A 53,937-nucleotide genomic window follows, 5' to 3' on the forward strand; every position below is an offset into this window, starting at 1 on the left:
AAAACAAAAGGAGCTTGTTCGAGGGTAGCCTACAACTTTGCCTCCTTAAAACAAAAGGAGTCTGTTCGAAGATTGCCTACGACTTTGCCTCCCTAAAACAAAAGGAGCCTGTTCGAGGGTAGTCTACGACTTTGCCTCCCTAAAACAAAAGGAGTCTGTTCGAAGGTAGCCTACGACTTTGCCTCCTTAAAACAAAAAAAGCCTGTTCGAGGGCCGACCAACCCTAATATTTTAGTACGTTAGAGAAGAAGGTGGACGCGGAATAATGATTGTGTAGCACTAATGAAAAGATTTTAAAATTCACCTCACAACCGGCCTCACTAGGTGGAGGGCAAATATGTGAAGTCCAAAATCACCGGTAGCCTTTATTCCGACCTGCCGCCTTCATTCCCAACATTTTTCTCCTCTCGTCGGAACTCCCGCCGTTGCATCTCTGTAATTTTGAAGCATTTGACTTCGTTTTCCATTTCACCGTTCCGGTATTCAACTTCTTCTCCTCAATGTCCTCCTCGAGCATCCTCTTCCGAGCTTCCAGGAGCCTGCACCGGAGCTCGCCGATCCTCATTGGCAACCAATCACAGAACTGCCGAACTTTTCCGATTCTCTACAGGCAATTTCACGGTCTCGTTGATGAGATCTCCGGCAAGGTTGAGGTTCTTAAGCCGTGTTTTCAAGGTTCTCTCCTCTCGTGTTTTAGTTAGGGTTTTTGTCACCATTGAATAGGCACTGTTCCATTCTGAAATCTTACTGTTTCGCTTGCGATTGCGCAATCTTTAGTTTCATGCTCTCATCACTCTTTGTGAGATCTTTGATTTCTATTCAATCTGGTTTGAAAAGTACAGAGAGTTTTCGTAACTAAATTGAAAAATCGAAAGGTGATTTCATCTGGATATGAACGAACAATGAACTTGTGAGTTTTTCTTGATTGCTGTTGATGTAGCATTGTTTCTTTAACATGATTTTGCATTTCTCATCATGTCTTAACCTGCATTGTTCTTAGATTTGGTACTTTCGGTGAATTTTTGCTCGCCAATGTTAGGATTCAAGGTTGTGTTTCCTGTCACTGATTAATAGGCTTCCTCTTCCAGTCTGCTCCAGTTCATGTGTCTCTACTAAATCATATAGTCTTCAATCCTTTCCCCTTCCAAAGATTTGGATTATCCTCTACTGCTTCCCATGAATCTTCTGAAAATGAAGAGAGGAGTGCAAAACAAGGTACTGTGAATTCTGAAGTGTCTAACCAAGCAGAGGAATTGAGTTCTACAACGGATTCCCATTCCACCAAGTCAAAATCAAGACGACAGAGAAGGCGGACAATAAGAACTGCATTTTCCAATTCGGATTCTGAGAGCGACGAACAACCTTCCATGGATGATCTAGTTAAATCACTGACACGAAAGGAAGAGCTTCTGAAGTCTAAGCACAAAGAGATTGAGAAAATGCAAGAGAAAGTCCTCTGTTCTTATGCAGAAATGGAGAATGTTATGGACAGGACAAAACGTGAAGCAGAGAATTCAAAGAAGTTTGCCATTCAGGTTTCTTGAATGTCATTCTCTTAATGCTATAAATTTTACGTCGGGTTTCCTCCCGGTACTCGGTTTGCTTAAACACGAGCTCATGTGTGTTATCATATGTTTGACAGAATTTTGCAAAGAGTTTGCTTGATGTTGCTGACAACTTGGGAAGAGCTTCATCTGTTGTTAAAGACAGTTTCTCAAAAATTGATGAATCTGAAGATCCAAGTGGAGCCGTAGCTCTTCTAAAAACCCTTTTAGAAGGGGTTGATATGACTGAGAAACAGCTTATGGAGGTAAATTTATATGCATAATTCACAAAACCCTTCAAGAGGAAAGCCACAAGTTTAGTCGATTGTTCTAAGGCTTAAGACACTTGTTCTTCAGGTATTTAAGAAGTCGGGGGTCGAGAAATTCGACCCTACAAGCGAGCCATTTGACCCGCATAAGCATTATGCTGTATTCCAAATACCGGATGGATCTAAGCCAGACGGCACTGTGGCTGTTGTGCTGAAGGTACTAGTTCCAATTTGTTATTCTGCTTATTCTCACAAGAACAAATGCATCTTAGTTCATATGCCAAGCAAAATTCATTTGATCAAACTGGAAAGGAACTGTCTTTTAGACTAAGCTATAAACAAATTTAGGAACAGCCATGTTAATGCATCATAACAAATATTTGCTTTCAACTTCTTTCAAGAACATGAGATCATCACTGATTATTTTAGGACACTGAATTGGTTGTGGAGAGATGTGATTTTCTCATGTTTTTTTTTTATGATAGTCTGGATATATGCTACATGATCGAGTTCTTCGGCCAGCCGAGGTTGGTGTGACTCAAGCAGTGGAAGATAATTAGACCGATTAATGTCTAAAGATACTGAAGCTGCTATGGCAGGCTCCCAAAAACAAGAACAAGAACAAGAACAAGAACATGGTGTTTGAGGTGCAAACAACCATTCTATCTTTCCAATTGAATTAGAACTTATTTTTCTTTTGTTAAAAAGAATAGCATTGAGTTATTCATATACATACCCACCATATGTGGTGCTTAAGACATTGTTACAAGCAAGCTTCATGTTTAAGGGGTCAAGGACAGAAGTCATTCCCAAGATTATCTACATGTTCAAGCCAAAAACCCGGATTAACGATGGTGCACGAGGGTTTCTAGCCAGTGCGACCATCTCGAGATGTAATCAAAACCCCTTGTGAGATCCCACATCGGTTGGGAGGGGAACAAAGCATTTTTTAAAGGTGTGGAAACTTCTCTCTAGTAAACGCATTTTAAAACCTGAAGGGAAGCCCAAAAGGGAAAAACCAAAAGGGACAATATCTACTTGCAATGAGCTTGGACTGTTACACTCGTTCTCTCGAGCGTTTATGGCCATTGTAGACCAAGTGTGCATGAGGATTTCGATTTACACATTTATTCAAAGCTTTTCATCCTAGGAAGAGAGACCAGGCAGCTTCGCTTACTCTATATGAACATTTTGAAAGGGCTTGTTTTTCCCAAAGCATTCTGATTGCACATTATTCAGGAAGAATAAATACACTTTCCATAACAAGCAAATTCTGAGAAAGTCGTCCTAGATTATATACTGATCCATCCCCCAGTAACACCCTAAGATCATATACAAACAGTCACTATAACATACTATGCTTCCAAGTTACTACTGCATGAGATACTAATTTCATAAGAGACTTGCTTCTTCTGCTATACCATTGTCCATAGGGTAAACCCAGTTTCAGCTCGGTCCCGTTTGCAGACTTTAAGAGCTCTTACCGGCAGAGTCTTGTTTCGGGTTCTGACCATTCAAGCACAAAGCCAAATCTAAATTGTTCCTGTTTCCATCCCGTGGGCTGTTCAGAATCTTGCTTGTTTCCTGCAAAGAGAATGATTCAAGTTCATCAAGTTCTTGAGAAGATCTACCATTTTGTACTGTTAGATCTACCATTCAAGTTCATCAAGTTCATCAAGTTCTTGAGAAGATCTACCAATTTGTACTGTTAGATCTACCATTCAAGTTCATCAAGTTCATCAAGTTCTTGTGAAGATCTACCATTTTGTACGGTTAGATTTACCATTCAAGTTCATCAAGTTCATCAAGTTCTTGAGAAGATCTACCATTTTGTACTGTTAGATCTACCATTCAAGTTCATCAAGTTCATCAAATAGCTACATTTTCTATGATTATGTTAATCTGGTAAACTATGCCACAGTTCATGAGTATGTGAATTGGAACTTGTCCCTAAGTGTGCCCCACTAGTAAAGATGATTTCCATTCTTCCTGGTTCCCTGAATCCAGAACTATACAGAGAAACCCAGTTTTATAACGAAAAAAACAGAACCACTCAAGTTTTCCTTTTCATTTTGTTTAGCTTTTTTTAGAACGGCGATGGAGATTCGAATCTCCAACCTCAAAGGAAGGAGTACATATTAAATGTCGTTGAGCTATGCTCATGTTGAACAAAACCTAGGACACGGACATGACACAAACATGTTTATTAAGTATACACATGAACTAGTTTATGCATCTATATGCTTATAAAAATGAGTTCGATGCATTTCAATACCATTTTTGTTTTGTATAATTATGTGTCTATTTATCGTACTTAAATGTTCAACGAGCACAAGTTCAATACATGTCCAACAAGTGTTGGAGCGTTTAAGTGTCTGGTATGGACACACTAGCCAAACTAAAGTGTCCGTTTTAGCACAACAATATGTGAGCAGATCCTCTAACCTTCGTATATGTCTAAATTAGTTGAGCTATGTTCTACGATCGTTCAGAAGATAAACGTGTAGAGAGCAAGTACAAGAACAAAGAAACTTCACTAAGTTAAATAAACCAAGTTGAAATCAATCAGTCACCTGAGTTTCTTCCTTGAAAACCTCATTGACATTTAGATCTCCCTGGGCGTCATTGCCCACAGTAGCCGTCTTCGACGCCGACTGGTCCATTTCTTTCACTCTAACTTCATCTTTGACACTCCTCAATCCTGCATTTTTCTGCTCCTCCAGCACAGCAATCTGCACATCACAACCAACACACACACACACAAATTGTTTGCTCGGAGTTTTAAATCCTAATCAAGAACAACAGGAAACAATAAGAAAAGAGTACGAGATGACCTATACTCACTCATAATCAAGACACAAATGAACAGAAACCACATCCTTTCATGAATCGTTGCCAAAAGTAAGCGCATACTAAAATCGGTAACTAGAAATCAAAAAGCACTGAATCATCCATAAAAAAATCAACGATATACGAGATTAACGAAGAATTTCAAACGGAATCGCAATCGCTCGCTCACCAAACACAGAGCATCAATCGGACATGAAAATGGATTCAAATAGAGCTTCAAACTTACAGGAGTGTAACGGAACTTCCGTCTAGGAGGCTCTTCAGGCGGCGCGGCAGTTCCGTCCGCTTCCGATGAAGTAGACGGATGAATCGGAGTCCAGCGACAGAGAAGAAGCTTCTGAGCGTTGGATTGGGACTGAGAAGAAGTCTGGTAATTGACACCGGAGGAAGATGAAGAGGCCAGCACCCACTTCTTCTTCCACCTCCGGACGGGGCCGTTGAAGACGGTGGCCGCCGGACCGTACCGCGACGAGGCTCGGCCCAATCTGGATCCGATTCCCTCCATTGAAGTTGAAGCCCCAGAAAAATTTTCTTCGGCACCGAGTCCGTGAAGCTTCCACTCGTAGACAACCGCCGTAACAACAAAACGACACCGTATTTTAACTTACTGTGAATACCATACTTGTAAATAACCTGAAAATGTAAGGGCATTTTGGTACTTTCCATTCATTTCTTAAATTTAACGAAAATATTTTGTATTTTCTTTCCATTTAAAAAGTTTATATTTTTGATTCCTCAAATTATAAAGTCGAGCGTTACATTCATATTCTTTGTAAAATCTAAGCAATCTTATTCCATATCCTTATTTTGTAGGACCCGCATGCTCGATATGAGTTTAATGTTTCTAAACTTGTCGTAAAAGTTGCTATAAACGTTATACGGTTTTCAAGTATCTCAAACCATCTCGACTTTCCCGCCTTTCAAATCTTTGAGTCAATCAAAGAAATAACGGTAAAAACGGTAGTAATTGAAAAATAGCTAAAACTACAAGATTGGGCGGTTCGTAGTACGATTTTCGGACGCAATTACTCGGTTCATAAACGCTCCTCCTCCTCTCTCAGTTGCCTATGAATTTCTCCTCCCTTAACTGCAACAAAACAAGCCCGAAACCCCTAAATAGTGGAAAAATCTAGATTCATTGACCCAAAATTGAACCGAATTCCAAAATAAAAATCAAGGAAAGATCGAGCTTACCACCAACCCTATTGTGATGCTTCTGTCGATAGATAAGGCACAATGATCAACAACGACGACATAACATATACATACAGTATAGTTGACAATCATTCTTATGATAACAACGTGCTAAAGAAGTCAAACAGTCACCAAAATAAGTTTTTCCCTAAAACAAAAAATCAAATCGTAGCCAAACATAAGCTCAATGCCACCACATACGATTGTACAAAGCTGTTCAAGAATAATTCCTAGTTGATGACACGAGCGACGATGATTTTTAGGGTTTTCCTTAGGTTGCATGCCCACCCGTTCTGAGACAAACCCGTGCTAATACCTTTTACACTCACGACTTGAACTTTCTTTCCCTCAAATATAGGTCGTTACACTGTGATGTCCCACATTGGTTAGGGAGGAGAACAAACCACCATTTTATAAGGGTGTGAAAACCTCCCCTAGCAAACATGTTTTAAAGCTGTGAGGGGAAGCCCAAAAGGAAAAGTCCAAAAAGAACAATATCGGCTAGCGATGGATTTGGGTCGTTACAAATGTGTCAGCCTTCTCGCTATTTCCTGAAGGGGGGTAGACACGAGGCGGTGTGCCAGTAAGGACGCTGGGCCTCGAATGGTACTTTCTTCTCGCTGTTTCCTGAAGGGGGGTAGACACGAGGCGGTGTGCCAGTAAGGACGCTGGGCCCCGAATGGTACTTTCCTAGTAGACGCGTTTTAAATCCTTGAGGGAAAGCCCAAAGAGGACAACGAAAGCCCGAAAGGGAAAGCTCAAAGAGACAACAAACCCACCGACAACAAACCCACCATTTATAAGGGTGTGGAAACTTCCCCCTAGTAGACGCGTTTTAAAGCCTTAAGGGGAAGCCCGAAAGGAAAAGCTCAAAGAGAACAATATCTGCTAGCGGCGGATCTGGGTCGTTACATACACATTGCGACTTAAAACAATATTATCTCAGTTTAAGTACCTCACGAACCCATTTTAAATCAATTATACTCAACACTGGTTAAGATATATACTCATTCCGTACATATTAGCATCGATCTAAGATGATCAAAGCCCGTCAACTATAAGCACATATTCTTTTTATAGCTACAAAGTCAGTAAATGACTCACAAACCATCCCATTACAAAGTTATAATAAACAAAAAGAAAAGACAGAATATGGGCAGCTCCTTTGACCTCTCTCTTTTGCCTGTTTGATTCATGTTCTTTCCTATGTAACATATCACATCCTTAAAAGACACAACAAACAAACACCAAAAGAGAGAAGAAAGCACTGTGTTTTGTTATATGTTCTTTGGTTGTTGTTCGTCTCTTGTTTATGCAAGCGAAAGCGATGCCACAATGTGAAAGAATTGAAGCTTCTCGAGAAGGTCTTTAGCATGATTCGTTGCTCTACGTTCCACTCGACTGAAGAGCTCCTCGCTTAGCCGATCACCGATATGGGCGTCGACGAGAACACCAGAGACGCTTCGACAACTGTTGGCTAATGCTCGACCGACCTCTGCTGCATCGTCAGGCTGGTTCACTACTAATGGGCTACCTCCCTTGAAAACCTCAAGCTTGTTTATCGAAAAGGAACCATCTGCTTCTACTACTTCCTTGAAGTCTTGCAAACTAGGAGCATACACGGGAATGTTGAAACTATCACGTTTCTCACTACTGATCAATCCCTGCAGTAACAATAACACGCTCGTCTTATTAGATAATTAGATAATTTATTAAATTTTAAATTCATAGTATTAAACGAATCATCAGTTAGATTATAACGGTCTTATTCAATAATTTCTCGATCGTGGTAACACAATCATTTTCCTTGTGACAAGTGGACGGTAGGATGGAATTGTGAAATGAAGGATCAGACGGTGAGGAATGATGGGGGGTTTAATCATGACCAATGGATGTGCATCACAAAAGTAGAAAGAAAAAGGGTTTAGTGAGACCGGCAACACCCAATTATTATTCCTAATTATGGGCTATTTTTTTTGCTTTTTTGGTCTGCTAAAGGACAGATATGAACAAGTGGGTGGGGATATTTTTCAGTTGCATTTTTACGTACGAAATTAAATCCCACAAAATTAATCAACGGCTGTGATTATTCTCTCTAAAAAAATGTTTTCTTTTAAATAATCAACGGCTGTGATTATTCTAAAAAAAAAAAGAATTAAATGGCCCATTTATTTAAAAATATATATAAAGTGCATGAGAATAAGCTAAAAATTACATATTTATATTTTTTTTAAATTTTTTTTAGGTTAAATTAAAATTTTAATTTGTTTATATAGTTCGGACATATTTTATTTCGTCGTGTTGTCTAGCTCATATGGTTTATGCTTAATTTCGATTTGATTTCAATTTGCTCCTTAAGTTTACTATTAATTTCAGTTTGAGCCGTATATTTCTAAGAATTATAATTTAACCCTATAATATTAAATGGGTTAAATTATAATTTGGATAAAATTCTAATATAATTTTTATAATTTGATATATTATTTAATTTCTTAAAATATAGGGAAGATTTTTAATTTTTAAATTATAAGGGGTAAATTCTAAATTTTCTTAAACTATAGGGACTAAATTGATAATTTAACCGTTTTTTTATAAATAATTTTAAATAAAATTTATGAAAAAATCCAAAAAATAAAAAAAAAAATGTTGGTATTAAAAAGAATTAAGATATATATTTGTACCTCTTGGACAAGATCATCCCAAGCATCCTGAAAGTGGGTCCCAAAGAGGAGGCCGGCGCCACCTTGGTCGGTGGGGTCCAGTGAGGTCCGTCCCAAGCAGACAAGGAACATGGACCCACCTCTCTTCAGCTCGTGGGCCCTGGCCCACAGAAATCCGGCTAGGTCCGTCTGAAATTGCTTCCGGTAAGCCGCCGCCGCCGCCTCGTTTGCGCCGTGGATCGACACCCTCCCTCTGTTGTACGCCGTCGACCTCACATCCACCACGCTCTCCGGCACCTACGTGTCCGTGGGTCCCACAAACTCAGATTATTAGATTAAATTATTATTATTTTAAATTTTTATTCAATTTTGAAAGTTTTTTAAATTAAGAAATTAAAAAAAAGAATATTTAAAAAGTTTAATAAAAAAACTATCTAATATTTTTAAAATATTAATAAAATAAAAAATATTATCAATAATAACGAAAATGCTTACGTCATTACTCCTCGGGAATATTAAAATTAAATCCAACCAAAAATAATAGAAAAAGAAAGTCAATAGTTACAATTTATTATTATTATTTTTATTATTATATTTTTGCAAATTTCAACCGCCATGCATATAATAATAATAATAATAATAATAATAATTTAGAATCTCCAACAAAATATTCCATTGGAGAGTTTTTTTTTTAATTAAAAATTAATATAATTTCGAGTACATTTAAAATTGATTAGGTAAATAATTATTTTCAAATTAAAATGAATTGTAATTATAAATTATTTTTTATATTTAATTTTAAAAAAACAAACAAATATTAACCTGAGAGAGCCAATGCAAGGAAAACGCGGAGTGAAAAACATCGATGGACCGAGCTGGGAACAGGCGGCGGTAGAAGGAGCCGGGAACGCCGGCGGCGAAGTAAGAGCGGTGGTTGTCGGCAGCGAGGCACTCCTCCATGCTGCCGCCGTAAGTGGCCAACGGGGGGAGGAGCTGGAAGAGGGTATTGAAGTCATTTCCAGGGAGATCGGAGAAAAAGGCAGAAAATTCCGGTGGGTCGACGGCCAAGGCCTCAAAGCGCTTTATAATGTGCTTTATGATGACGTCGATGATGTAAATGGTGTTGCTGCCGCAGCTGCAGCCGAGATCCACCACGACGAAGGGGAGTTCCGGCGAGTTGAGATGAACTCCGTCTAGTGTTTCTTTTAGGAGATGAAGGACTGATCGGGCATGTTGTGCTTGAGCTTGAGAATTGTTGGCGTAGCTTGCTTCGCCTTTACCGCCTTTCATGCTTAGCATTCGCTCGAGTTTGATGTTCGAAACGATGACGTTGTCGCCCTTGGGAGCCATGGGAAAGGCGTTGTGCTTTTTATGGCTAAGGTTTGGAGAAGGGAAGAGTGTTTGTGAGAGGGTTTTATGGTGAGGGTGCTAAGTTAGTGATGAAAGATGGTTGGCTTAAGAGAGTTGGATATTTATAAAGAAGAAAAGGGGTAAAAATAATAACTTCTATTCTTTCTTTCCCTTCACCAGTAAAAAGATTAGTAGATATCCATTTATGGAACCGAACATGAAATGAAGAGGGATCCGGGATGGAGATTAGATTATCCAGCCTTGACCCACCAAAATCTCCGATGGGCTTGAGCTGGTACAACTGATATCAAAGTCAAACACTGGGCGGTGTGATAGTGAGGATGCTGGGTCCTGAAGGAGGGTGGACACTGAGCAGTGCGCTAGCGAGGACGCTGGGCGCGGAAGACACCAGACGGTGTGTCAGCGAGGATGCGGGGCCCCAAAGGAGGGTGGATTGTGAGATCCCACATTGGTTGGAGAGGGGAACGAGCATTCTTTATAAGGGTGTGGAAACTTGTTCCTAGGAGACACATTTTAAAAACCTTGAGGGGATTCTGGAAGGGAAAGCCAGAAGAGGACAATATTTGCTAGTGGTGGACTTTTGTTGTTACAACTGATATCAAAGTTAGACATCGGGCGGTGTGATAGCCAGGACGCTAGGCCTTGAAGGAGGGTGGACACCGGGTAGTGTGCTAGCGAGGACGTTGGACCCTGAAAGAGGGTGGACACTGGGCAGTGTGCTCGTGACGACACTGGGCCCTGAAGGAGGGTGAACACCAGGCATTGTGCCAACGAAGACACTGGCCCCAAATAGGGTGGATTATGAGATCCCACATCGGTTGGAGAGTAGGAACGAACATTGTTTATAAGGGTATGGAAACCTCTCCCTAAGAGACAGCATTTTAAAAACCTTGATGTGAATCCCAGAACCGAAAGACTGAAGAGGACAATATCTGACAATGGAGGGCTTAGATTTTCCATCATTGACCAGCTCAAATCTCCGCTTTCCTTCACTCTATTATTGATTTATTATTATGTTTTCAATTTTTCTAGTAATAAACGATTTTTTTTACGATAGTTAGAATTGAAATAGGAGACAAGAACGGAGATGGAGAGGTTTCATTGTCTCCACTCCACTCTCGATGAACGTCTCTAATTATTAATTAATAAAAAAAGTTTATATAAATGGATGGGCAGAAATGCAAATATATAAAAATATTGGGGCTCACATGCATAAGATAAAAAAAATCCTAGATTTCCGCCGGATTTTGATGTATATTAATTATCTAAGCTTAATTAATATTATTAAACCTAGTTTTGGCAGCTAATGCAAACTGAAATAACAGAAATTAATCATCCAACTCAACTGTTTTTATAACAATATTTATATACATAGGGTTAGTTATTGTTTGTTAATGAAACTTAATCCAATAGGGAGTAGTGGCATGTATAATATTAAATTCAAATGTAGAACCCGAAAAGTTACCATAGGTTAATCTAGCAGTAAAAATTAAATTACTTGTCGGACCTTAGGCGAGGTTTGTCTTCACCAATCAAACATCACTTGTGCGAAATCCAAGTTTGTTTAACCACACACGCTGCCTGCACGTGTATGTTAAATCGTCTGCGACACATTCGACATGCATTTACACTAGGCAAAGTCATTCGGTTCGACCTTGCTTCTACTCGAGACTAAGGTCTCTCAATGCAACGTCGCATCTCATCTTGTCATCTCGATCCCCATCGACATGGTCCATATGTCTTGACGTCATCTTGTCAACTCATTCGGTCATGCTATCAAGAATGGGCTCGCGTGTTGCTCATCTCATCAGGACTTCCCGAACATCCATCCATTCGGGTTCTATCGAGGCATCGACCCTCCCGTGCCCATGTCGTGTCATTTACAGATACCGTGCTGGATAGCAGGTGTATGTAGCAACCTCCAACACGCGGATTGGGGCGCAATACCGACACACCTGTACTGCCTGGTACTGTCCTTGAAAAACCCATTTCAAAGGAAGTCGCCCGAAACACTCGTCTTGACACGCTCGCCAACACTGTGACACATGTATGTGCTACAGGATAGCTCACTTAGGCCACAGGGCCCAGAGGTGGTGGAGAGCTTATCTCCCTACCCAATAGTTATATGTTGTAAGCCGTTGTTATTGCCTTTTTGCTTGCATCACATATAACACCAATTTCAATCTTTCAAACTCTCTGCCCCCGTTTTCTAAAACTTTCTTCTTGAACCGGGACCAGAGACTCGAGCATACGTCACTTAGCCATAGGCGACACAAGAACAAATTGGCTTAACTCGTTGCTAGGAAGTCAGTGTCGCACCCTCCCAAGAGTTCAAAAATATATTTTCACAAAAATAGTTTTTTTTTTTTTTTTTAAAAAAAAACCTATAATTTTTTAAAGTGTTTTATATTTATTAAAATTAAATAAAAATATTTTTTTTTCGTAATAAAATTATTCCATAACTTTTATTAAATTCACTTTATACTATTAATTTTGTTTAAAATTGATAAACCCATTATTAATATCGTAATATAATGAGATAATTATTTAATTAAAGTATGATTATTACTAATTAACCGCTTTATTTCTTTTTCTAATATTTATTATTTATAATGATTTAATCTTTATAATTTCAAAAATATAACGTCACTGGTCACCAATAATCATTAAGACAATAAAAAAAAAATTAATAAATTTAATTAAAATTAACAAAAATAATGCTTTTTTTCATTTTTTAAATTTTAATTTTAAAAATTTAACCATAAATTTATGTATTTATGCAAAGAAACTTTAATTTTAAAATAATTAAAAAAAATATAATAAATTTATGTATTAAGTAATTAAGTTGATAATAATGGAAATTTAATTATAAATGGATTAATATATGTAATTAAAGGGATAAATACGGAAGAACAGTGATTAATTAGAAAGCAAGTTGATTAGTTTAACACAAATGATTGTGTTATTTGGAGTTATGAGTAATTATGTATTTTAAAGAGGATTAAAAAAATTAAAGCGTTCTAGCCTGACTATCTACAGCAATTCTATAATAATAGGTGTACAAATGATTGAGAGTTATTATTATTTTTTTAATTATATAAAAATATAGAGTTTTTTTTTTTTATTTCATAAATTAATTATATATCGAATGTATAATAAACCCTTAAATTTTTGCAAATTTATTATTATTTTTTTTTATTGAATGAACTGACGTTGATATATGCTAGTAGTAGGCTTGAGTTGTTATCAATGGTATCAAAGTTAGTTACTCTAAGGACACCGAGTCCTTAAGAGGATGGATTATGAGATCCTACAACCAAAATTAGTTACTTCGAGGATGGTGAGTCCCTAAGAGGGGTGGATTGTGAGATCCTACAACCAAAATTAGTTACTCTGAGGACACTGAGTCCCCAAGAGGGGTGGATTGTAAGATCCTACCACCAAAATTAGTTACTCCGAGGACGCTGAGTCCCCAAGAGGGGTGGATTGTAAGATCCTACCACCAAAATTAGTTACTCCGAGGACGCTGAGTCCCCAAGAGGGGTGGATTGTAAGATCCTACCACTAAAATTAGTTACTCCGAGGACGCTGAGTCCCTAAGAGGGGTGGATTGTGAGATCCTACAACCAAAATTAGTTACTCCGAGGACACTGAGTCCCCAAGAGGGGTGGATTGTAAGATCCTACCACCAAAATTAGTTATTCCGAGGACGTTGAGTCCCCAAGAGGGGTGGATTGTGAGATCCTACAACCAAAATTAGTTACTCCGAGGACGCTAAGTCTCCAATGGATTGTGAGATCATACAACCAAAATTAGTTACTCTGAGGACGCTGAGCCCCCAAGAGGGGTGGATTGTGAGATCCCACGTCGATTAGAGAGAGGAACGACACATTACTTATGAGGGTGTGGAAACGTTTTTCTAATAGACATGTTTTAAAACTGTGAGGCTGATGATAATGATATGTAACTAAGTAAAGTAGACAAGTATTTGTTGGTGGTGGAATTGGGCGAAAATTTAATTTTTTTTTTATTATTTTTTTTTTATGGAAGTAAATAATAATAATCTTTGAAAAGTTAGATTAATTCATTGTTAAATTTTGAATTTTGTCAAATTTGAACCATATACAAAAATAAAACAGTGATTTATTGATTAGTTGTGATGCTTGAGTAAACGAGTGGTACATGAATGAATCGAGACCACATTTGAATGAGAGTAATCTCGAGAATATAATGATTAGAATAACTTAAAAGAGGAAGCATGAAAGTGATGACAAAGTAAACGAAAAAGACTCGTGTTGGCTCAGTCGATAATCTTCATCTTTAAAAGCAGACACGGTGTTCGTGGGTTAAGTTGGTTAGGCTGAGATATTTTTATACACCAAGTCTAATTATTCGTAGGTAAATTATCTTTAAAATAATTAAAAATTATTTTTTAAGAATGGTAGAAAAATAAATAATAAATAATAAATAATTATAAAATTAAATAAAATAAATAAATAAATATATATATATATATATAATTACATCATAAGCAAAAATGTATATTTTAAACTTAACAATAAATTCAAGTTGGTTCAATTCTACGCAATCTAAACGGTACGAATTGAACTGAGTTGATTAGATTTTCCGAGTCGTCAGGTTTTTATTTTTAATTAGTTCAATAAAAATACTCGTTCCACCAATTGTTCTACGAATTGAACTAGGTTGATATGATTTTTCGAGTCATCAGGTTATTCTTTTAATTAGCTCGGTAAAAATACTCTTTCCACTAGTTGTTCTACGAATTGAACTGGGTTGATCTGATTTTTCGAGTTATCATGTTATTCTTTTAATTAGTTCGGTAAAAATACTCATTCCACCAGTTGTGCTACGAATTGAACTGGGTTGATCTGATTTTTCGAGTCATCAGGTTATTCTTTTAATTAGCTCGGTAAAAATACTCTTTCCACTAGTTGTGCTACGAATTGAACTGGGTTGATCTGATTTTTCGTGTCATCAGGTTATTCTTTTAATTAGCTCAATAAAAATACTCGTTCCATTAGTTGTGCTTGTACTAATCAGTCGAGAGAGTCAAACTGAGTATAACTTATCCATCGAGAAGTGAATTTACAGATCGTTGGTTCGATTTTCACACACGTTACCATTGTTGAACTAAAAAAAGTCGGGAATCGAAAAAAAAAACAAAAAAAAAACACACCAACCAAAGAGCAAAATAATTACATTCCAAATAGGGAAACAATAGAGTACTCCTCTTTCTCTTATTCTTAAATACATACAATCATAAAGCTTGGCATGCAATGTGGTTGACAACATTATTAAATGTAATGAATAAAAGTGTAATTTATTTTTTATCTATATATTTTTAATATATTTCTATTATTTTAATTAATTAATTAATTAATTAATTAATTAATTCTTTTACCCAATAATTAAATTATTAAATGATAATTATATGTCAATTATAATGTGTCAAAATACGTATTTGATTTGTAATAATTTTGTATGTTTAAATGGATAAAGATTACAATCATTTTGATTCAACCGTTCTAACCCGACCTTAAATTATGGAGTGTATAGTGTCACAATCGCACTCTTACGAGACGTTTGTATGTGATTGTGTGACACTCACTCTCACCATCGAGTGAATCAGCCGACTCGAAATTGTGTCGTCTCCAGCCTGATGACGTTTACACAAGCCTCTAGCTTTGGTTTAAGTAGAAGGTTCTAGAAAATGGGGACAGAGAGAGATTTTAGAAAAAGAGAAATGAAGAAAGCAATGTTACAGGCTATAAGCGAAAAAGGCAACATAACGGCTTAGATAACATATAACTATGGGTAGGACGAACTGATGAGTAAAACAGAGTAATAAAGTGATATAGTAAGGGGTTTTGGCATGTAAAGGTCACACAGTCATAGACAACACGGTTTGGACAAGCATGACCACGACACATAGCACGGATAGTTTAAGACTTGTTTACTGTTTATAAAAAACCTATGTTTGAAACAACAATCTCGAAAGATTAAACAACCAAGTCCATACGTAACATTATTTTTAATCTCGTTCTCTGTGGCTGACATAAATATTATTTAACCGCTAAAAAAAGTGAACCATGATGTAATAACCCCGTAAAATAACTGGTGGAAGGTTTGTTGGAGAAATGTTTTAAACCGAGTTGGTCGCGTTGGTGGCTCGAGCAATCCAAATAGAGTTCACAACACAATCGAACCGAGCTCACCCCTTATTTTCGGATCGAATTGTAAGGTTGTTCTCGTTTGAAAAAAATCATATTTATCCATAATACATGTTACGTCAATAACTAAAATTTCATAAAATTCAAATATTAAACATTTACGAGTCACAACGCATCATTAACATAGGTTATAAACATCAAATACGCGTAATCTTTATAATAATCTTAAAATATACGGTAAGGTCAGGTTGAAGCCATATTTTCAGTTTGGTCGGGTTGACCCGACAAAAAAATGTCAATTTACGAATCAACCCGAATGTTCGATTTTTTTATAAATTCAACCCAACTCAAACTGAAAATAATCATCGGTAACCATCAGTAACGTTGTTTTTAATCTTATTTACCGTACCACTACAAAAATTACCACATAGTGATTACTTTTTTAATCTCAATCTCAATTCCAGAAATCAAGGTTAATTTTTTTTAAACTTAGAACAAAATTAATTTCTAATCATTAATTAGGACTATGGGTTTTGTGGACTAACTTTTTGGTTGGCAAAAATCAAAGCCTACAAAAGGTAGGGATATTTATCCTATAGACTTCGATGGGACGTAAATTAAATCAATGTCGGCTTTAGTCTGTTATGTATGGTCGTCATACTCACGGTTTTAAAACGTCTCCTCAATTGATGTGAGATTTCACTATCTACCCTTTTCGGGATCCAGAGTCTTCGCTGGCTCTGATACCAATTACAACAGTCCAAACCCACCGCTAGCCGATATTATTGTCCTCGACCTCACAGTTTTAAAACGTGTCTACTAGAGAGAGGTTTCCACACAGTTATAAGAGATGTTTTGTTCTCTCTCCAACCGAGGTGGGATCTCTTAAAAAATGAAATATTTAAATTATATTAAATAAAATAGAATTAATAATTTAAAATGCTTCCGAATTCGGTACGAAAATATATAGATGACATTTGGTAGTCCCTAAAGTTGAATATATTTAGACTTCAGTCCCTACGTGCTTTTTGAAGTCATTATTATCTCTATCCTCGAACTAAAGCTTAACTAAGTATTCACGTCGTAAACAAAAAGCACGGGAGACCTAACTGGAGTCCTAATCCATTTTTATCATGTTCTAATCCATGTAATAATTAAGAACAACGTAGCTTAAGATATTTTCGCACGCCCTATATCAGGTCATAGGAACGTCAATTACTAACGCCCTTAATCTTTAAAACACTTCATTTTTAGCCCTAAACTTCTTAAAGACCTCCCGTTTTCTTTATCTACTAGGTCAACTCACACGAACATGTATCATAAAACCCACACAATCATCTTTACTGGGATAATACGCAACGTGGGTTGCTACCATTCTTCAATATTACTCTTCGAAACCGTAACCCTAGCCCTTTATCCTTGATTGCGAGAGGACGGTCCCAAGTTTTGACTTTTTAATCGTGAGACCAAAAAGTAAATACGAATAACTCCTAATTTTACTTTGTTTTTTCCTGTTCTGTCTACACCATCTAAACGAACTATTTTTTAAAAAAATACGTCAAAAATGAAAATTTTGAATCGAAAGCAACGTATCTATAATAGAGCTACATAATTTAACCTAAACCGACCTACGATAATATCTATATATATATATATATATATATATATATGAAGTAAAAAGAAAAAAAAAGTGAGACGTTGGAGATCGTGTAGTCAATTGTGTTGAAATTGCACGCTATCCAACCATGAGTGGGAAAGAAACAGCCACCCATTTTTGTCAACATTCCAACCAAAAAAAATATACCATTAATCTTGTCTTTTTTTTCTCTCTCTAGAAGTCATCGCCGCCGTGATGGTCGCCGGAGCACGACATACTAGGCGGTGGTTGCCTCCTTTTCCTTCTCTCTCTACTTTTTAACTTTAACCACCTAATTAACTAACCTTTAACCTAAAACCGAGCTCATGGGTTACTCTAAATTTCACTCGTGAATTGAAAATTTGATGAAAGAAATAACCTTGTAAGATCTCGTATTTTGATATCGTGTAAAATTACCATTCAACCCAGAGTAAATTTACTTTTCTTTGTTTTTTTTTTTGAGGTAAAATTATGATCGACACAAGTTGTGTCGAGGGAATGGTCCATAGACCGGGACCTCTAGTTGTTGTACATACGACACGATGTTCATAATTAACCTCTTTAACTTTTATTATGAGGGTCTAAGTATATTTTACAATTTATTACGAGGACGCCCCTAACGAGAAAATACACGTATAATCGACCTAATCACTGCCCTACGTTCCATAAAATCGAGTTGCTAACGAGAGAATTGTGAGAAGATTATTGAACGAGAATGTGATCATTCTGAATAATTGTTGGATATAGGTTTAAAATATGCGTGCTCGTTAGGTCTGCCTCGAGAAAAGGTCATGACCGACGCTAACCGATGCGGAATGGTCAAAAAGAAGATGCATTGGGTTGGATCAATTCTTGTTTTTTGTTTGTACCCTTTTGTTGTTTTGCATGGTTTTTCAAATCTCTGCCGTCGTTGCAGATTTTCAGAGCTAAAAATGTAATGAGTGGTTGTTTTCAGGTGGGTTTTCCGGTCGGAGACTGGCGGTTTTTTTGCTTGAAAACTCTTCTTCACTACTAAAGGTGATGCAAGATGGAGGGACAAAGTTGTAGCCTTCTCTTACACACTAACCAACCCTAAAGCGTTTGACATTCATCATTGATTCAACGTCGTGAGGACCCACGGTCGTCCATGTAGGGCACACGGTCGTCCATGTAGGGCATAGAGACCATGTGGGTCTGTGTCACAATTGCATTCTTGCGGAGCACTTGTTCTTGTTAGACGAACACGACTCTTCACAATGGTATGATATTGTCCACTTTGAGCATAACATCTCGTGATTTTGCTTTGGGCTTCCTCAAAAGGTCTCATCCCAATAGAGATAGTATTCCTTGATTATAAACCCATGATCATTTCTTAAATTAACCGATGTGAGACTTTCATCATCTAACAGTTCTAACTCAGTGAATAAGTCAGCCGTGAAAAAATTCAAACTTTGTGGACAATGTCAACGTATGCTCGAGTTTCGAATCACGTTTGAGAGAAATGTTTTAAAAAATATGAGCGAGGAAATAAGCTGAAAACAATTTAAAAGAAAGCAATGTTATAAGCTAAAAACGAGTAGACAACAATAACGACTTTGATAGCTTATAGTCCGGATGGGAAGAAGTGACAAATAGTCATATTCCCCCATAATACATTTTGGGGCATTTTAGCCCTGATGTGTGTAGACATGATTTTGGTGAACAGTCATACGCACCCGTACTGACACACAACATGAAATAGTAAAGGTCTGTCTAAGATGAAAGTATATAAAAGGGGTTTGGAACAGACATGCAGTCATGGACAACTCGTTCTGGATAAGTATGATTGGGACATCTGACATGTAGTCATAGACAACACGTCTTAGACAAACATAATCGTGACAGGTTGTGACTAAAAAATAATAATAATAATTAAAAATTAATTTTTAAGAAGAAATTAAAAATTTATAAGACATTTAAATATATATATATATATATATATATAATTTACATTTTTTTTATTAAAAAAAAAATTAAACTATACATCTATTTTGGAAAATTACAAACTAAAAAATTTATTAAAAAAATAATTTTTTTTTTCTCCTTTATTTATTAATTAATTAATGGAATTTTTATTTTTAATGGTTTTGACATTAACTTGTACAAGACAAAAACCTCTTTATTATGCATCCTTTGTTAGGAACACCATTCCTCAATTCCTTCATTCATACATATTATATAACATTGCTTCTAAATTTAATTTTTAATAAAATAAATACCCTTTGGTTTGCTTCTTTAACGACAACGATCCCGGTTTTTTCTTCTTCATCGGATCTGGGTAGAGACTAAAAGTCTGAAAGACGGATCGAGTAAAACAATTTAAAAGATAATGAAGTCTGGCCAAATTTTGTCCGCTAATAACCCTTTATGTCTATAACATTAAAATTTATCATTCATTGTGGATTTACTATTATACCTCTTTCGCCGTGTCGGTCTCGTTTTAGGACTATTTTAGTTTGATTCGTTAAATTTTTATACAGCTTAGTGTGAAACAATTATTATATATTAAAGTTCTGACTAACTGACGTGGGATCTCACAATTCACTCTCTTTGGAACTGTGTTCTTGTGATGTTTGGCTCTTATATTATTTGTAATAATCCAAGCTCACATCTCCAACCGATGTGGTATCTCACAATCCACCTCTTTTAGGGCGAGCATACTCATAGTGTCTGGCTCTAATACTATTTGTAACCGTCCAAGCTCACCTCTCCAACCGATGTGGGATCTTACAATCCACCCCATTTGGGGTCAGTGTCCTCGCGATGTCTGGCTCTGATACCATTTGTAACAGCCCAAGTCCACCGCTTAGTAGATATTGTCTCCTTTGGTCCGTTACATATCGTTGTTAGCCGTCGTTACATATCGTTGTTAGCCTCACGATTGTCTGTTAGGGAGAGGATTTCACATCCTTGTAAGGAATGCTTCGTTTCCCTGTCCAACCGATGTGGGATCTTACATTACGTATCGTCGTCAGCCTCACAGTTGTCTGTGGGGAGAAGTTTCCACACCCTTATAAGGAATGTTTCGTTCCACTCTCTAATCGACATGGGATCTCACAATCAAAGTCATTGTAAAAGTCAAAGTCCACCGTTAGCATATATCGTCTACTTTGGCTCATTACGTATCATCATCAGCCTCATAGTTTTAAAACACGTTTACTAGGGAGATATTTCACACCTAAAGAATGTTTCACTCTCCTCTCCAACCGATATGTGATCTCACATATAAGTTTTCATAAGTGAATCAATTTAGACTCTCCATTCATGCATCAATTCTAATCGTCCATTTTACTAATCCGACATTTGAAGAAGTCTACATACGTGTAAGAGATGATGCATGGATGATTTTGAAAGATAATCTCAATAAATGGTCGAAACCGATTCACATACGATAATTTACAGAAATTTAATTAGTACATTTATAAAAGTTAGTTCGGATCGATACAATATCGAAAATTTAGAGTTATAAATTGAATTTTTTTCGGGGTTTCAAATAAGGGGTTACTCGAATGAAATTTGAAGCAAAAGGATATTATAAGGCTAAGTTTCATATTAAATGTATAGGGAAATTTAGGAGACTTCATTAAATTTGTATAGGGAGTTGTAGGATTTTGTATTAAATTCAGAGCTTATTTTTTTATTTTTTATTTTTTATTTTTTTAATTTAAGATCAAAGCAAACCTTTTAATTTTTGTTTGACTTTATTTTTCCAATAAATTCGAAAACAATAATTTATTGGTGGCGGATAAATAAAATAATAATTTTAAAAAATTTATTAATCTTTATATATAATTTTTTTTTAATCTCTCCGATTTTTTTTAATTATTTATTAAATATATAAATTGAGTACTATAATAATTTACGATAATTATGAGATTCATAAATGATGGATGAATAAATTCGAAAATTCAATGCAATAATTGATTGGTGGCCGATAAATAAAATAATAATTTTAAAAAAATTATTAATCTTTATATATAATTTTTTTTAATCTCTCCGATTTTTTTTAATTATTTATATAAATTGAGTACTATAATAATTTACCGATAATTATGAGATTCATAAATGATGAATGAGAAATAACAAGTACACCTTAATTTACTCGATTATAAAATTTTCGATATGATGTGTAATTACAAGACGGATGAAATTTTAGAAACTTTAGAAACTTATGCGACATTGACAAGCACATAGCTTCTAACATCAACATTTCACAATTCAATTTCTAAAAGTCGATCCATGACACGAGTGCAACGAAAACGAGCACAAGCTTCTTCAACCTAATTACAATGGCCTAGGTCAAGTTAGGTGCTTCTTCAACCTAATTACAATGGCCTAGGTCAAGTTAGGTCGGGTACATTACCAACATTACTAAAATACATACATTCTGACATCAACATTTCACAATTCAATTTCTAGATGTCAGACCATGACATGAGTGCAACAAAAACGAGCACAGACTTCTTCAACCTAATTACAATGACCCAAGTCAGGTCGGGTCAGGTTCGGCCAAGCTCGGGATTCTATTATGTACATGAACTTATTTAGAATACACAAATAAATAGAGGCTTACCCTCTCATCTACTTTTGCTTCTACTACTATTCACTATTCACATGATAGTTACAAGTTCTAACATGATCAAAGATTTATTGTTCTAACTCGAGTAAACAAGACGGCGACTGAATCTCTCACTTAAGGCGACATTGCTGCACATGATGATCATAGAAGAATTGAAAACCATTTTGGCGTCCTCGAGGACTAATCCATGAAAACTCGGCAACGTGATTCCTTTCAAGAGATACAAGTCGACGAACGGCACCAAGACCGTTTTGAGCAAACCCGCTACGGTTTTCTGCAGAAATTTAAGACCAAAGAAAGTGATCTACCATGATAAGTATCCTAAGAATTGTTTTCTCAATAATTTGCACAAGAACTTCGAAACATATGACTTTACGTTGAATTTAGCGTTGAAATTTTTCGAACATGAACAGATCGTACTCGTACCTGAATTAGATAAAGGCGAATACGACCAATCTTGCTCCATTTCAAAGCTAATGTAAAGCCTTCCAAGCTAACATAACCAACCAAATTCTTCCCCAAGATTTTTGGAGAGAAAGAGGCAATAACCTCCTGATTCAACAATCAAAACCAAAAGTCAATATCGACCCAAAAGTGTCATGGCAAGAAATCGATCGACCACTCCCTCTTATGCACGAGCGACAACTGACGACATTTACGGGATTCATTCAAATGCAATTGCAAGCTTTTCAAGCAAAAACATGGCATGAGCTTACCAATGAGATGCAAGCAACAGGTATAATGTCACCGTTATATCGAACAATGATTATCATGTCAACGAGAACGGAGGCAGAGATATCTTTAGCTCGCAGTCTCAAGAACGGTGGAGACAAAGCGGAAATATTTACGACAATATCGTCATCTGGATAGAGCCGGTAGAGTTGAGGAATAACCCACTTCCATGCCGAAGTGTTCAAAAGGTGCTGATCAGGAATTTGGTCCACAGTCCAGTGCATATAGTTTTCCTGGCCACATGATAACTGTTAGTTCGAGCATTTCCTCGATTCGTTCGGAAGATAGACGTTATAGCCAATCGACCTTCACATCAAGAAGCTATAAACTAAAAGTTGAAGACTACGATGCGGTCCGAGAAGCAAGCCATGCAAAAACTCGGTATCACAGGGAGAAAAGAGAAAAGAACTTACTTCAAAGATAGCTTGTGAAGCAGAGTTGAGGACGGTTTCGTGTAGAGCGATCTCGATCATCTTAGCTGAATCATTGCAGTAGACAGAACCTTCAGGTTCTTCATGGAGATACTACAGGAAAAGAGTAGAACATAAGCCAAAGAAATGTGTACAGAAAAGTTGAGTCTTCACGCACAAGAACTTACTTGAAAGGGAACATATGAAACGGAGTTACGAACATTCGAATGTCGAGATTCTCCATCGACGGAATTTTCAGCTCCGACTTGGTTAAAAGGGCTGAGTAAACCATTGATTTTAAATTTGATGGAAGAAGAGGATAACACAGGGCTGCCCACAAAAGTGACATTTAGAACAGCAACATCAGCTATGGCAATTTCTTGTGGAAGCGACTGCAACGACGAGTCAAGCTTTGCTACCCCGTCTTCTATTTTCTTGGAAATATTATCCTCAATGGTCGACTCGATTTTCCGTTCAAAAGCATCGATCACCCTGAAGCGAGAAAATATATGCCCCAACTCGTTTACAGAATTTATCATGTTTCTTCGAGGCAAACCAGCAAGCCAAAAGAACAGACGCAAAAAGATGATCTGCTTGAAAAAATCTAAAGCTTTGGACGCTCGATCGTCCGACACGTTAAATTTAAAGAGAAACTTTGAATCATATACCAGAAATCAACAGCCTCGACTAAGATAACATAACTATAAAACAACGTGAAGCAAGATATCCAGTTTCAAACCACATCAAGGTCGAAGAAGTTAGAAGTATAGTTATCGGTTGTGTACCCTTGGTAAAGCCACGACGCCCCACCGTGTAAATGTATGGAGATATCTTCGACATTGCATCCACATTCTGAAAGAGTCAGCTCCAGAGCTCCATTTTGTTGATGTAAACCTATAGTTAGGCCTATATTCATACCATCAACCTAAAAGTCGAAATCGCTCGATAAGAATTCAATAATGATGAAAGGACATTGCAAGAGCTATAGGTTATAAGTTACTTCAAATTGAAATGCCAAGAACCTCATAAATTTGAGCAATAAATTAGCAGAGCTATCTCTTCCACATTGTCTGATGTTATTTTCTCCCCAATGAACCATGCTGATTGTTCCATACTATAAAATCCCACCCTTGTGATAGAGGCACCTTGCTCGTAAGAGTTTGGGGTGTTTGGAGATACCCAATTCAAGGTCTTGTGTCCAAGTTACTCGGTAAGTTAATGTGAGATCCCACATCGATTGGAGAGAGGGACGAGTGTCAGTGAGGACGCTGGGCTCCGAATGGGGTGGATTATGAGATCCCACATCGATTGGAGAAGGGAACGAGTGCCAGCGAGAACGCTGGGCCTCGAACGGGGTGGATTGTGAGATCCCACATCGGTTGGGGAGGAGAACGAAGCATTCTTTATAAGGGTGTGGAAACTTCTCCCTGGTAGACGTGTTTTAAAAACTTTAAGAGGAAGCCTCAAAAGGAAAGCCCAAAGAGGACAATATTTGTTAGCGGTGGCCTTGAGCCGTTACAAATGGTATTAGAGCCAGGTTTTGTGTGATGTGCCAGCAAGGACGCTAGACCCCAAAGGAGGGTGGATTGGGGGGCCCCACATCGATTGCAGAAGGGAACGAGTGCCTGCGAGGACGTTGGGCCCCGAAGGAGAGTGAATTGTGAGATCTCACATCGGTTGAAGAGGAGAACAAAGCATTCTTTATAAGGGTGTGAAAACCTCACCCTAATAGAAGCGTTTTAAAAACCTTGAGGGGAAGTTCGAAAGGGAAAGCCCAAAGAGGACAATATCTGCTAGCGGTAGGCTTGGGCCGTTTTCATATCACAATCCCTACAACATATAATAAGACAACTAGCGGTTCACATAACGTTCCTAGTTTACAAAATTCTAGGGTTTTCATATCACAATCCCTACAACACATGCCCCAAAAACTATGGGTAGACATCAAATTCATGGCCAAGCATTGGGATAGACCAAACTTAACAATATCTTTGATCATATTCTAGATTTCCTTTTTTGGATAACAGGGGCATTAGTGGCATCCCTTTTCGGGAGACGGTTGAGTCCCTCCGTCTTTTGTTCCGTTCTCAAGTCCCTAAACTTACGAAGTCTCGTTTCTATACTAGACCAATTTGTTAACATCCCCCAAGCAATTTTTTATTAACATAACGACACCAAGCCCTTGTTGCAGCCCAAGCTACTGAATCCACTACTTCAATTTTGGTACCAACAATTAAGAATTGTTTGTCCCGACTTGCTCGCTCGTTATGTTCATGGCCTACCCTACCAATCCTACAAATCCAAAAGGGTGCGCAAAGCCAGCTCCAAAAGACCACAAAGATCATAACACACAAAAGTTTCTATATGAGGCTTAAATATCTCAAAAACATCCAAATCACTTGGTAACACATGCATCAGGCTATGTTCATACTTTTCAGCATCAATGAAGCAAATAGCGTTACAGAGTAGCTGAATTACCTGAACAGAGGCGTCTCCTTCCTCAGAAATTTCAAACAGCCAAGTGTTGTAGGTATACTGCCATTTCATACTCATATTGGCAGTGGCTTTTGCAGCAACTATGTTGACACCCGTGTCGCCGATCCGAATATGCGAGGATTCGACCTCGATGCTGCCGATGATTATGTCGGAAAGAACGATATGAACTTTGCCAATAAGAGCGATATTGACAGTCTTCTCAATATCGGGCAAACGAAGTGGAATGATGGTGGAAACTGCCTTGTCGATCAAGAAATCCTTGATGAAGTTGAGACCCTTTTGGGATATGAGCATCGAAATGAAACCCTCTTCGGTGGAATTGAGATGGGGAGAGGTAGAAGCTACTAAAAGGAAGAACACTATGAACTTCAAAACGGAACCCATATCGGAGAAGATGATTGTTCTCTCTGATTTTGAGTGAACTGCGGGAATTTGAAGTTGCCCGAATGAAAATTTTGAGTGACGATACAGAAATGTTAAGAAATTCTGATTTTGGGGTTTCTGAAATCTAGCTAGCTCCTCTCTGTACAAATTTTAACAAATTTATTTTTAGCTTTAAATCAATCTCGCTCGTATGGTCTATCCGATCAAATACCCGGGGCATCCGACGTCTAGTCTGTCCGATCAAATCACCTCTCCTACCTTCGTATCCCATACCCGAGGCATCCAACCCCAATCAACAACCGGGGGCAGCTCAAGAGGCGTTGCCAAAGGCACCAACACCAGTAGAAGTTCTACACCACAATCCCTATCCCTTGAGGCATTTCTCAGAAAAGCACTTCTGAAGAAAATTCACACGTTAATCACAACTACGTTTAGAGTGTGAAAGAGGACAAGTGCGAACCTCAAAATTTGCGGGAATAAAGTAAACAGTTTAAATATTGTATCAATAGGTACTTAAAACTTTAAACAACGTCTAATTGCTATCTAAATTTTTAATTTTGTGATTGTGAACAATGAGTCGCTAAAAATTGAGTTTAAAGAAGAAGAGGAGCCTTCGGTGATCGAGAAAAAAAAACCAGGGCATGTTAGAAGAGTCTAAAGATGAACGACTAAAAGAGTCTAAAGATGAACAACAAGATGCTTTGGTTGATGATGCACCTGTCAGAGGATGAGCCAGACACCGAACGACATGTTAGCTTCTCGCTGTTCCCCGAAGGGGGGTAAACATGAGGCGGTGTGCCAGTAAATACGCTGGACCCCAAAGGGGGTGGGTTTGGAGGCGGTCCCACATCGATTGGAGGAAGGAAAGAGTGCCAGCAAAGACGCTGAGCCTCGTAGAGGGGTGGATTGTGATGTCTTACATTGGTTGGGGAGGGAACAAACCACCATTTACAAGAGTGTGGAAACCTTCCCCTAACAAACGAGTTTTAAAGCCTTGAAGATAAGCCTGAAAATGAAAAGGAAAGCCGAGAGAGGACAATATCTCCAAATCTTTTAGAAATCCAAAGTAGAAAATTTTCAAATCTTCTTCAACTTAAATCCTTTTTTACGACGAGATCAAATAGACAAACAGTCACATTTCTTAGTTCATCGAGACATATCCCAGAAATTCATGAACTAAACCAAGATATATGCATACTATATATATATATATATATACTAGATATATATACACACATATATATATATATATCAGAAAGCAATCGAACTATTGAAACAGTTCAAAAAGAGAAGAAAGTGGAGTGGGAAGATGGACTCAAAAGAGAGCAATCCATGAAGAAAATTTTGGGTTCTGACTAAAATTTTGTCCCAAGTGGCAACAGAACCATGTTTTTTTTTTTTTTTTTTTTTGTTCTTTTTTTTGTTCTATAATTCAGACATGTCCCAAGATCAATGTCAACAAACATATCCTTACCCCATGGAATACTGAGAGCACCTCCTTTTGGAAGACCCCATCATCATCATCATCATATCATCAGGAGGCATCATTTGTTTGGAGGAATCTGCATTTTACATGACAATTTCTAATGCACTCATTACATGTAAACACATCAACAACAAATAACGGGTAAAATCAGGAACCTAAACTCAAGCATCCTAAGTGATCACAGCTTTTTGCTGCTTAAGGAATATCCTTGTCCAATGGCATTGATTCCCATGGTTTCGTGAAACCGTCTGCACCATGCGACTGCACAATTTGTCTATCGTTTTATCGGTTTGGAACATACACGAAATGATGAGCATTTGTTTTCTTTGGTTGGGTTTCAGAGGAAGTAATCTGGAGCGGGTTTCTTGGCTGGATTTCCTCTTGAATCCTGCAACGTATTCACAATCCAACACAATGTATGGTAATATCAACAAATGCAGCAACATATGGAAGTTCTAAGTTGGGTAAAGAACAAGCAAAGAGTTAGTTTTCAATGTTAATTTTGAAACAGTGTGGTTGAGTGACACAAACTTGGCTAATGGCTATTTTTCTTTTTCTAAAACAACCGGAGGTGTTGAGATTACTTCTTGCATTATGGGCGCACACCACTAACCTATGAGAAAAGGCTTATTCCACCCACTAAGGGAACGTTTGGGGCAAGGCGTTGTTTAGTTTGAGTTATTTAACCTTTGTTCCAGAGGTTCTGGCAGAGAAGAAGAAGAAAGGGAAAGAGAGAGAGAGAAAAAAAAAGGAGAGATAGAGGAAGACGAAGAAGAGAAAATTAAAGGAGAGATTTCCACACCCTTATTCCTCCCAAAACGATGTGAGATCTCACAATCTACCCCCTTCGGGGCCCAGCATTCTCGCTGACACGTTCTCTTCTCCAATCGATGTGGGACACCAATCCACCCCCTTCGGAGCTCAGCCTCTTCGTTGGCACATCGCCCGATGTCTGGCTCTGATACCATTTGTAACGGTCCAAGCCCACCGCTAGCAGATATTGTCCTCTTTGGCCTTTCCCTTTCGGGCTTCCCCTCAAGGTTTTTAAAACGTGTCTACTAGGGAGAGGTTTCCACACCTTTATAAAGAATGTTTCGTTCTCCTCCCCAACCGACGTGGGATCTCACACATATCCACCCTTAACCTTTCTCATTGCAAGCGAAACTGACGCAGCTTACAACTTACATGAGAATGCAAGTATAGGCATCCAATGAAAAGTGCATTACAAGTTACAACCCAATGACTATAAAACAAAAATGTGCAGGGGGTTGCATGGAAAGATTTTTTGGAGAAAGGGTTGTGCATGGAAAGGTAATCCTGAGTTACTCAGACAATATAACATTTGATACACAGCAACTATTGTATACTCGAACGGTGAGGTTCGGATATAATAAAAATCTTGACCATACCTGTGGAGCAGCATCGAAGACACAAAACTGTTTATTAAGGTTCTCATCCAGTTGAAGTATAGCAGCTACATTACCACATCTGAAACAGAATGAAGACTGTTATGAACCATTAGATTAGCAGAAAGTTGAGACGAAGTCTTTGAGGATAATGTACCTGTAACAATAATTAGGAGCTGACCAGACTGTAACTATCTGATTATTAAACATCCATTTGTATCCTTCCATTACCAACTGATGAGCTCGACAAATATAATCAATGTTATTCGTGTGGTTAAAAGAAGTAACTACGCTGCCACCAAACAGGAAACCGGCACCTCGAGGACTCAAACCCCAACCATCCACAATGTCTTCAGGATCAGACCACAGTAGGTCACACATGGCACCGTCATGAGGTACTTCTTGCTTTCGATCAATTATTCTAATCTGGACATAAATAAATGGCAGTATGCGGAGGACTGAGTTCAACCTTACATATATATATAAGAACAAGTAAGAGCAAGGAAGGATTCTAACCTGATCTAGTGTTGTTATGGCAGGAGAGAGACCACCATGGACGCTAAATATCTTGTTTTCGATAAGAGCCGAGAGACTGATGGATTCAGAAAGAAACAAATAAGCAATAAAGGGGACTTGACTAGTACTGCATTCATTAACTTTTTTTACACGCAATTCACCAACTCGCCAAATTAATTTCTTGTGGATTATATATAGATTAATGACTTCCAATTCATTTCCTCATACACTAAACAGTAACATGCCCTGTTTTATTCTCTCCCTCTCTCTGTGATAAATGATTAAATCTGAAATTTGCAAACCTCAAGTAATCAAAAATATCGGTACAGTATCTCCAAACATTCACAGAGCCATATTTGCGAAGGCACTCGTCATAAAATCCATAAACCTGTAAAGAGAAAACAGAATATTAACCAAAATAAAGCGTTTTATCTAGGACGGTAAGATCAAGAAACTTAACCTGTGTGATTTGACGGCTTTCATGGTTCCCCCTGATGAGAGTTATCCGATCTGGATATCTCACCTGAAATAAAAAATAGTTCGCTTTAGTTGAGCTAAAAACTAAAATAAATAGGGTGGGCTTTATGGACGAAAATACCATGCATGATATCATATTTTTATCTACAAACTGGTATTTGACATAAACCCCTTATCTGAATATGTTAAACAAGGAAGCCTGTAGACTGTTCGCAACCCTGTAAGAGGAGATGCCAACCAACTCTCCTTCAATCAAACACGACATAAATATTTTATAAAGTAAATTGTTTGTAATACTAATACTGGCTTCTGGTCTTATCAAGTCACACCTAGTCCGAACACAGATGTTTCAGTGTCAGTAGCAATATAAAATCTGATGTTTGCCTTCAAAGGAAAATATCTAATCATAGCCACCAAAATCAATACGGTGTGTTAGCATGCTTTGAGAAAAGCCTTCAGGGATTGCAACCACATCATGTTTCATTATTCATTCTGATATAAGTTAGTAATGAAATATATAACGGAGGCCAAGGTCGATTCTTTCACTGCTGTGCATTGGGCTTCAAACAGTACCACTAACTAGCAATCCAAATAAACTCATCCAATCGTTTGACATGCTTGGGGCAGTAGATCTGGGCTACTTTGCAGGAGCTTCCTGTTAAATGCCAGTCCATAGAAGCCAGTTTCCTGGCCACCCTTTGACTACTTGCAAAAAGAAATAGGCATTTTCAATGAGTTGCCACTATCAGTTTGGCAAGTCGGTCCTAATTTTATCGTTTTCTATCCCTAGTTTGAGTTGCCACTACCGAAGTGAGTTCAGAACATTCCTCTTATTATAAAAAAAAAATGAGTTAATGAGAATAGATTTCCAAACTTATGCTTTAGGCTTCTGGACTTTTCCATGACTAAGCACTCATAAGCTTAGAAAATCAAGAATAAAAAGTTCCCAGAAATATGAAGGGATAGTAATTATGAAGAAACAGAACTATGACATAATTTCCAAAACAATTTTCACACTTAGAAGAAACAGAACTATGAGATAAACCTATACAGGTGGAACCTAATCCTCTATGTTGTTTCTTCTGATGGCAGAGTGTGACGGGATCCCGATACTTTTCAGGGCCAAAGCCATCCACAGCAGCATTTATTATTTTGCAAGAAAAAAGGTTACAACTATACTACACCAGAGCAAGGGACAATCACCATCAATATTATTATTGTTGCTTTCTTGTCATCATAAGAAACTTGATGAGAATATTAAATCAAAGATAAGTTCAGCTCAGGAAAGAAAAGAATCATTCTTTAGAATCCAAGAAGTGACAAGAAAAAGATTCTACCAGAAGTAGTAAATAACAAAAAGGGGTTACAGAAATTCCCAGGTAAAGACACCTATAGAAGCTTGAATCCTGATGCGATCCCAAACTTCTCGTACAAAAATTTCTCCATTTACAAAAATTCTCCTATTTCTTACATTCCAAAATTCATAAATACCCGTAAGACTATACCACTCCAAGGAGTTTTAACCGCATCTCTAAAGGGAGAGCCATGAAAATTTTGAATCCGAGAGGCCTAAGGATCAAGGAGTAATTCAAGAAAGGTTCGAACTATCACAATGAAGACCCTCAAACTATGCTAACATGCTGCCAGTGAAATAATGAATTGTCAATTATTACCCCACCTTCTCACACAGAACACGCAGGTAGTGTGAAGGTTGGAAACCAATTTGGATCCTCGCGATAGCGTTGATCATTTTGAAATAGGTAAAGACAATATGGTAGATACCTATTCTTAGGTACCTTGGCTCTCATCTCATAAAGATGTGTTGTGCGAAAGATAGTTTAGGATAAGACAAATACAAGTTGTTGATACCATTGCCTCCAAGGAAATCTCCCAGACATTATGAAGCAAATCCCTATGGAAGAAAACTCACATGGAATCCTCTACGGTATAAGCAGAACCTCATTACTCCTCATATCAAGGACAACTCACTCTTTCAACATCTTAGCCTCTCAATTCAACAACTACTGTTACCAATAATTGGATCCCAATTAACCACAAAAGTAAAAATGTTGCCTGCAACAAGTCGCCCAAAAAAAAAAAAACCTTTGATCTCCAGCTCAGTTTCCAGGAATCGCCCATTACAAGTTTATTGATTATTTCTTTTATTCGGCTTCGTGCAAACATACAAAATTTATAGACACCAATTTCTATTAGATATCTAAAAAAAAAGTCTTTCAGTGCAACTTAAAATACTGAATCAAATTTAAACCTAGTCTTGAAAGCCAATAAAACCGAAACCAAAACTCAAATGATATTTAACGATCACGTAATATCTAAAGATCAAATAGAAATGTAAGACGACTATAGTTTTAACTATTAAAAATATTTTAAAAAAAGATTAAAATTGATTACCTTAAGAGCAAGTAGAAGTAGAAATGTCTCAACTGAGTAAAATCCTCTATCAACAAAATCGCCAAGAAATAAGTAGTTCGTCTTCGGACAATCGCCTCCTACTTTAAAAAGCTCTTTCATGTCATAAAACTGCCCATGGATGTCTCCACATATCTACGTAAAAAGAAACATAGGAAAATGTTAGAAACACATAACAATAATAATACAAATCAATCCAAATCTGAAACTCAAACATAGTTGAACGTAATTCCTCAGTCATCGGGTGGTGTCCTACTCCGTTGTACTTCAGTGACATGTTGGATTATTATTTTAAAAGGGCAAAAGGAATATTAGACATGAAAAAGCTTTGGTGGCTCCACTTGAACCCTAGACCAAAGCCATCAAGTTTGTTCACTAAATGGTTCCAGGTCTGGCGTATAAGATCCATGAAATCATTAAAGGGCTGCTTAGTCAAGCTTGACCAAGTAACAACTACAGAATAAGCAGAAACAACAGCAATAAGTGTAAACAAGAAGCATTGTATTGCTAATGGAGAAACTAAAATTAATGCTCAAACACCATGAAAATAACAAAATAAGTTAATGAAAAAACAAGAAATTGCAAACTCCTTTTATAGTGTCCTCATAATGTTTCTGTTCCAAAAAGTAAAAGACTGAACATAAGCAAAAGAAATCTCCACAACATTTACCAATTTCAGTGTTTATGATGTCGCCAAACAACAATAACACTCTCTCATTCGTTATACCAATAATTTAAGCCATAATCGTCTCAAATTTCAACAACATGATAGTCCTTAAGAACCACTTGTTTTTCCAAAAAAGAACGAAATTATAGACCAGAATTCCAATTCGCAATCAAAACTCACAAACTGACCTAAAAAGACCAGTGTTACAGTGAAAAGGAACGAAACCCCAGAACTAAAATTTAGAAAAAAAAAAACCCACAATACTCGGGAGAAATCCAAATCAGGAACCCGAAAAGCACAATAATACGAGAAGAAGAAAGAAAGAGCCGCCGCACTTGATTGAAACAGAGTCAAACATCTCGAAGTGGAATCCAGAATCCATAGAAGGGGGAAGAAGAGTGAGACTTACAGTAACGGGGGCATCAACTCTCTGAACGTTACTCTCTTCGACGAGGATTTCCATAGCCTTGAGGCAAAGAGCTTTAACTTCAGACTCCTTGAGCGGCTCGCAATTCTTCAACTGCTCAATTTGACGGTCTAGGTCAGACATCTCTCCTTCACTGTGGATCCCTCTCTCTCTCTCTCGCTCTCTCAATCTCAACCTCAACCTCAACCTCCTCCTTCTTCCCCTTCCTCTTCCTGAAGGACCCAATCTCTCTCTCTCTCTCTCTCTCTCTCTCTCTCTGATATGAATCTCTCTCTCACAGAGCCATGGAAGCCAGAAGGGACAATAGTATATTGAGGCGCTGCTCTGTGCCTCTTTTCTTTCTTCTTTGTTTTTTTCTTCCTTTTTTTACTTCTTCTCCAATTTGTTTCTTCTTTTTTCTTTTTTTTTTATCCAAATTATAACAAAATAAATATTTTTATATATATATGCTAAAAAAAAATTTAAACTTTATGAATTTAACCTTAAATTTATAAAATTATTGTAATATTTATAGTTTAGCTTACAAAAAAAAAAAAAAAACGATTTTTATATTTTAAAAAAATATATTGTAATAGGCCAAATTTGACAATATCTGCTGGCGGTAGATTTTGGCTGTTACAAACGTTAGTAGAGCCAAACATCGAGCGGTATACTGGTGAGGACGGTGAACCTTTAAGTGGGGTGGATTGTAGACACAGAGCGGCGTGCCAATGAGAACGTTAGACTCTCGAGTGGGGTGAATTATGAGTTCACACATTGATTAAAGAGGTTAAGTCGGAGAGCCAGGATTATGAGGTCCAATGAGTATATGCATTTTAAAAGCCATTAGTCGATGTCGAGGTTGATTTTATAAGGATATGCGGTTTAAAACTGTGAGATTGACGGCGATCGTAACAGGCCTGCAGTGGGTTTTGGCTGTTACAAACGTTAGTAGAGCTAGACACCGAGCAGTATACTGGTGAGGATGGTGAACCCTTAAGTGGGGTGGATTGTAGACACAGAGCGGTGTGTCAATGAGAACGTTAGACTCTCGAGTGGGGTGAATTATGAGTTCTCATATTGATTAGAGAGGAGAATGACACATTCCTTAAGTTGGAGAGCCAGGATTGTGAGGTCCAATGAGTATATGCGTTTTAAAAGTCATTAATCGATGTCGAGGTTGATTTTATAAGTATATACGTTTTAAAACTGTGAGATTAACGACGATCGTAACAGGCCAAATATGACAATATCGGCTGGAAGTGGGTTTTGGCTGTTTCAAACGTTAGTAGAGCCAGACACCGAGCAGTATACTGGTGAGGACGGTGAACCCTTAAGTGGGGTGGGTTGTAGACACAGAGCGGCGTGCCAATGCGAACGTTAGACTCTCGAGTGGGAGTGAATTATGAGTTCCCACGTTGATTAGAGAGGGGAATGACACATTCCTTAAGTCGGAGAGTCAGGACTGTGAGGTCCAATAAGTATATGTGTTTTAAAAGTCATTAGTCGATGTCGAGGTTGTTAGTAGATATTGTGAGGTTGACAGCGATCGTAACAGGCAAAATCTAACAATATCGGCTGGCAGTGGGTTTTGGCGGTTACAAACGTTAGTAGAGCCAGACACCGAGCGGTATACTGATGAGGACGGTGAACCCTTAAGTGAGGTGGATTGTGGACGTCGAGTGGCGTGCCAATGAGAACGTTAGACCCTCGAGTGGGATGAATTATGAATTCCCACATCGATTAGAGAGAGAAATGACACATTCCTTAAGTCGGAGAGCTAGGATTGTGAGGTCCAATGAGAACGTAACAGACCAAAACAGACAATATCTACTAACAACAAACTTAGACTATTACAAATAGTATCACAATCAAGCTGAGATCAACGTTGCACCCTCGAACATACTTAAAAATGGGTATCATAATTCTTGTTAGAACGATTATACGATTACACATATGAGACCCACAGCAGTGTCCAATAATCTCGAGGAACGCCTTTCTTTCTTTATATTTTTTCATTTTCTTCTTGATTTTCTCCCTTTAGGAATTTTCAAACCACTTTGCGCAGATCCAAATTCCGACGTTCTGGTTCCTGATTCCAATTGATCGACGAATGTTGGTCGCCGGCGGTGGCGGATTTGTACCATCCTTCATAGCTATTCTATAAATTCCCCAGCCGATCTGCCATTGCCGCCCGTTGAATTCTCATTTTTCGATCGTCAATTCTGATTTCCAAACGGTAAGTTCCGTTTCCTTTTGGTTATGATCTATGTATCGTCGGTAGTTTGCTTAATTTTATTTTTTAGGGCACATTCGATGTATTTGTTTGTTCGTTCTATGGTATCTGTTGATTTCAGTGTTTGATTCTATGGTTTGTACCTCGATTCTACGTTTTCTGTTTGTCCTTGGTTTGTGTATGGATGGAATCGTTTGATCTTTCAGTTGACCAAATCGTGTGTGATTCTTCTAGATTATTCTCAGGGTTCAGCTCTACCTGGATTAGCTTAATCTAGCTTTTGTCTTCTACTCGATTCTCTGTCTGTGGATGAACTTAGCTGGTTATTTGATGAACGACAAATATCATCATTAGGTTGAGTCAAATAATTGTATGAGCTCACTAACTTAATAGGGTCAAGGGTCAAGCCAAATAATTGTATGAGCTCACTCGCCTGATAGGGTCAAGCCAAATCATTGTATGAGCTCACTCGCCTGATAAGGTCAAGCCAAATCATTGTATGAGCTCACTCGCCTGATAGGGTCGAGCCAAATCATTGTATGAGCTCACTCGCCTAATAGGGTCGAGCCAAATAATTGTATGAGCTCACTCGCCCAATAGGGTCGAGCCAAATAATTGTATGAGCTCACTCGCCTAATAGGGTCGAGCCAAATAATTGTATGAGCTCACTCGCCTAATAGGGTCGAGCCAAATAATTGTATGAGCTCACTCGCCCGATAGGGTCAAGCTATAATTGTATGAGCTCCCTCGCCTAATAGGGTCGAGCCAAATAATTGTATGAGCTCCCTCGCCTAATAGGGTCGAGCCAAATAATTGTATGAGCTCACTCGCCTAATAGGGTCGAGCCAAATAATTGTATGAGCTCACTCGCCCGATAGGGTCAAGCCAAATAATTGTATGAGCCCACTAACCTAATAGGGTCAAGCCAAATAATTGTACGAGCTCATTGTATATTTATGTTTAGAAAAAAATGATTTAGGTATTTTAGAATAAAAATACCTAAATATTAATATTTCAAGAATAGATTAACTGGTCTCTACGGTACATACTCCACCACACCTAGGTTTTCATCCTAAGAAATCAAAAGCATAGAATGCAGTAGTTTATATGTAGTGTCTTGTAATATTTTCTCGATTGATGTTAATAAAGAGTCCGAGTGTTTCCCACGTAGAGTTGTGTTCAACAGGAACAACTAATTTTCTTGATTTTTGTGGCGTTTGGATTGAAGGCCAATGGCGTATACTTTGGAATCATGGGCGAAGGAATACAATGAAGCCATGAAACTCTCTGAAGATATCAATGGCATGATTTCTGGGAGAAGTTCTGCTTCTGGACCAGAAGCTCAGCGTCATGCCTCAGCTATACGCAGGAAGATCACAATATTGGGTACCAGACTTGATACCTTGCAGACTCAGTTACCCAAGCTTCAAGGAAAGCAACCAATGTAAGCCATGTGGTATATGTTCTTTTCTTGGAATTGTGTGTTCTTGATGGTATATTTTTTCTGGGAATTGTGTGTTCTTGGTGGTATATTATTTCTGTGTCTCGTGGCTTGCAGACCGGAGAAAGAGATGAATCGTCGCAGGGATATGATAGCGAATTTGAGATCGAAAGCTAACCAGATGGCTTCGACCTTGAACATGTCTAACTTTGCTAACCGAGATAGCTTACTTGGTCCAGAAATAAAGCCAGCAGAGAATAGAACGGAAGGCTTAGACAACCGAGGCCTACTCGGTTTTCAACGACAAGTTATGAGAGGCAGGTTTATTTGTTTAAAGTTACTGGAAAAATATCAGTATGAATCTCTGTTAATGTGAAAATGTGATATTTGGAGCAGAGCAAGATGAAGGCCTCGAGAAACTGGAAGGGACTATAATGAGCACAAAACATATAGCATTGGCTGTCAATGAAGAACTTAGCCTTCACACGAGACTTATCGTATGTCTTCCGATCGTTGTCGTGTTTATTCATTTGCTGACTTACTTGATCGCTAAGTCTTCTCATGAACTTGATTCTTATAATTTTAGTCTTGTTTTTAACTATGTTCAATGGTGCAGGATGATTTGGATGAACATGTCGATGTTACAGATTCCCGATTACGGGTACGAATCTCTTGTTCTGATCCTTTTCTATCATGATAGGGTGTTTGTTGTGTACATATCTGTTGTGTACTATAACTGTGAGAGGGTTCACCATGTTGGAAAAGATAGAAAATATTTGGTGTCCAACATGGGCAGACTGAAGAAGAAGGGTGCAATCGACAATCTTTGCCTTCCTAAGTTATCAAATTTGAAAGATTACATACTTAGGAGGTAAATTTTGCCTCTCCGGGATACCTTTTGGCTCTGGCCCTGGTCTCAGAAAGTCCGGACTGGTTCTCCTAACTGTTCAAACTACCTCGACGGTCTAGATTATTATTGTGAGATCCCTCATCAGTTGGGGAGGAGAACGAAACCTTTTTTATAAGGGCGTAGAAACCTCTCTCAGTAGACGCCTTTTAAAAACCTTGAGGAAAAGTCCGAAAGGAAAACCCTAAGAGGACAATATCTGCTAGCGGTGGACTTGGGCCGTTACAAATGGTCTCAGAGCCAAACATCAGGCAATGTGCCAACGAGGAGGCTAAGCCCCAAAGGGAATGAGGCGATGTGCCAACGAGGAGGCTAAGCCCCAAAGGGAATGAGGCGATGTGCCAACAAGGACGCTGGGTTGGAAGGGGGTGGATTGGGGGTCCTACATCGTTTGGAGAAGAGATCGAGTATCAGCGAGGACGCTGGGCCCCGAAGTAGGGTGGATTGGGAGATCCCACATCGGTTGGAGAGGAGAACAAAACATTCTTTATAAGGGTATGGAAACCTCTTCTTAGCGAAACGCTTTTTAAAAACCTTGAGGGGAAGCCCGAAAAAGGAAAGCTCAAAGAGGACAATATCTACTAGTAGTGAGCTTTGACTTCGACGATTACAATTATTATCTTTATTACTCTTTTTTAACAAGAAGATAGTTCAAATTTCATTGACAGTATCGTTAATCATTGTATCAAAACAGAGAGTGCAGAAGAGGCTGGCAATAATGAACAAGCGGACCAAGGGTGGATGCACTTGCATGTCAATGATTTCATCCGTTGTTGGAATTGTCGTTCTCATCACTCTCATATGGCTACTCATCAAGTATTTGTAAATTCACTGTCTTGGTGTGAATTGGATTGACTAGAACATAACCTTTTGGTGTAAGATTCTGATATCTGTTGATTTCTTAGTGAATTCGTGTGTTTTTTTCTTCATCTTTCACTTGGATTCCATGAGATTTAGGAGATTTTGGGCTTACTCGAGATTCAGGGGTTGCCGCTATAGCCGAACACGGGGGAAAGATCATTTATACCGATATTGACAAGATCATTTTTTCGAGCAATGGGTATACTCGAAGAATTCCATTAGTTCTGTATGAACGTTCTAACAAAAATACTTGTATGAAGCAAAAATCCCAGGTTCACCAGGGTAAATGCATTAAAAAATGGCAAATTTTAGCTGCTACAGTTAGTGGCGAACTTGCGTTGGGAAAAAACGTATTAGTAGCTTATAACTCTTCACCTTCTTCTTCCTACAAGATATTAGTGTCTCCACAAATCGGATCTTCTATGATCATTCTTATAGAAATGGATTTTGTAGCACTTATTTCAATCTGTTCTAAATCTATCTCCCCTATGAATATCAATGATTGAGGAATCAAGGGATGAAGAAATGAAATATGAAAAGATCAAATAAAATCCCCAACCTTTATTTCATAAATGGAGTTCTGTATTAAATAGCTATGAGCAATGGTCGATCTTCCCAAGAATTTGATGGAAAGTAATTAAAACAGCACTTGGGAAACACAAAATACAGAACCCAATTGAAGGTCATCTTCAAATTATGAACTGCACAGATTCAAACTGAAAAATGCAACATAGATTCATGGAACCTGGGAAATAGAACATATCTTGGGGTTATCAGTAGCAACCCTGTGATGATTTAGATTCATAAGACACAACTAGTAGTAGAAGTTCCCAAAATAATCTTCACTCCGAATCATTCAGAATTGGAACAATAAGTGGCTTCATTTGTGCAAGATATACAATTGCCCACCTAAATTCAAAAAATGCATAATAAATTTAGTAGTCGGTATATATTAAGCAACTTTAGTGTCTAATTATAATAGAAACTCTAACAATAACAGGTTGTCCTGAAATGTGAGTGCCTGTTTATAAAACAATGTGTTGAAGTGAATTCAATATCTTCATAATCTGAAAAGAAGCTCTAGAACAGATAGAGAGGCTTTTATTTCCCTAATTTAGGGCCCTTCAACAAAACACCCAGAAAACTAATAGGGTTAAAATTAAACCTAGAAGCCTATTGATGCTATGATGGATGATCAATTGATAATAAGAAGTCTGTATTAAATAATTGTACATACGGAGGAGGAAATCTGGTTAGATGGAGATGGGAAAAAAAGGTAGCCAGTCAATTTTAGGACCAGAGTTCAGAATAATGTCAAGAATTTTGTAAGTTGGTATGTTTGAAACTTCTTCAAAGAAAGGTTCATCGTCAATAAGTCAATAATTAATATTGCAAACAACCCAATCCAACGTGACCTAATAAAATACATTAAAACCAAAAGACATTTCATAAAGAAAAAGTTGGATAATGTCTTTATTTGTACACCTATAGTATCAACAAGTAGCCAAATAACACGAGTTAACCACATAGTTGATTGGTGCATGATTCCAAGCAAGTTGATATGAGAAAATATCCATTAGCCTTCTTGAGGGGGAACGCGGGGGTTGCTTGATGGAATTTTAAGAAACATCCTAACTATAGTATCTATGGTGTGGACATTGTAATCCAAGATCGTTTCCTTATTTTTATGACTCATTATTTGTATATATTAGTGTGTAAGTATCAATATTATGAAAAAGACTCCTATCAAGTCCTAAGAATTACCAAAGCCTTCAAAATTTGTTATGACATTTTCACGGTATATTTACATCTAGCAGTGCATCTTATGGTGCATTCTAATGTTTTTCTTCTTCAAGAAGCCACGTCCGCCAAAGGTCCAGGGTTTTATCGCGGGTTCTATGTTTTCATAATCAATGCATACATTATTGCAGCTGTACAATATATTTTCTCCTTCTAGGTGGATCTTTCTTCACTAAAGAAAAATCTTACTAGAGCTTCTATCCAAGCAAGCAACGGCTTGTTGCTTTAGACAGCAACTTGAGTTTGTTTGGAGTCAGTGCCTGTTGTACGCTATCTTGTTAAGACTTGGGACTGTGGCTCGAGAAGAATAGTAGGATTTTTAGAGGGGTGGAAAAATCTTCACTGGAGGTGTGGGAGGTGGTGAGATTCTATGCATCTTCATGGGTATCTACTATTTGAATTTTTTTGTAATTGACAACTTGGTGGTATTGTTTTGAATTGAGGTCTTTTCCCAAAGTTGAGGACTCCTTTTGTGTGCTTTACATGCTCTTGTACATTTTTCTCAATGAAACTTCGATTTCTTAAATAAAATAAAAGGAAAAGGAAAAAAAACGAGTTTGGAAAACATCAATTTGTCCTCTATCATAACAAGCTAATTTTATAGCACAAAGGAAATTAGTGGTTATCAAACGCAAGAAAAACATAAACTTACATCATCCAGCAGCATATTGTTGCAGTAGTTATCAAAGTAAGGTGAAACCTGCAATGAAGAATAGCAATATTAGCCACCTGCATGAGTGCAATGAAAAAATATGCATACGCATATGCAAAGGAGTAATGGTACAAAAGTTCAATAGCACTTCGATTGTTTGCTTCAAATATGTATTAGGATCCCATGGAAGTCAGATGAATGATCAATAGTCTTTCATAAGTTTTGTCGTCAAGCATCGAATACTTGATGAGGCAAGCAGATTTAACCATGCAACATAAACTCTACATATGAAGTTTCAGAGACTACCCATATATGACCTTTTCTAGAGTAAGGGAAATTGAACAAAATTAGACGGCTATAAGACTACTTAAGAGAGTTTTAATCTCTAGTACGAACACTGCAGAGACGAGCACCGGAGAAAGAAGCTAGAGAAACAACCAGCAATTTACAAATAAGACGAGCACCAGAGTAATGTTGTTTTAGTATACATAGTTTAGGTTCTGATCAGTTTTTAAACCATGAGGCTATTTCATCATCAAGCTTACCAATTATTTACCCTCGACGCCAAGATAGAAAACACTAGTATACTTAAACCAAGAACGACATAGTTCGACCAGATAAATTTCGATAAACAATTTTCCAGAATGATGTTTTTCTTTAGCATAAGTAATAAAGTCTTATAAAATTCTCATAACCTCCATTGACACAATAAAACATTCTCAAATTTCACATCTTTTGTCAACAATATTGTTCCATCCTACTCAATATTCCACATAGTTCCCCCTAATTTCACATTGCCAAAGACGTTTCTATGCGTATCTAATAATTCGGATACTCGTTGAGATCTTAAATCCTATAAACTCATATTACAATCTTAACAATGCAATATACCAGCCTAGATACAAGCGCCTGAACTTTTTTCAGTGTTACAAAAATGGCAGTCATTGGATATATAAAATCATTGATGTATGTCCTTGAATACAAACAACAGATTAAATGTCTAAAAGCCAACAACACAAGGACTTAGAATCAATAGCAGATTGGCTACAGAGAACTAATGATCAACAAAACTTAGCACAGTTGCATAGCATATGGAAATCAAACATAGTTATCAGCAAAAACAACCGAGTTAGATTCCGTAGCAGCTCAACACAGGTATGAAAATAGAGAAAGAAAATCGATAAAGAATAAGGACTTTACAAATTAGTCGAAGCTCCTCTGTTACAGCAAATTAAGGAGCAAAAACACGCGATGACTCCAATCACGGCGAAAATCAGGGACGTCACCAAGAATCCCATTGTTGATCCCGTTCGACCTCGATCGTGCAATCAAAAGATCAAAACCTCTGCAATCAAAGCAAGAGACTGGAAAATTCAGATGTAGTTTGAATTAAACAAATGAGGAACAGACAAATCTGAAAACGGAGAGGTTTACAAAAGGCGATTCGTTTGATTACCAAGAAACAAAAGGACGAATTGTGGAGTCACAGAGCATTTCGAAAATCTGGAGACGATGAAAATAGATCTGAAAAATTCATCGGAATCTACAGGCGTGAAAGTAAGCGGGTCGGGTCATGCTACTTAATGGGCCGAATCAAATTGTGTTATCAGGCCCAATATCAGTAGTGTCCAGCTAAATAGCCCAAACTGAAAAATATATTTAAAAATAATAATAATAAACTATTTCATCAAAATTTATTTATTTATTTAGATTTTAGATAATTCTTCTACTAATATTTAACAACATTTAAATTGCTATAAAAAAATCTCGGGTATACAAGTAAGAGACAATAACTCCATTGATATGAGATTTATCGGGATTCTCTATCTCTCTGATCTTTTTTCCCCCTCAGTTCGTTTACTCTCGTCTCTTTTCCCTAATCGTACCTTTCCCTAAATAACGACGATTGGATCCTCGTTTGATCGTCGTTAGCGCATGACCAACGTTAGGTAACCGGTGCACCTGTTTGTCATTTGTGATGATTCCGCTAGAGGGTCATTGATCGTGCTCATTTGTTAATCTCCCAACACTAGTCCTTCTCTATCTAACGAAGGATGGTTAGCTTCAGTCGGTCAATCTCCACACCAATATCGTCGATCATGCTTCTCAGGGTCATCACAAGAGGTGGGTGGACCTATATCACAAACATACGAGTTTGTTGATCAAGGTCTCTATGTATTGTTTCATATCGAGTTAGACAACCCTAATCCAGGATAGGTCACGAGCAAGTAACCTTCTTTGAAAAGAAAAGAAAACCCGTCACTTGATTTACATACTCTATATATGCATGCATACCTAATCCCGACACGAATATTTATAACAACGTATTCTCAATACTCACCCTTATAACAAATGTTTTCAAATAAAGTAAAAAACGTGACTGAGAGTGATTGTCAAAGTCAACTGTCTAACTTAATAGACCTGATCATCATTTTGATTATAAATAATTTATTTATAAAAAATAATATTTAATAAAAGTGGGCCCCATAGCCCATAATAACATTTATGGACTTCCCTTCTTATTAAATTCTTTTATTAAAAAATTAATTTATATTCATAAATTTTGGAGGCGGTATTGTTTATGAATTAAATTCCTAAGTTTTGATAAGGAAATTACAGACATTTTTTATAAATTATTTTATTTATAATTTACACGTGAGCAATATTTTAAAAAAAATATATAAATTAATATATTTTAAAAAAAGGCCGGAATATATACCCTCAACCTTTTCATTAACAAAGTAGTTGTGTACATGGACCGAGTTGGATTGGGTTAAGAGAAATTTTTTGGACCAACCCAAAAGCTCGGGTTTATTGGATTGATAACCCAACCCAACTTAACCCTCTATTTTTGGGTTAGGTGCGAGTTGGGTCGTCGAGTCGTTTAAAAAAATATATTAAAAATTCACAAACAAATACAAATAAATCAATAATCATTTAAAGAAACAGACTCTTCATCAACAACATAATCATAAATTATAACATGTTAACATAGTTCAACACTGTCATAATACTACAGACAAATAAATATCATGATAGATTTCGAGATTTAAAAATGACAATAAAAAATATTTTAAGTTTATAAACTAACCCAACCCAACTTGGGTTGATCGGGTTTTTTCGAATTTTTTTAAAATTTAAATTTATGTTTGTTTTCTTTTAATTAAATAAGAGAATAAATAAATAAATAAATAAAATAGTTATTAATTTGAGATGAAATTTTGGTGAGGTAAATGATTTTTTTATTTATTTCTCATAATTAATTGAATTTATTTTCTCAAAAAATAATGATAAATAATAATAATAATAATAATAATAATAATAATAATAATAATAATTGAGATTGTATTTAGAATTAAAAGGCACCAACTACCACCTAGCCCTGACATCCATAGCACGTTGTGAAGTTAATTTCCCACCAACCACTTACATACAAAGATTTAATTGAAGCTATTTTATATAATCTAAAATAGGAATATTTATTTTAAATATTTCATATATTATTTAATAAATAAAACAAAACCACTTTAAAGAAAATTAAAAAATGATCGGATCTCGGTCGACCTTTTCTTCTAGCTACAAGTCATTCTCGTATTTTTCAAATATGTGGGTCGGTCCTCCAAAATTTGTTAAAGCTCTATTTGACCTGCTCGGGACTAGATTCATCGATTTTGGGTCAAACAAGAAGAACTAGAAAATTCCACCTATGAAAACGTCTTTCTAAAAAAATACTTATTAACTAAATTAATATCGAAATTTGTGTTCAAAACGTGTCTAAAATTTTTAAAAATGACCTTATAAGTCCCTGAACTTTCAACTTTATATATAATAAGATACTGACCGAGCAGAAACATAAAATTTCTAAGAAGACCCATAAAGGGACTTATTTGACCGTTTGTGTACTTATTTGATATTTTTTAAAAGTTTAGGGACGAAAGTAAATATAAATGTATGGTACTTTATTTCAAATGTACGGTTCTACATAAAAGCTATATTTTCAAACGTCATTTTCCAAACACGCTAATAATTATGAGGTGAAGAGATTGGTCGGTTGCATTTAGTACATTTATCGATCATAATACTTTATCTCAAGTTATATGATATTTTAGCTTTGTTTCTTCTTGATCCATGACTGTGACGCATACGATAAATCGACCAAAATAAGGTTAAGCCTAAGATAACTCGATACGAATTGGTTAGAAACGTCGAACTCGAGCACTTTTGGTTACAGGACTTTCAAGCAGACACAACGAAACAACGGTCACTCATACACCAGATAGCAAACTAAAAGCGAGATATAAAGTGTGAGATTCCATATCGGTTGGAGAGAAGAACGAAACATTCCTTATAAGGGTGTGGAAATCTCTGGTTAGTAGACACGTTTTAAAACCATGAGGCTGACGACTATAAGTAACGGGTCAAAGTAGACAATATTTGGTAGCGTAGCAGTGAGCTTGAACTGTTACACGAAGTACTACATTTGATGACCAATACAAATCGAGTGATAATTCAAAAAAAACGTTCACGAATTATAAAAAGGAGAGACTCGTGATACTCGTAATAATGATATTTCACTCAAAGTTTCGTTCAAATTCTACACCGTTCGACATACGACAGAACGTAATGTGACACTAACCACTTGGGGAGTATTTCACCTCAACAATGGTGGAAAGAACAACCAATGAGCGGTGGCGACCAAAAACGCCATCGTGAGTGGTCCGGACACCGCCCAATGAATCCGCCACCTTTTCCCCAAAGCCTTCTTCAGCTCAATCTCCGCAGCCACACACAACCCATGAATAACAAAGAACCATGTAACTTCCCACGTTGGAATGGCTCTAATAATATAGTACAACAAAAGCTCATGCATCAACCCCGACACCACAAACACCACGACCACCGCCATCCACCGCGGCCCTCCGACTTCATAACGAACGGGTTGATAAACAGCGTTATGCAAAGTTTCCGACACCAATCGATTCCACCGCCGTCCCCAAAAATTTTGAAGCGACGTAGCGAGATACGGCTCGTCGAACGGCCGACTAACCTCGACGCCAAATCTCGACCGAACAAACACGTTAGAAAGACACATAATCATGTCTAAATAAAAATACAACGTTGCACAATTCATGCATAATTTTGCAATGGGATCCACAATTTCATAGTACTTCTTGCCCATGATCAGCATAACAAATATCACCACCTTGGCGGGCAAGTTTAGAGGTATCTTAGGACGTGGTTCTTTGTCAACCTCTTCTTGATTTTGAGCGTATTTGGCGGTTTTGCTATGCTTGATTCTGGTTGGTAAGAACGCGATGGAAGCAAACAAAGGGAACGATAATTTCGAGTCAAAAGCTAAAGGACCTAAATTGAATGAGAATAGAACGAGCTTAAAGGTCGTGAGCCAGGTGACGAGGAAGGCAAAGCTACTCGAGAGGAAGGCGGACGAGACGTAGAGAGGGAGGACAAGGAAGAGGGAGAAGACGGGGAGGAACGAAATGAGCCTGAATTTGCCTTTGGGAAGTTTTGGAGCTATGAAATAGCAATACAATAGAGAGGCCATGGATATGAGTATCACCTTCGTTAAGCTTATGAGTTCGCTACCCATATTGGAGGTTTTGGCTAAGCAAAATTTTGTTGGTTTAGTGAATTTCTAAAGTTCTATACTTCTATTTATACTTATCAACTCATTTATGTCTTATTTATTTCTTGCACAGATGTTCATTTAACTAGTATAGGTCGTCTTGGATGGAGCAGAGAACGAGAAAGAGACTGAGGAGAGATTTTCCTTCGTTAGCTAAATAAAACTCGGGTTGAAGATTATATTCGGGTCTTTGCCCTAGATCGTTCCAAATGGAGTGGAGAACGAGAGAGAGAAACTTGTGATTTAAATATTTACATGTAACGTCCAAGCTCAACACGTATGTAATTACTTACGGCTATCTCCTTATTTTTTGAACTAGACTCGAGGAGTAGGAATCGAGAAACTTGAAGGCGTGAATCCGTGTCTAGACTGTCAAACAACTCTAGAGACTTAGAAGACCACCCAAACAACTTTGGAAGACAAAGGTAGTCTCCTATGCTCTTAGCAACGGGTACATTCTCAGTAGAGTTTTCACTCTAATACAGTACTGTTGAGCTAGACATGGGGTCGGTTAGGGAAGTGAGACTTGATAGCTCAGTTGAATTATCTTGCATTATGGATTCGTCCTACAAGAGGACATAGATCATGCCGGTAGTTAATCGAGATGGCACATACAGGAGGTCGCTTCCCTCGACCTTGGGTGACTATACGATCCTATGGGAAAAGTTTGCCAACTAACCTCTCATAAATGACGAACATATTAACACACACCATGTTGTCTCCATCAAAGAGAACGCTTTGTGAGGTAACGCCTCAATCTCGGGTACCAGTTACAAGCTAGCTACTCAACCCTAGAGTAAAGACTCTGGTCTCCTGCTAGGTCAATGATGTAATGAAAGCCTACAAGTAAGTTGCTTCCAACGTATATTTATAAACTCATCCCTTTTAATTTTTCTTTTTAGGTGCATGATGTTGCTAGTCGAGGCAAGGAAGTGCTCGGGAGCTCAATAGCCACCAGAGAGATGTCGACCCAGAGCGTCTGTCTTGTCCACATATTTCCCAAACCCGTTCCCTCTTTAAAAATCAAACTAGACATATGTACATACATTAAATTTTACATGGGTTTTCGAAAACGATGTCAAATGGTTTAAAATTGCGCAAAATGTTATAGTAGTTCTCCGTTTTTTTTGTTTCTTGTGTATTCATATTGCACTGCATAGTCCATAGTCACGTCCTATTTTTCGGTGCCTCGAAATTAAGATTGTAACAGCATGGTAGGTAGAACTCAAACTTTTTCGAAATAAATGGATGTCATAAAATTATGGTAAAAAAGACGAATCCAGGTTCGGTTGGATTCAGGGAAAACCGAAAATTCGAACCGATATGCGTGTCAACCTGACTAACCCGAAAATAAATTTACGACCCGATTCAATCCTACCTTTTAAAATTATTACGAAGACTAAGAAAATAATTAAAAAATATTCAACGATTCAATTCGAAAATAAAAGAATTGAATCATATACCTGAGTCGGGCGACTCGAGCCACCAACCCAATAAATGTAATTGCCTTTGTTGGGATGCTCATTCTAATAATGACCAATTGATAGATCTCTTCATTTGAAGAGTTAGGTGGATGGGTAGGTGTAGGGGTAGGTGGGTCATTTCAGTAATTTTATTTATTTATTTATTTTAAAAGTTATTAAATTCCGTAAAGTTAGGAAAAAATTTGTGAAAGATATTTGTTTGTGTTAAAAATTATCAATTTTTAAAATTTTTAATATATTGTTTTAAAATTTTTATTATTTTTAAATTTGTTTTAGATTAAATTAATAAAAATATTTTTAAACTATTGTCTAAATATCTATTGATTTTTTTAAAATTTCAATTATATTTTTAATTTTTTTTAAAAAAAATCAAAAGTGAATTAATTTGTTCATTAAATTTTAAAATGATTTAAAAAAAAATAAAATACCATTTAATTTTAAAAGTTTAATTAATAATATGACGGTTAATATCACATTTTTTTAATGAGTGAATTTTCAAAAATAACGTTAAAAAGTTTGGATATTATTTATGAGTGTCATATATTGACGGTAAAAAAAAGTTGTAACTTTTTTTTTCGGTAAATTTTATAGTATTTTTAAAATTTCATGTGTATATATATATATATTTTTTTAACGGTAACATTATTTTTTAATTTTTTTTAAATTTAAAGGTATTATTAAAACTTTAAAAGTTTTGAGTTTTTTTTTTTAATTTTTTATTATTTTATAGTTAATTTATTTTTCTTCAATTTATTTAGATTTTATTTGGTATTTATATTTATAATATTTTAAATATTTATGTCCCTTTAATCTCTCTAAAATGTGGGTTACATGGGCCTCATGGCCCAATGTTATTGGGCTTTTGGACTCAAATTTCCCTTTGAAATGTTATTATTGGGCCTTAAGAAATGAACTTTGGGCTTTGTTTCAAATGCCCATTAGAACCGCAAAGGCCTTAACAGCCCATTTGGTTGGAAGGTTTTGAAATATGATAATACACATTATTTTCAAATAAATATAATTTTTAGAATTTACGTTCTAAATAATATTTTTGCTTAATAAATAAAAGTCAATTTCTTTTGATGTAATTATATTTAAAAATATAAATTACCGACGAATTATTGAGTATTAGTTATTTATCATTAAATATTCATATAATTTTATTAAAATCATTAAATAACCTAAAAAAACTATTTTATTCTTAATATACTAATTAATAAATAAAAATTTAAAATTAATTAATTAAAATTATTTTAATAGTTTAACCTATAGAAATCTTAATGAACAAAAAAAAAAAAAAAATCCAATAATTTCAAACAATGAATGTCTCGAGAGACTCGAGTACACTCGAAACAAAACGAGATTTGAATTTTTGACATCTTAATTGATGATATATATTCGTTAATCAGTTGAATTATACTCAAGTTGACGTGCGAGATGTTTTTTTTATATATTCGTTAATCAGTTGAATTATACTCAAGTTGATACACCTTACAAGAGTGTTTAGTGTGGAAACCTTAACTTAGCAGATACGTTTTAAAACCGCGAGACTAATGACGATACGTAACGGGTAAAAGTGGATAATATCTGTTATTAGTGAGTTTGAGCTGTTACACAAAGTACTGCTTTTGTTGACTAATACAAGGATGGAAAAACTAATACTTTACCGTAAGAGTATAGAAAAACGTTTGCAAAACGAGTGATTATTCAGAATACGCTCACAAATTATAAAAGGGTAAGACTCATAATACTCGTAATAATGATATTTCATTCAAATTCTACACAGTTCAACTTCGACACACGACACACGACAGGTGACCTAGCCACTTGGGGAGTGTTTTATCCTCAACAGTGGTGGAAAAAACAACCAATGAACGGTGGCTACGAAAAATGCTATCGTGAGTGGTCGGGACACCGCCGAATGAATCCGCCACCTTTTCCCCAAAGCCCTTTTCAGCTCAATCTCCACAGCCACACACAGTCCATGAACAACAAAGAACCATGTAACTTCCCACGTTGGGATCGCTCTAATGATATAGTAAAGCAAAAGCTCATGCATCAACCCGGACACCACAAACACAATGACCACCGCCATCCACCGTGGCACTCCGATTTCATAACGAACGGGTTGATAAACAGCGGTATGCAAAGTTTCCGACACAGATCGATTCCATCTCCGTCCCCAAAAATTTTGAAGCGACGTCGCGAGATATGGCTCGTCAAACGGTTGTCTAACCTCAACGCCAAATCTCGATCGAACAAACACATTAGAAAGACTCATAGTCATGTCTAAATAGAAATACAACGTTGCACAATTCACGTACAATTTTGCAATGGGATCCATAATTTCTAAGTGCCTCTTACCCATGACCAACATAGCAAATATCACCACCTTGGCTGGCAAGCTTAGAGGCAGCATAGGGTGTGGATCGTTGCCAAGATCGTCATGATTTTGAACGTATTTGGCTGTTTTGTTATGCTTGATTCTAGTTGGTAAGAACGCAATGGAAGCAAACAAAGTGAACGATACTTTCGAGTCGAAAGCTAAAGGACCTAAATTGAATGAGAATAGAACGAGCTTAAAGGTCGTGAGCCAGGTGATGAAGAAGGCGAAGCTACTCGAGAGGAAGGCGGACGAGACATAGAGAGGGAGGACGAGGAAGAGGGAGAAGACGGGGAGGAACGAAATGAGCCTGAATTTGCCTTTGGGAAGTTTTGGAGCTATGAAATAGCAATACAATAGAGAGGCCATGGATATGAGTATCACCTTCATGAAGCTTATGAGTTCGCTACTCATATTAGAGGTTTAGGGTTAGCTAAATGAGACTCGAGATGAAGATTATGTTCCCTGCATTTGCCCAAATTCTCACTCCACTCTGTTTCGTTTTATATAAATATATATTATTATTATTTTACTCGTTTCGTAAATAAATAATTTTTTAATGTGAAATATTACGCTCTAATATTGAAATTTGAGTTTTTAGAAATTATATTGAATATTATGTTATATTTTGTTCGTTTTTTATTGTGAATATTTTAATTAATTAATTAATTTTATGATAACAAACATTCTCTTAATTACTATTAATTACTATAAGTTTAGAATAACCCGTCTTTTGAATCACTCAAATCAAAGCTGAAACAAAGAAGTTACGGCCGAAGTTTGCAATTTTTAATAGAAATTATATTGAAAAATAAAAATTAACACGGGAAATTCTGTATCTGATCTTTACAAAAATAAATTGAGAATTTCTCGTCTCCACCTCATAGACATCTCTAATGTATCATTTAAAATCGAAAACCACTATAATTTTGGTCGAGTCTTTTTAGTTTAGTTGATGTTTGAGTGAGATCCCGCGTTGTCGGGAAATAAAATTTTCTTTTATATTACAATTACAAATAAATAAATAAATAAATATTAAATAATAATACATTAATGATGAGACATACAAATCTCAACTCTCATCTTCTTTTGAGATTTGATTATGTTGATACCCAAAAAAGGTAAGTTATCTAGACACATCCGTTTCTTGTATGTTTGCCCATTTACTCTAAGTTGTTTGATTTCATTTATTTTTTAATTTATTGTATGTAAAAATTGGTGATTTAGATTTTTACGTGTAACGCTCCAGCTCAACACGTATGAAATTACCGCAAAACCACCCTTGAGACCACAGACAACTCTGGAAGGCAGGTAGTTTTTTAGGCTATTAGCAACCGGTACAGTGTAAGTTGAGTTTGTTAGATGAACACGACTCAACACAATGGTATGATATTGTCTATTTTGAGCATTAGCTCGGGCTTCTCCAAAATGCTCCATACCAATGCAGAGAGTCCCTAAATTAGCCGATGTGGGACTTTCATCATCCACCTCCCCTCGAACAAAGTACGCCTCCCCTTAATCGAAGCTCGACTCCTTTGGAGTCTTAGTCATTTTTTACTGCCTTCGAGGAGGCTTGAATCCTTTTCTTTTGGAGTCTTTTATTCGACATTTGAGAATTCTATTGACATGGCTAAGTTAGGGCATGACTCTGATACCATATTAGATGAACACGACTCTCCACAATAGTATAATATTGTCCACTTTGAGCATAATCTCTCGTGACTTTGTTTTGGGCTTCCCCAAAAGGCCTCAGAGATGGTATTCTTTGATTATAAACCCATGATCATTTCCTAAATTAGCCGATAAGGGACTTTCATCATCCAACAGAGTTTACACTCTGGTATAGTACCGTTGAGCTATGTATGAGACCGATAAGGAAAGTGAGACTTATAGTTAAGTTGAATTATCCTACATGGCGGATTCTTCCGAGGGCGTAGATCATGTAGGTAGTTAATTGAGCTGGCATATACACGGGTAAGTTTTGATTATTTTTAGAGTTAATTTATTTATTTTTCTTTTCAATTTATTTAGATTTTATTTGGTATTTATATTTATAATATTTTAAATATCTATGTCCCTTCATCTCTCTAAAATGTGGGTTACATGGGCCTCAGGCCCAATAGTATTGGGCTTTTAGACTGTCAAATTTCCCATTGAAATGTTATTATTGGGCCTTAAGAAATGAACTTTGGGCTTTGATTCATATGCCCATTAGAATTGCAAAGGCCTTAACAGCCCATTTGGTTGGACCTAAAAAAACATAAAATTTAAGGTATTTTATTCTTAATAAATAAAAATTAAATAAATAATTAATTAAAATTATTTTTAAAAGTTTAACATAATAAAAATAAACTAATTAACCATAAATAATTATATAATATTAATGGTTTAACACATCTTATTAATAGATATTTTAAAAAACAATCCCATAATGAATGTCTCGAGAGAGATGATTTGATGTCTCGGATATGCTCGAAACAAAACGAGATTCGAATTTTTGACATCTTAATTGATGATATATTCTTTAATCAGTTGAATTATACTCAAGTTGATATGTCACATAAATTTTTTTAATGCAAAATAGCTATTGAGGATATCCCGACCAATAAACGACAATATGGTTTAAAATACTACTTACGACTCAAATATATAATATTAATAATACAAAATTAAAATAAAGTTTTTATTTTTAATTACTAATAAGATATTTCATTAATTTTTAAATGAGTTTCCATAGGAATTTTCCCACCATCTTCAATTCTCTAAGAAGACTTTCAAAAGTACCGGCCTTCAAGAACGGCGGAAAG

The 53,937-nt window shown here is 36.8% G+C and overlaps 8 protein-coding genes, 1 non-coding gene and 2 pseudogenes across 11 annotated transcripts in view; 2 read left to right on the forward strand and 9 right to left on the reverse strand.

Annotated features, from left to right (window-relative positions):
* Positions 1–268: 268 nt before the first annotated feature.
* On the forward strand, positions 269–2,573 carry LOC111797274 (grpE protein homolog 2, mitochondrial). 2 transcript variants are annotated; one of them, XM_023680233.2, is made up of 5 exons: positions 269–675; positions 1,075–1,535; positions 1,643–1,810; positions 1,902–2,030; positions 2,299–2,573. In XM_023680233.2, the coding sequence occupies exons 1-5, from the start codon at positions 501–503 to the stop codon at positions 2,371–2,373; spliced, it is 1,008 nt and encodes a 335-aa protein (XP_023536001.1). In that variant the 5' UTR covers positions 269–500; the 3' UTR covers positions 2,374–2,573. The 2 variants fall into 2 exon arrangements, with proteins under 2 accessions (XP_023536001.1, XP_023536002.1); XM_023680234.2 differs by having other exon boundaries at positions 272–647; positions 1,089–1,535.
* A 408-nt stretch (positions 2,574–2,981) lies between these two features.
* LOC111797276 (uncharacterized) lies at positions 2,982–5,231 on the reverse strand. The gene is made up of 3 exons (XM_023680235.2): positions 4,890–5,231; positions 4,387–4,545; positions 2,982–3,397 (listed from the first exon to the last, which is right to left on the reverse strand). The coding sequence occupies exons 1-3, from the start codon at positions 5,166–5,168 to the stop codon at positions 3,284–3,286; spliced, it is 552 nt and encodes a 183-aa protein (XP_023536003.1). The 5' UTR covers positions 5,169–5,231; the 3' UTR covers positions 2,982–3,283.
* A 1,682-nt stretch (positions 5,232–6,913) lies between these two features.
* Positions 6,914–10,054, reverse strand: LOC111797338 (indole-3-acetate O-methyltransferase 1). Its single transcript, XM_023680319.2, has 3 exons — positions 9,340–10,054; positions 8,539–8,814; positions 6,914–7,521 (listed from the first exon to the last, which is right to left on the reverse strand). The coding sequence occupies exons 1-3, from the start codon at positions 9,865–9,867 to the stop codon at positions 7,168–7,170; spliced, it is 1,158 nt and encodes a 385-aa protein (XP_023536087.1). The 5' UTR covers positions 9,868–10,054; the 3' UTR covers positions 6,914–7,167.
* Positions 10,055–22,064: 12,010 nt separating this feature from the next.
* LOC111796569 (putative BPI/LBP family protein At1g04970) lies at positions 22,065–27,524 on the reverse strand. Its single transcript, XM_087124703.1, has 8 exons — positions 26,593–27,524; positions 25,933–26,473; positions 24,240–24,379; positions 23,643–23,946; positions 23,458–23,568; positions 23,029–23,277; positions 22,739–22,864; positions 22,065–22,586 (listed from the first exon to the last, which is right to left on the reverse strand). Exons 2-8 carry the CDS (start codon positions 26,332–26,334, stop codon positions 22,389–22,391), a joined length of 1,530 nt encoding a protein of 509 aa, XP_086980829.1. The 5' UTR covers positions 26,335–26,473; positions 26,593–27,524; the 3' UTR covers positions 22,065–22,388.
* Positions 27,525–27,667: 143 nt separating this feature from the next.
* Positions 27,668–34,074, reverse strand: LOC111796818 (serine/threonine-protein phosphatase PP-X isozyme 2). The gene is made up of 8 exons (XM_023679584.2): positions 33,726–34,074; positions 32,632–32,784; positions 30,203–30,265; positions 30,045–30,130; positions 29,743–29,818; positions 29,384–29,652; positions 29,230–29,308; positions 27,668–28,208 (listed from the first exon to the last, which is right to left on the reverse strand). The coding sequence occupies exons 1-8, from the start codon at positions 33,864–33,866 to the stop codon at positions 28,158–28,160; spliced, it is 918 nt and encodes a 305-aa protein (XP_023535352.1). The 5' UTR covers positions 33,867–34,074; the 3' UTR covers positions 27,668–28,157.
* Positions 30,366–30,479, reverse strand: LOC111797794 (U6atac minor spliceosomal RNA). Its single transcript, XR_002815619.2, has one exon. It is a non-coding gene; the product is annotated as a U6atac minor spliceosomal RNA (small nuclear RNA).
* A 1,600-nt stretch (positions 34,075–35,674) lies between the features above and the next one.
* Positions 35,675–39,235, forward strand: LOC111796819 (syntaxin-51). Its single transcript, XM_023679585.2, has 6 exons — positions 35,675–35,961; positions 37,187–37,402; positions 37,517–37,716; positions 37,796–37,896; positions 38,016–38,060; positions 39,001–39,235. The coding sequence occupies exons 2-6, from the start codon at positions 37,191–37,193 to the stop codon at positions 39,130–39,132; spliced, it is 690 nt and encodes a 229-aa protein (XP_023535353.2). The 5' UTR covers positions 35,675–35,961; positions 37,187–37,190; the 3' UTR covers positions 39,133–39,235.
* A 471-nt stretch (positions 39,236–39,706) lies between these two features.
* Positions 39,707–43,166, reverse strand: LOC111796820 (V-type proton ATPase subunit e1). 2 transcript variants are annotated; one of them, XM_023679586.2, is made up of 4 exons: positions 43,076–43,166; positions 42,820–42,964; positions 41,620–41,667; positions 39,707–40,076 (listed from the first exon to the last, which is right to left on the reverse strand). In XM_023679586.2, the coding sequence occupies exons 2-4, from the start codon at positions 42,915–42,917 to the stop codon at positions 40,010–40,012; spliced, it is 213 nt and encodes a 70-aa protein (XP_023535354.1). In that variant the 5' UTR covers positions 42,918–42,964; positions 43,076–43,166; the 3' UTR covers positions 39,707–40,009. The 2 variants fall into 2 exon arrangements, with proteins under 2 accessions (XP_023535354.1, XP_023535355.1); XM_023679587.2 differs by having other exon boundaries at positions 42,820–42,983; positions 43,076–43,162.
* A 2,886-nt stretch (positions 43,167–46,052) lies between these two features.
* LOC111797329 (putative long-chain-alcohol O-fatty-acyltransferase 5 pseudogene) lies at positions 46,053–47,273 on the reverse strand (annotated as a pseudogene).
* A 3,053-nt stretch (positions 47,274–50,326) lies between these two features.
* On the reverse strand, positions 50,327–51,585 carry LOC111797565 (putative long-chain-alcohol O-fatty-acyltransferase 5 pseudogene; annotated as a pseudogene).
* A 2,211-nt stretch (positions 51,586–53,796) lies between these two features.
* The window catches only part of LOC111797454 (putative long-chain-alcohol O-fatty-acyltransferase 5), a 1,138-nt gene continuing 997 nt past the window's right edge, over positions 53,797–53,937 (reverse strand). The window contains exon 1 of the mRNA XM_023680448.2: positions 53,797–53,937. This exon is cut by the window's right edge and continues 997 nt beyond it. Within this exon, the coding sequence (XP_023536216.1) occupies positions 53,850–53,937 (88 nt within the window). The 3' untranslated portion in view covers positions 53,797–53,849.

The sequence above is a fragment of the Cucurbita pepo genome, chromosome 6 (genome assembly GCF_057944985.1).
Source record: "Cucurbita pepo subsp. pepo isolate OVF chromosome 6, ASM5794498v1, whole genome shotgun sequence".
Lineage (NCBI taxonomy): Eukaryota > Viridiplantae > Streptophyta > Magnoliopsida > Cucurbitales > Cucurbitaceae > Cucurbita > Cucurbita pepo.

Excerpts from the sequence above, each read along its gene's own strand:
- LOC111796569 (XM_087124703.1), bottom strand. The coding sequence starts at position 26,334 with ATGGGTTCCGTTTTGAAGTTCATAGTGTTCTTCCTTTTAGTAGCTTCT. Across the intron at positions 23,569-23,642 it reads TTTCATATGTTCCCTTTCAA|TATCTCCATGAAGAACCTGA; the intron begins GTAAGTTCTTGT and ends CTTTTCCTGTAG. Across the intron at positions 23,278-23,457 it reads CTTCACAAGCTATCTTTGAA|GAAAACTATATGCACTGGAC; the intron begins GTAAGTTCTTTT and ends TCATGTGGCCAG.
- LOC111796818 (XM_023679584.2), bottom strand. The coding sequence starts at position 33,866 with ATGTCTGACCTAGACCGTCAAATTGAGCAGTTGAAGAATTGCGAGCCG. Across the intron at positions 30,131-30,202 it reads AAAGCCGTCAAATCACACAG|GTTTATGGATTTTATGACGA; the intron begins GTTAAGTTTCTT and ends TTCTCTTTACAG. Across the intron at positions 29,819-30,044 it reads GATATTTTTGATTACTTGAG|TCTCTCGGCTCTTATCGAAA; the intron begins GTTTGCAAATTT and ends TGAATCCATCAG.
- LOC111797338 (XM_023680319.2), bottom strand. The coding sequence starts at position 9,867 with ATGGCTCCCAAGGGCGACAACGTCATCGTTTCGAACATCAAACTCGAG. Across the intron at positions 8,815-9,339 it reads CCTTGCATTGGCTCTCTCAG|GTGCCGGAGAGCGTGGTGGA; the intron begins GTTAATATTTGT and ends ACGGACACGTAG. Across the intron at positions 7,522-8,538 it reads GGGATGATCTTGTCCAAGAG|GGATTGATCAGTAGTGAGAA; the intron begins GTACAAATATAT and ends TTGTTACTGCAG.
- LOC111797274 (XM_023680233.2), top strand. The coding sequence starts at position 501 with ATGTCCTCCTCGAGCATCCTCTTCCGAGCTTCCAGGAGCCTGCACCGG. Across the intron at positions 676-1,074 it reads TCTTAAGCCGTGTTTTCAAG|GCTTCCTCTTCCAGTCTGCT; the intron begins GTTCTCTCCTCT and ends ACTGATTAATAG. Across the intron at positions 1,811-1,901 it reads CTGAGAAACAGCTTATGGAG|GTATTTAAGAAGTCGGGGGT; the intron begins GTAAATTTATAT and ends CTTGTTCTTCAG.
- LOC111796819 (XM_023679585.2), top strand. The coding sequence starts at position 37,191 with ATGGCGTATACTTTGGAATCATGGGCGAAGGAATACAATGAAGCCATG. Across the intron at positions 37,403-37,516 it reads CTTCAAGGAAAGCAACCAAT|ACCGGAGAAAGAGATGAATC; the intron begins GTAAGCCATGTG and ends CGTGGCTTGCAG. Across the intron at positions 37,897-38,015 it reads GCCTTCACACGAGACTTATC|GATGATTTGGATGAACATGT; the intron begins GTATGTCTTCCG and ends TCAATGGTGCAG.
- LOC111796820 (XM_023679586.2), bottom strand. The coding sequence starts at position 42,917 with ATGGGATTCTTGGTGACGTCCCTGATTTTCGCCGTGATTGGAGTCATC. Across the intron at positions 41,668-42,819 it reads AGAGGAGCTTCGACTAATTT|GTTTCACCTTACTTTGATAA; the intron begins GTAAAGTCCTTA and ends TCTTCATTGCAG. Across the intron at positions 40,077-41,619 it reads ACAATATGCTGCTGGATGAT|GTGGGCAATTGTATATCTTG; the intron begins GTAAGTTTATGT and ends TTTTGAATTTAG.
- LOC111797276 (XM_023680235.2), bottom strand. The coding sequence starts at position 5,168 with ATGGAGGGAATCGGATCCAGATTGGGCCGAGCCTCGTCGCGGTACGGT. Across the intron at positions 4,546-4,889 it reads GGAAGTTCCGTTACACTCCT|ATTGCTGTGCTGGAGGAGCA; the intron begins GTAAGTTTGAAG and ends TGTGATGTGCAG. Across the intron at positions 3,398-4,386 it reads TTTTCAAGGAAGAAACTCAG|GAAACAAGCAAGATTCTGAA; the intron begins GTGACTGATTGA and ends TTCTCTTTGCAG.